Source organism: Solanum dulcamara, chromosome 4 (assembly GCF_947179165.1).
Source record: "Solanum dulcamara chromosome 4, daSolDulc1.2, whole genome shotgun sequence".
NCBI lineage: Eukaryota > Viridiplantae > Streptophyta > Magnoliopsida > Solanales > Solanaceae > Solanum > Solanum dulcamara.
In genome coordinates, this window is record NC_077240.1 from 45572944 (window position 1) to 45645032 (window position 72089).

The 72089-nt window shown below is 37.3% G+C and overlaps 1 protein-coding gene across 1 annotated transcript; it reads left to right on the forward strand.

The window, feature by feature from the left end:
• Window positions 1–4302: 4302 nt before the first annotated feature.
• Window positions 4303–36274, forward strand: LOC129884236 (uncharacterized mitochondrial protein AtMg00860-like). The gene is made up of 2 exons (XM_055958566.1): window positions 4303–4642; window positions 36159–36274. Exons 1-2 carry the CDS (start codon window positions 4303–4305, stop codon window positions 36272–36274), a joined length of 456 nt encoding a protein of 151 aa, XP_055814541.1.
• Window positions 36275–72089: the final 35815 nt, after the last annotated feature.

Below are 72089 nucleotides of genomic sequence, written 5' to 3' on the forward strand. Positions count from 1 at the left end.
GCTTTGGGTGTCGAGCTTGCTAATTCCTAGAACACATGTTCTAGGCCTTATTTTGGGTAATTGTTGGACTATGTAAGCATAACTCCTATGGTTGTTAGTTGTTCCTATCCTATAATGAATGTTGTGTTGTGGTAACACATTTGGAAGCATGTTTGGCTTTAACCTAGGCTTACATTAGTATTGCCTTAGACTTGCGCGATTTTTGTGCCGTTGGGGCTTAATCCTTATTCAACGTCTCTTCTGATGGTTAGCTCCATGTAAAATTACATAGCAGACTTGAGTCTGATAATCTGAGCCTTAGCTAAGAAGTAACTCAACTTGTGACCTTACCTCCATAATACCCTATTCTCCCATCATTCTATATCGCTCGGTTGTTGATTTTTGGATGTTTTCATGGCGATTCAGGTTATATTTGGTTCGGGCTAGAGCGGTGCATTGATGACACTCGGTTTGGGGGTAGTACCCGTGATGCACAGTTGGTCACTTATTCTAATTTGGTATGATGCATTTGCTACAGATACCAGATCAAAGTCTGTTGTCCAACTTACTTGTGTTCGACTCCTTAGCTATAGATACCCGTTAAAGTCCGTGGTCCAGCTTACTTATGTTTAGGCTTCCTAGATATAGTTACCCAGTTAATGTTCGCAGTCAAGCTTACCCATGCTCGACCCTTGGTACAGTTACTCGGTTAAAGTCCATGGTCTAGCCTACTTATGTCGACTCATTAGCTACAGTTACCCGGTTGCAGTCCGTGGTCCAGCTTGCACATGGTTTAATCCTAATTCCCTGACCAATTCAGCAATTCTTGCATCTATCGGGCTTATGAGAGTCCTTGCATGTGGTTTCTCTTTATTTGTGCAAGATAATACCCATCAATTTTATGGGAGCCCGCATAGTTGGTTAGGTTCTTTCTCTTTGTTTGCTAATACGCTCATTTACATACGCATATTTACTTCTTGTCATGTCTTTGATAGTGATATTTTACTCATATTTCAGTTTACTTTTGCTTATTTTGCTCATTCAGCCTATGATTCAAATTGGGTAACTATTATTTTGGTACTCATACTACACACTTCATCTGTTTTCATGATGCAGGTCCGAGTACTAGCTACTATCATTGATTCGAGCCAACAACAGTCTTGATCGGAGGCGAGGGTGAGCATAATGTATTCTAGATTTACCTATCTTCTTTAATACATATATTTTGCGTATATTTTACTTTTTGAGACAACTCTATTTCATAGTCCACTTTTGGGACTTGTACTCTTTTATTAGCAGCGCTGTACATATGAATTTTAGGTTCTAAGAGGGATCCTTTTTGTTTATATATATATTTAGTTGCTTTCGCCCTTTGATTGTATGTTCCTATTATTACTTTATATTTTAGATTAGATTGCTGGTCTTTTACCGAGACATCCTAGTCTTTGCAGATTCGGGATATGGGTCGGCTTGCCTATTGGTGGGTCATAGTAGGCGTCATCATGATCTTAGAAATCAGGTTGTGACAAGTTGGTATCAAAGCACCAAGTTCACTGGTCTTACTTGCACAAAGCTAATGTCTAGTAGAGCCCTACGGATCGGTATGGAGATGTTCGTGCCTTATCCTTTGGAGGCTAAATAATGTTTTTCAGAACATTTCCTTTTTATCGCTGTCGTGCAGTGTGTATCTGGTTGGTTTCTTGAAAACTCACGTGTTCCACTCTTTTACAGGGTGACTTGCACATACGTTGGAGGTAGAGGCCGACTAGGAGGTCATGCCAGGGCTACTGCAACAGGTCAGGGCCGAGAGTAGACTTCGGAACTAGAGGTGGAGCCACCACTAGCTCTAGTACATTACTAGCAGCTAGATCTAGGACCAGCCTAGCCATTGCCTAAGCCAGCCGCAACACTAAGCTTGCAAGTGATGTTCGCTCAGATTTTAGCTTTCATTGGGGGTATGCAGTAGGCCTCAACTCAAGGTTCTCCAATAATGCAGGACCATCCTACACCAGCAGCACTGATTGTTTAGCATCCATCTATACTGATTGCTCAACCTGATGATTTAGAGGGTGTCATGCCACTCCAGAAACAGAAGATGCTCGGGGTGATCATTAGACTATCACCGCTAAGCTTTTCTAGGGCTGTGGGTAAGGATGACCATAAGTTACTACTTACTTTTAGCGAGCAGGTATAGACCTTGGGTTTAGTGGAGTCAGGAGGAGACGACTTCACTGCTTATCAGTTAGACAGTCTCGCTAGGTAGTGGTCGCATACCTACCTAGAGACCAGGCCAGCTAGGTCCCCACCAGTGACATGGGCTGAGTTTTGAGAGGCCTTGTTGGCATGTTTTATACCTAGGAATGACAGAGATCAGCTCTAAGATCAGATTTTATGACTGGAGTAGGACTCTATGATAGTATTGAAGTACGAGGCCCAAATCAACGAGCTCTCCAGGAATACCGCTATGATCTTACCTACTAAGGAGGGGAGAGTTTTGTGCTTCATTAAGGGATTGAGGCTTTAGCTAAGGATCGAGACTCAGTCTTTAGTCTGAGGTGTGGCTTATTTCTAGAGGTGGTAGACCATGTCCACACATATGAGCAACTCTATCATGAGGCCCAAGGGGACAATGACAAGAGATCTAGATATGAGGATAGCTATGATGGGCGCCTCTTTAGTCCCCGAGAGTCCTATGATAGATCTCGCTAGAGATTTCATTCGGTTTAGTCCAGCCACCCCTTCTAGTCATTTCTTTTGACTTAAGAGGGTGATCAGCACCATCAGATTGGTTCTAGTACCAGTTTGAGTCAGGGCTGAGGTAGTTCGCAGGTGGGCTCTACCTCTAAATTTTAGCTACCATTCCAGGGTTGAAATGAGTGCGGGAATATAGATCATTAGTCCCGCGAGTGCCCTCAGTGCAGGCTAGCCTTACCAGCTCAACAGATAGGTAGACCTACACCCGTACTAGCACCTTCAGCTAGAGGCGGCCAGGACTGCAGGGGTGGTCATCAGGGAGAACAAGGAGATCCTTAGGGAAGCAGGGTCGATATGTAGGGTAGAGGAGGCCAAGCCCATTTCTATGTAGCTTCAGCTAGAGTAGAGACTAAAGCCTCGGACGATGTGATCACAGATACGGTTTTATTATGCAATTAGCCTGCATCTATTTTATTTGATCCAGTCTCCACATATTCTTGTATATCTATTTATTGTTACCTATGGCTAAGTATGATAAAGGAGTTATTAGCTAACCCATTACGTGTTTCGACCCTGGTAGGTGATTTCTTAGTAGTGAATCAGGTTTTTATATCTTGTATGGTGACTATCCAGGGGTGTAACGCTAGGGTTGATCTCATGTTGCTTGATATGATGGATTTTGATTTGATTCTGGGTATGCACTGGTTAACCCCTCACTATGAAGTCTTGGATTGCTATGCAAAGAACATTACCTTAGCCATGCCTGGTATTTCGTCCGGTGGTGTGGTAGGGCTTATTTAGTCGCATGCAAGTTGGGGTGATATCTTTTGTTCGGTCCTAGAGATTAGTGTCTAGAGGGTGTTTAGCATACTTGGTTTGTATTACAGATGTTAGTAGGAAAGGCCCTACAGTTGATTTAGTGTCTACAGTCTAAGAGTTTGTAGATGTGTTTACTATCGATCTACCTGGCCTCTCTCCTGAATGTGATATTGACTTCTCCATTGATTTACAGCCAAGCACTCATCCTATTTCCATCCCACCATATTGTATGGCCCCCGTAAAGCTCAAAGAGCTTAGTGTTCAGCTTGAGGATCTCAAGGATAAGTGATTTATTTGGCCTAGTGAATTTCCTTGGGGTGCTCTCATTCTGTTAGTTAAGAAGTAGGATGGTACTATGCGGATGTGCATCAATTACAGGTAATTGAATAAGGTGACAGTGAAGAACTATTACCTCATGCCTAGTATTGATGACCTATTTGACCAGCTTTAGGGTGTCGTTGTGTTTTCTAAGATCGATTTGAGATTCATCTACCACCTTTTGAGGATTAGGGCACTGGACGTCCATAAGACTATATTTAGGACTCATTATGGCCACTATGAGCTCCTAGTGATGTGTTTTGGGTTGACTAACGCCCCTCCGAGTTCATGGACTTGATGCCCTGAGTGTTTAGGCCATACTAGGACTCATTTTTCATATTCTTCATTAACGACATTCTGGTATACTCGCGGAGCCAAAAGGAGCATGAGCAGCATTTAAGAGTAGTGCTCCATACATTGAGAGATCAGAGGCTTTGTGCCAAGTTCTCAAAGTGAGAGTTTTGTCTTTAGTCCATTACATTCTTGGTGAGCATGGTATCCAAGGATGGTATTAAGGTGGATCCTATGAAGAATGAGGCTATTCAGAATTGGTCCAGGCCCACCTCTGTGACTAATATTCATAGCTTCATCAAATTGGCAGGGTACTACTGGTGTTTTGTTGAGGGGTTTTCTAGTATAGCAGCGCCTCTCACACAGTTGACTCTCCAGGTTCTCCTATTTGTGTGGTTGGAGGAGTGTGAGAGGATATTTATACGGCTCAAGGAGTTGCTGACCACTACCCTTATATTGACTCTTCCAATTGAGGGTGAGGGATTCACCATTTACTATAATGCATCCATCATTGGTTTGGGTTATATGCTGATGCAACAGGGTTGGGTTATTAGTTTTGCATCGAGGTAGCTTATGTTGCATGAGTGAAATTACCCCACTCATAAAATAGAGTTGGCATTGGCAGTTTTCAATCTTTAGATTTAAAGGCACTACCTGTTACGGAGTTTGATGCTAGATTTAATTGAAAGTAGGAGCCTTCAGTACATTATGAGCCATAGGGATCGTAATTCTAGGAAATGCCATAGGATTGATCTCCTAAAGGACTATGACCACTCTAATCTCTACCATCTGAGCAAGGCGAATGTAGTAACGGATGCCTTTAGTAGGAAGGCAGTTAGTATGGGTAGTCTAGCCTTCTATTTTACTATAGAGCGACCCTTAGCTTTGGATATCCTGTCCTTAGCTAACTAGATGATTCAACTTCATATTTCTGATCCCCAATGTGTGCTAGTTTATGTGGGAGATTAGTCATCTCTGTTGGAATGGATTTGCAACCATTAGCTTATGGATGTGGAGTTAGTTGCACTGCAAGATCGGGTTTTAGGAGGTGACACCATCTTGGCTACCTTAGATTCAATTGGGGTATTGAGGTTTGGTGGTTGACTTTGTGTTCTGAGAGTTGGGGGCTTGATTCAGATGATCCTTAGCGAGGCCCATGACTCCATATATTCTATCCATCTGGGCATCGCTGAGAAGTATCACAACTTGAGGCAGCACTACTAGTGGAGCAGCATGGCTAGAGATATTGTGGATTATGAGTCTCATTGTTTTAGTTTTCAGCAATTTAAGGCCAACCATTTAAGGCCTAGTGGTGAGCTTTAGGGATTACCCATTCCCGAGTGTAAATAGGCGCAAATCACCATGTATTTCATTGTGGGTTTGTGTCACACTTCCCACAGTCTTAATTGTATTTGGGTCATTGTGGATCAATTGACCAAGGCGGCACACTTACTTCCCATTCATAATTCCTACAGTGCTGAGAGGTTAGCCTTTATCTACATTCGGGAGGTGGTTTTCCTTAATGGTGTGCCTGTTTCTATTATCTTAGACCGGGGCTCACAGTTCACATCTAGCTATTGGAGGACTTTTCAAGAAGAGTTGGGTAACAGTGTCGGCCTTAGCATAACTTTCCACCTACAGATCGATGGTCAATTGGAGCGTACTATATAGGTTTTGAAGGACATATTATTGGCTAATGTTATGGATTTTAGATGTCGTGGGATCAGTTATTTCCCTTCGTAGAGTTTGTGTATAACAACAGCTACCACTCTAGTATATAAATGGCCCTATTTAGGGCCTTATATGGTAGGCATTTTCTCTCTCCTCTTAGATTGTTTAAATCTGTGGAACCCAGGATGCACTATTCATACCTGATGCAAGAGGCCTTAGATTATGTGAGGGTGATTCATGATAGGCTCAGGATATCTCAGAGTAGACACTAGAGTTATGTGGATCATAAGCGTCGGCCATTGAGATTTGCCATTAGTTAATGAGTATTCCTCCGTGTATCTCCCATGAAGAGTGTGATGAGATTTGGGAAGCGGGGCAGGCTCAGCCCCAGTATATTGGCCCTTTCTAAATATTAAGGACAGTTGGTGAGGTTGAATATGAGTTAGCTTTGCTCCCGTCCTTTTCAGTTATTTATCCAATTTTCCATGTTTTGATGCTGCGCTGGAATGTTCCAAATGAGTCCAATATGATTCAATATGATGCGGTCGACTTAGATAACTGCTTGAGCTATAATAAGGAGCTAGTTGCTATTTTCACCAGAGATGTCAAATACTTACGTTCAAGAGTCATTCCTGTGGTTAAGGTCCATTGAAGGTATCGTCCAGTCGAGGAGGCTACCTTGAAGACAAAGCAAGATATGCGGGCACATTTCTCCTGCTTATTTGATCTTTCAGGTACTTTTTGTCTCTTACTTTCACGGACGAAAGTTCTTTTAGTAGTGGATGTTGTAATGATCCTCTAGGTCTATTTTGAATTTAAGCATTCATTCCATCGTTTAAAACGTTCCTATGGCGACCCAAAGTCTTTTATGACTTGTTGGAACTAATTATTTGGTTTCATGGTCTTTCGTATGGAGTTTAGGACCGTTTCCTTGTTTTGTAGCCTTTATAACTTAAAAAGTTGACTTTGGCCATGGCTTTAGGAAAATGACCTCAAGAAAGAATTTTGACAATTTGTCAACTTTAAAATGGCCAAATTAGGCTAGTAGCATGGTCAGCATGAGTACCGCAGCAAGCGCCGTTAGTTTTGGAATGCCGAGTTTCATCTTGAAAAATCCTTTGTTTGCTTCTTAAGGTCGTCGATCTAATCCCTTGTACCATTGTGTAACTAGGCTCAAATTGACAAGTCATATAAATGACTCGTAGTAGAGATTCATAGACCCAATTTTCAGAGTTTGACAGGGCGATTGGATCCTATAGCTCATCCAAGTTTCGATGAGCTGTAGAAACGACCCGTATACCAACAAAATCAGATTTTTATGAAGGATAGTTTGGTCTTTTCCCACCCTTTCCCAATCAAAACCTTGACGTTTTGGGACTATTTTGAGTCCTTTAACAGTACTCTATATTTCTTAGCCCTCATTATCACTTAGTTTATTTGAGATTAAGGATTGGAGAAGAGAAAGAATCTAGGATTCAAGTGTTCATTTCCATCTTCCAACTTTTGATTTTTCTTCGAGTTCTAGGTATCTAAGGCTACTTAGAGTGTTGGGTTGAGTCCGCCCATGCGTCCAATATGTAATTCTTTAAAATTGAGTTTGATCGGAGCTTTACCCTAATTATAGAATTGAGTCCTTGATTTCAATTGATACTTCCATAAAGTTTTTTGCATTTATTTATGTATTGATGATCTCCCTAATGTTGAGTAGTCATTGGAACATATATCCATGCATTCATCTACATGAACCTTAATTGAGTTATGGTCATACTTTGTCCATGTATTACTTGAGGTCGAGATTGATTATTTCATGTATAAAATAAAGTGTTCTTTCCGAATTGAGATGAAGCATATTTTTAAATGAGTTTGATGAATTTGATAGTAGCACTAAATGAGGGTTTTTCAACATGATGTTTTGATGACGACATAAATGGTTCTTTTTTTAACCAAGCAGTTTCATGATTAATAAAGAGGAAATGATGATGATGATGTCATGAGATGAGTGTGACGTTTAAATAAAAAGTACAATGAGACTAAATGATGATGTTAATATGAGCAAATATTTTGGGAGTAGTAATGAGCACCGAGTTTGGTAAGAGTTTGATACACTCAAACCCCATAACTAGATAACCAATATAGGATAGAGGCTACGCCTCTCTTGTCCCAAAAGAGGACTTGATGATTCAATTCATAAATGTTGATCTCCATTACTCTGGCAAGGTTTTTGGATGGATGTGGCAACAACATCATCACTATCTCATAAGTGATGATTTTTGGTTAGAGAAACTCGCTAATGAAATAAAATATCATATTTATTTTATTTAATGAGTTACATTTACTTATTCATATCTTTTAAAATGTTCTTTGTACATATCGGTTGATTATGTGAGTTTAACTATTTTGGAGTGAGTTTTTAAGTTGAGTAGAGTTATGTTGAGTATCTTTGAGCAAGTTTGTTTCAGTTATATTACATACTCGTACATTCTATATACTAACGCCATTTGGCGTGCATCATTTTATGATGCACATACAAGTGATATAATTCCTCAACAGGCACATCATTCAAGACTAAGTCCCGTTTAGGCTTTAGTAAGACCTCCCTACATCTGGAGGGCTTCATTTATGTTCTTTCATTAATTACTCTTGGATAACCATTTGAGGTAGCCTTGGACTTGTCATGGCACCTTTCTAGTTTTGAGTTGGAGGCTTCATGTTCAGTGACAGAGTCGAGTTAGATGGATTTCTTTTTGAAGTCCATTTTTAAACCTTGATTTGACTACCGATTTTATGATGTAGGGTTATATTATGTTTGAGTATTTTTAATATATCATTTCATTACTAATGAGGTGTTGAGTGCCCACTTGAGTTATCGGTCCTTTGTGTTATATTGCATCTTTCGTTGAGAGTTTGGATGAGTGAATGGACCAAGTTGTTCACTTGGGGCCCGTAATAGTCTCTGAATTATGGACACACCTAGGGTAACCTATCGGGGCATGACACTACTCTATGAAACAATGGTCTACCATGGTAACCCTAGGTGCCCATACAGGAATACTCTCTACCTCTAGATGAATGACCACTAAACTTACCCTGACAATGGAACCTCTTGGTGCCACCCTGTCTAGCTTATTGGATACTCTCAATCATCCTGGCGTGGTTAATAATACTCTGAAAAGAGCCACCTAGTAACACAACAGAGTTTGTGGCCTCCCAAATATATACGACGAAACCCTTCATGGATCCATTCAAACTATATAGGGTCAGTCGATAAGGAATAATGAGAAACCTCATGATAATGACTCTCATACTCAGAAATTTAGAGAGAACCTTGCTACAGTCTACCAAACTCATACCTGCACTGATCAAGAAGACTATATGGCTCAAGCGTACGAGTAAGTACCGATCTCCACCATTCCTTAGCCACTCCCACAAACTGAAAAGTGATGTAAGACACTCTGTGTGTCTCCAAGATACCTAGGTTGAAAAACCTGTCCTGACACTCAGTCAAGAAGTCATAAGCTTCCTCACTAGTCATACCATCAAACTTGGGAGGCAATACTCTAATAAATCTCTCAAAACTATTCAACCCCAAAGTAGACATATAAACACTAGCAGAAATAAGTAGAGCCACAACTCTCGGAGACATGAAAAGTGGGGATAATTAGATACCCAAAATTTGAAATCCAACACTGAGAGTCTAACCGACCATTTTCTCCACTTCTTCAGTCTACTGCTCCACATCTTGATACTCATAATTAAGCTCGAGTGGTTCCTCACTAGATCAGACTTAAGCAGGAGCAGACTTCTCGAATCTAGCCAATACTTTTAACTCGGAAAGAACAGATTAGAGGTATACAACACTTAGTACGAATAACTCGCATGAAAGAAATCAATGGAAGAAATTTCTCCTATTAAGTGTTTTGTAGCCTCTTGAAGATAAGTACAAACATCTATGTTCTTATCTGCAAGACTCTACTAGACACCCTGCTCTTTAACTTATGAGACCGATGAATCTAGTGCTCTATTACCATTTTCTCATGACCCATAAATTGAGGTCTTGATGGAATACATCCCAAAAGACAATCTAATGTGTAATCCAAATAATAAATAACACACGAGAATACCAAACGGGGAGTTAGTCTTCAAATGAAAAGAAAAGAAGTATAACAAAGAATTTCTCAAATGCTAGTATTATAAGTATAAAGAGCATCTAATACTATTTTTTAGTATGAAGTACATCACAAGTGTCCAAATAGAAATCAAGATTGAAATTGAAGATGGAACTAATGGCGATCCGGAACATATGATATCACCACCAATCCAAAATAAACTTTTCTGATAGAGGTGATTAACCGCCACGAGGAGTACCCTGACTAGAATATGTATCAAAAGTTACATATAAAAAAGGGTGAGTACAATCCATATCTACTCAGTAGGTTTGACTGGCTGAGTTTAAGAAATTAATCAAACTTATGAAATAAGCTAAGGAACACTTCCACCTGTATACATACAAGTCCCACTTCGACATTGGTGTTGCTAATTTATAAAGAACGGTGTGAGTAAATTAAAAACATATGATTAGAACAATTCCACATATCATCAGACAAGTTAAAAAACTCAAAGATCAATACAATGAAATGTGATAATGCAATGATGAGTATACACCTTTCAAGCTAAGGCTTTCAGAAAAGGACCCATGGGGGACTTGCATTCCATATACCAAATCACAATGTCAATAGATCATCAACTTGCTACCTAGCTCGTGATGAACGATATAAAACAGTGTCTTATTTTTTTCAACTTTTCAAGAACCATGATATGATGAATGAGGATGAATGCATCACAATACATATAACATGGGCACAACAATCAACTTAAGATATATCAAAAGGTTCAATATTATCAAATCTCAACCAAATCATGATATACACCCTCATATCGAAAATTGTGGGAAAGATTTTATTTGAAGTAAGTGTTCACTCCATTAAAAAGCATTTCATTTATTCAAAATTTGATCCAAATCCCAACTCAACCCCTCACTCAGGCATTCAAAGTCAACTAGTGTTACCAGTCTCTCTTATAGGTAATTCATGAATCACATACTTCTAAAATATATAAAATAACAAGCAAGGCCCACACATAGGCTAAACCACACAAATAAGCCCCCACATGGGCATCACAATATACTCATGCCCCCACATGGGTATCCAAATATAATCAAGCCCCCACACATGGAATCATAATATAATGAACAATCTTAATTCATATTACAATCCCATCTCAAAGCCTATGAAATAAGAAAAATTAATTACCCAATCCCTATCTACAAGAAGAATAGCCAAACCAATATCAAAGGCCAAAAATTTCACCAGAACACTCTACCTGAGCTTTAACCTCAAATATCGACTCTGAAATGACCCAAAACTATCACGAATGGAAAGAATTCATCAAAAAGAGTTCAAAGATACCCATATTACATGTTTTATGAACTGGGTCAAAATTGTTCAAAATTTACCTCGAAAATGAAAAGGATAAAACTAGTATTTTACTTGAAAATTAGGTTCTACACATCAAAAGGAATTCGTGGTTGAAAATTCTATTAAAATCAAGTAGAAATCGAGTTTGAAATCATGAAATTACTAGTTTTGAAATTCGGGAGAAAAACCTCAAAACCCACATTGAAATCTTTATTTTGCATTGTTTTTGGTAGATGAAATTATTGGGAATGATTTAGAAATGATAAAGAGAGTTTCTCCAATTTATTTTCTCAAAAGATTGCTTTAAAAAATCCCTTCTCAAAAGCTCCAATTGAATAACAATGGTGGAAATGGAAAAAAGGAGAAAGCAACCCAAAATACGAAAACATTTCAACCAAAAAGGGTTTGTTGACTGTGGCAAACTTCCACCAGCACCCTTCAAAATATGTTTTTGACCCTCAGAACATATTCAAAACCCTATAAACATGAACCATTAGTACAAATTGTTCATAAAACATACTTCGGAGCTAATGAAATCATCAAATTTCTGAAAAAAAGTTGTTATAACCTAAATAACCCAATGAAACTTTCTTAGGCCTAAAACTGAACTTTTAGCCAAAATACTCAAAACAAACTCTAAGGTCTGAAGGCTCTAACCAACCACCCTAGTACATTGAAATCAATATTGCAGACGCAACAAAACTGACGGAATCACCATCCGATGCTCGAATCTCGTAGTATTGACCAAAGTGAATTATCTCATAAAAAATCTACTTAAAGTCTTAAAATCACCGAAATCACTCCCGATCGCATCAGGGACTACACAAACCATTCATGAAACACAAACAAGAAATGAGAATGCTAAGAGGTAATTTCTCAAGATTTGGGACATTACACGTTAGCTTCAAAAAATTCTGTTTTACAACATCCCATCTAATGATTTCTTAAATTTCCTATCCCACCCCCCGTTTCCACATTCTTATGAATCATAATATTTTTATACTTTTTATTAATTCGTTCAGTTTTATCTTCAATTTGAGTCATAAATTACCGAACAACATTTTTTTTTATTTTCAGGCTTAGGCTTAGACCTAGTAGGATGTAAAGAGGGAGCGGGAGTGGGGAGTTTAGTAGCGATACTAGTAGCTGTAAGTGGCTCTATTTCATCATCATCATAAGTATCATTATCATCATTATCTGCATTATCATCATCATCTAGTGATTCATTAAAATTACCAAACCATTTTCTAAATATTCATAATTGAGTATTACAATCAATATCAAAACAATTTTCATCGACATGCGTAAAACCATCTGTATTAATCTTAATTGTTGTTGTCTAGTTTTAGATTTTGAAGAACTACCACCAAATTATTATTTTTTGGTTAATACATTAGCTACACTGCCAAAAAGTGTTTTTTTAAAATCTGTTTTTCCAATATTTTTATCACTGGAATCCATATTAAAATTTTAAAAGCAAGAAAATTAAATATAAAAAAATAAATAATAAATTAGTAAAGACTAAAAAGATGAAACTTGAAGCTTGAAAATACTTCAAAATAATCCACCAAAATTTTAAAACTAAAAAAATTAACAATAAATTCAGAGTAGAACACTTGAGAGTTGAGACAGTAGATGAAGATTGAGAAAATTTGTATGAATATATAATGAAGGTGCGGGGGTGTTTATAGTTAAAAAATAAGACCTAAATATGTTTTTAATAACTTTAGGATATTAAAAAGAAGTTTGGGGGTAGGGGGTGTTTGGTATGGGGGTTGGGGATGAAATATCCATTGGGTGGGGCCCACTATCCATTCCCAATGACTACCATTTTAAAAAGAATTCAAAAAATCCCACCTAGGTGAACTGGATCGGACTGCACTGGTACCGGTACAAACCAGATCGGGATTATCTTATATAATTTCACATTCCATCCCTCTCATTATCCCAAAACGCCTCTTTCCATTCTCCAACCGATAGCTACCGCGCCGGTAGAGAACTAGTAACATATTGGGATGTACCGGTACCAGTACAATTAGCTTTTGGTTCTGCTGCCACTCTTATATGTGACTAATTTCGGATCCAATACTTTGACTTTTATGAATCCATCCCTGTTGGGAGTGTTATAGAGACTGAGAAAAAGAGGGATGTTAAACCTCTGAAGGTGAAGACGAGAAAGATATAAGAGTTTGGCTTGGGGGAGGATAAACCTTCAAAAAGATGACTCTACTCCTATGGAATCGAGAAATTCCTCCAATGAGGATGCAAAAACACATTCACAGCCACCATCCACCTCCACTTCCAATAAGAGCATCTACAAAGAATTGGTAGAGACCACCTATAGCAATAATCGACAACTCAGTTAGTTAGTTGTTGCCTGCCCAAAATAATTTATAATACACCAAAGGATGCCATGAAGAGACTACTCGATTAGGTGGATAACTTGTCTCTGCGAGTTGAGGTTCTAGAAGGAGGCACAATCACAATATACAAGGGGGAGTACACAACTAGAAGGGCAAGGAACTTATGGAGTTGGAGGAGGAACCTACAATAGAAGGCTTGAGCAGGCATATATAGCAGGAGTGACAGCAATTGATAAACTGATTGCGGTGATGGATGGAAATATTGAGGAAGATCAGAGTGAAAGAGTAAACTCAAAGATGAAGTAGAGTTTCAAAGGATGTTGTTTGAGTCCTAGTTCCTAGATGTCGGAGCAGGTTTAAGTGCATCGGAGGAGTGTGAAAAGTACCTTTGCCCTTTCTTAGTGGTAAAGAATTGAGGAAAATGCTATTTTTTTATTGCAGATGGTGTTAATTTTTTTGAGTCATTATCGATATTTGAATATTTTGGGGTCCCAGTGGGGCTAAATATTGAAATAATATTTTAATTGTGCATCGATAGGTCATATTCAAAATGGTTGATCATTTGATTTTTGACGTTAGCCATGTTAGTCTTATATTGTTCTATTGTCTTATTTTCCATGCTTGAAAAGCACACTTAGTTCCTTCAATGGGCATCATTCTCTCAATGAATTTATGAGCATATGATTCAAAATCGTCTTTGTGAATAGTATTTAGTTGAATAAACTTCAAGAGTTTTCTTTAACTCGTGGTTAATTTTTAAAGAGCAAAATTTTCTTTATATTTTTCTTTTTTCATGGCTTTTTGTGTCGAACTGGGTTGGTATTTCCCTATGATAGATTGAGAGACGACTTTCATAAGGGAAACATCTAAATTTTAATTTAAATTTGAGTCTTGTATCACCTCTTACTAGTGGGACCACCAAAAATTTAATTGGCAAAAAAAGGTTGAAAATAATTTCAAAATGAGGAAAAAAGTGAAATTGAAGCAATCTCTTATCATGGCTCACACATTGAAGTGTTTGTGATTTACAAGAATAGTAGAACTCTTTATGTAGTAGTTTGTCAAAAGTCATGCATTTTAATTGATTTGGAGACTAACTTGAGATTTTGTCGGGTGGTGATGCCTTGTGCGATAAGGTTTTGATTCATTCTTATATATACATGTTTTCTAGAAACTATCCTAAAATATTTTTTTTAGATATGACTTGACTTGAAATATGAACCTAGGACCTTTATGAATAGCCACTCTACCCAAATCTTCCTTCCCTTGATGTATTCTTAGTCAGCCCCATTGACCATGAGTCTAATTCTTTGGACACCATGAGCATACCTTGACAATTTATAATACTCTATTTTAGCACCATCATGTATCCTTAATTTCTTATGAGAAAAAATATAGGCTAAAAGCATAAGTTTGGGGGAGAAAAAAGACTGAATTGTGATGTAGGCAAAAGCCTAAATTTGGGGGTTCATCCACCAATAAAAACAAAGATAAATGAGATACAAAGAGTATAGAGCCCTATAAGCTTCAAAATAGAAAGTGCTTTAATTGAATTTATAGATGGAAAACTACAAAGAAGAAAAATTAAATTTTAGTGCTAACGCATAATGTACACGGGCCTGAAGTAAAAAGAAAAATGAATCTTTGAATGAGTGAAAATATTGATTATTAGAGATATAGTGAAGGCAAGTTGCAAATGTTAGAAGTGTGCTCAAATGAGATGTGAAAGAATTAGGGAGGCATCTTACTCACTTGATCAAATGATACCCTACCTTTTTTCCAAGCCTAAGTTGAACCCGCAAGTCCTTGGAGATTTTGAGCCTTGTCAATCTACATTAGGGGCGATTTACATACAGGGTGAGCCTGTGGTTCAATGTGTGTATATTTGAATTCATTTGAGAGAGTCAGTATTTTGTATGATCAATAATTTCTTGAATTTATATTCATATTTGAGTGTAGGATTCTCTCTTGTGTGAGTGGGGTTGCATCCTTCATTTGAATAGTAAGATTTTTATTTTAATTAAGTTGCATGAATGCGATAAATTCTTGTGAATCTTTAGACAAACCATAAAGGTTGATTTTATTATCTTGAGATGATTTGAGATTATTCTTGAAAGTGATTTGAATGAAAATAATTTTAAAAGAAAGAAAAGTTTTGCCTAGTGATTGATGGTGGAACCAATTACGAGTTGTGTTTGTATATAGAATCTTTATTTGTGAGTCTTTTTTTTTTAGTCTTAGAATATAATTATGCAAATACTATTTTTGCTATGGATGAATGTAATCCTATTCTTACTGAATATTTTATTTGAGGACAGGCAACTGTTCAAGTTTGAAGATTTGTTGAGTTATTATTTTAGGCCTTAATTATAGTGTATGCAGACATTTCTTGAAAAAGAAAGTTTGAAGGATTTGGAGCTTTAAATTATTGAACCACACAGGCAAAGAAACCAACATCCCACACAAGCTAGTTGGCATCTTGCTGGCTAAAGGCCTCATGATTGGAGGAATACTATCCAAGTATCACAGAGTCATTGGTGTTGTACATTTCCTGGTTGGCATTCTACTGAATCCAGCGCAGGTTCTACTAAAGCAATTAAAGGCTGAAGTAGTGATGCAATTGGTGTTGCACAATCATGAATCGGCATTTCGCCTGTCCAGTACAAATTGAAGAATGGAAGTCAGGGGAAAAAATGTACTTGGTAGATAAAGTGCTTTCTTTGGAATGCTACATGATTAAAATAGGGATTTCTATAGTTATTTACTATCATATTCTTCCAAATTGGGAATAGTGAAGAGGGAATAATCTTTTGGATATTTTTGGTAGTGATAGAAGGTAGCTTAGAACTTTTCTTACTTGCTATGGAAATAAAATCAGATTTGCACTCTTCTAAGCTTTGGATTTCTTATTTGTTAATTAATTTTTCATGAAATGGAATCCTTATACATAGGTATATTCTATATTTCTTCGATTATAAGTATCTAAATTTGTAGCCAAGGGTGTGTGCGCAAGATGTGGGTGTAAAACCTAATGGGTATTAATTAATCAGTTTTAAAATTGGTTGTTATGCATGGATCTAGTGTTGTCTTAAATTTTTAATCTAAAAAACAGTTGTTCCAAACATTGTTTGAACTCTCTAACACTATTTTGGCTTGAGAAAGCAAAATAAATTTGGGTAAGATTTCAATGGCGAGGACTTGGTGAAATTAATCAAGGAATTTAAACTAGAAATAGGATAACCAACTAATTATTTTCTATATAATGATATTTGCTAGGGATAGCCTGTCTACTCAAGCAATGTTTGGTGCTTTATTTCAAAGTGACTTGGAGTTCAAGAGAATCCAAGGGACATACGTTTGATAGTTTGAGAGAATATCGAATATAGCCTAGAGGAAATACTATTCATTTATTAATTGATTTACTTGTGATTAATCTTTGCCTAAAGAGTTGAAACCCCATCATAACGCACACACACCCCTCGTCGTTTCCAAACATGGTAGACTGTATTTGTGTTGATTCTTTTTTTGATAATTAATATTTATAGTTATAGTTATTCCCTTAACCCTACCATTTAATATATAGTTGTTAGAATTCAATTTGCTAGTTTGTTTCGAGTTACAAAATTAATTTTGAGTGTGATCTCATCTTCTGATCCGTATGGTTTGACCCCAACCTTTAAAGTTGCATATTATTTTATATATGACTGTCTACTATAAAAATAAGACATAGTTGAGCAGTTATCAAGAATCAAATAATGTCAGTACAAGGCATCCACAGTATGAAAAATAGTTGAACGAAAGAACTGGCTAAAGACTGAAAATACTAGACTGATCAAAGTAAATGTTAATAGACTCAAATAAAGTCAACCGAATAGTAAAGCATACATGCGCACTTTAACAACAAAACTTTTAAAAATGAAAATATGCATTAGTAGAAAATATTGAAAATATATTTTAATTTTTTGTACAGTTTCTCTAACCAGCAACCATTGTGTGAGCTTCATGATGATACAATATCTTGACCATAATTCCAGAGACAGCTTATACCTTTCCAAGGAATAAAATGAATCTTTTAACTTATAAATCCAAATCTGAGTCCTTACCAGGGCTACTTGAGGAGTCGCCTTAACCAATGGTCTGATCCTATTCTACATTGGTGGCATAGTTTTGGGGTTTAGATTATGTAAACATTTACCATCTCGATTCTAAATAATACTCCTAAAACAATGCAACAATATTCAATACCTTTAAGATGCCCTACTTTAAGGGAAACACAAATAATCTCTTTATATTAGTCTATGCTTGATAATACTTCTTTGGAACCGGACTTTGCTTACTTCAAAGCTGATATTGTTCTTTCAAAGATTATGAATTTTGTTTCTTTCTAAAATAATGCACTTGAAGATAAATATAGTTTCTTAAACTCTTTCTTGAAATACTGCTTTTGAAACTTGAAACTTACTTTACTCATGAAAAAATACATATGAATACTGTAACTTTTGAAATAACATTATCTAAAACTGTACATGTGATAGAATAATCATGAACCATCAATAAAGATCACCAATGATATGAAGTGCAATAATTTCAATAGTAGAATTAACAATGCACAATTCAAAATAGAGAAAAATCAGAATCATAGACTTAGGTATAAAAATCTTAACTTTAATTATACTATGTAGATGTAAGGCGTGAGAAAGAACTGAGTTTCTCACTAGGATAGACTTACACTACTTATTGGCGAAACGTAATATAAAACATTAAAAGAGGAACCCATACTTGGTGTTCCTTGAGAATTTTCAAGTGTTGAAGTTTGGGATGAGAATGAGAGGGGTTTTAATGGTGAAAATTGCTTTCGTGACCCTTCTAAGACATTTTAAAGTCATTTAGTCGCTAAAGAATTCTGGCAAAAATACCCTTATTGGAAAATGAAATTGGAAATTTTTTTGTGTTAGCATGGTCAAAAGATAAACTATCACGACCCAAAAATCAAAGTCTTGATAGCACACATTTCAAAACTCATACCGATCTGTAAGCCTAAAAGTAAACCATACGAACTCCTATAGGGGAATCAAGCCATAAATAAATGCAATAAAAAGAACAACAATGAAATTATCTAAAAACTTGGTGTCATAAGTTTAAGAGCATCTAGTATAAGTTCGAGTTTGAATATACAATATAAGTCTCTGAACAAAAATAAAGACTAGAAGTGTAAGATGGAACTAGAGGTGATCCGGATCCCAAGATCCCTTCACTGATCCAATGATGGTAGATGTGCTAGAAATTAATTATCGCGCTGGATACCCTGGCTAGAATCTGTATCAAAAGGGACACAGAAGTAGGGGTGAGTACAATCCATATGTACTCAGTAGGTTTAACCGATTAAGAATACGGAATTAATCAAACATATGAATGGGTCGATTAAAATAAACACATAAGTACAACACATTATCATAGTTAATCATATAGGTCAATTATCACATATATCAATGCAATGTAATGCAATATGGTGATGTAATGATATAATGGTGCGGTGGAATGAAGGTTGTCGCATATCTTATTGTATATATCTGTCGAGCTGTGCTACCAAGCAAGACCAATGGGTCTCTCACAGACCATATACCTCATCACAATATCAATGTATCAACTACCTCACCACCTAGCTTATGTCCAAGGACTCATGATACTATTATCTCATCTACTTGCCACCTAACTCATGGTCAACAATATAAAAAGGTGTCAGTTTTTCTTTCTCAAAGGAATTTCCACAGTTCCCAACTTCCTAATGATCATGATATGATAGATGAGGATGAATGAATTCACAATATATAAGTCATGGAGACTCTATTGAACTCAACATGTAATACAAGGTTCAAAGTTCTCAAACCTTAACCTAAACATGATATTCACCCTCAATAGACAATACAACAACAACAACAACCTAGTGAAAACCCATAAAGTGGGGTTTGGGGAGGGTAAAGTGTATGCAGACCTTATTCCTACCAAAGTAGAAAGGCTATTTCTGAGACACCCTCGGCTCAATAAAAGTATAAAAAGAGGTCAGATAAGTCTAAGAAATTCAAAGCGATATGGAAAAGCAAATAACGAAAGCGACACAAATAAAATAGAGTAATCAAAGTACATAAAGTAATAGATAATAACATAAATAAAAGCACAAGAAATTATAGTGCACTAATTCGCCTACTAATACGGAAGAATAACGAGACTATATACTAGCCTTCTACCCTAATATTGGTCCTCCACACCCTCTTATCTAAGGTCATGTCCTCGGTAAGTTGTAACTCCGCCATGTCCTATCTAATCACCTCTCCCCAATATTTATTTTTCCTACCCCTACCTCTTTTGAAACCATCGATGGCCAACCTCTCACACCTTCGCATTGGGGCATCTATGTCTCTCCTCTTCACATGCCCAAACCATCTCAGTCGCATTTCTCGCATCTTATTTTCCACTGAGGCTACTCCTATCTTATCCCAGATATCCTCTTTTCTATTTTTTTCCCTCCTGGTATGTCCACACATCCATTTCAATATTCTCATCTATGCAACTTTCATCTTTTGAATGTGAGAGACCTTAACTGGCCAACACTCGGCCCTATATAACATAGTTGTTCTAACCACCACTTTGTAGAACTTGCCCTTTAGTTGTGGTGGCACCTTCTTGTCACATAGCATACCGGAAGTGAGCCTCCATTTCATCCACTCTGCCCCAATACGATGTGTGACATCATCATCAATCTCTCTGCTGCCTTGCATGATAGACCCAAGGTACTTGAAACTACTTTTGTTTTTGATGGCCTGATCACCAAGCCTAACTTCTGCGCTATCCTCCTGAGGTATCTCACTAAACTTGCACTCTAAGTTGTCATGACCCAACCCCATGGGCTGCGATTGGGGTCCGACCTGGACCCCCGTATACGTAACTTTCAAATATAACCAAATTGAACAATGGGTAATGTGATAAAACACCCCCTAAAACCCCAATGGGTTAAAACCTTTCCATGTTCATATAGCCTCCTTCATTCATATCGTATCATGGAAGAGAATGCAAGCCGACAAGGCTGCCATAACATAAAAACATTTACAACGTGTCGTATAGGCACAGCTGAAATAAACTCATGAACAACCCACACATACATGTCTACAGACCTCTAAGAATAGTACGGTAACATATGGTGGGACAGGTCCCCCGCCGTACCCCTGAATAAACAAATACATATATACATCAGAGGAACAGTACAAAAAAACTAGGCTCCGGAATAGTGGAGCATCTCCAATCATAGGTGAGCGGAACTCCTAAGCTGGCGGATCTTTAAAATGAACGTCTGTACCTATGGGCATGAAATGCAGCCCCTCAAAGAAAGGAGGGTCAGTACGATACATGTACTGAGTATATAAGCATAATGTAACTGGGATAACAACTGAAACAGGGATGCAGGAAACCAAGTATAACATTTAATAGGGTACTGTACCTGCACCTCACAAAATAAAGTCCTGTATAATATTATCACGTACCGTATCCGACCCGTTCGGGGACTTGGTGTTATAAACACAACATCTATCATGATAGGCATATATATGCTATTAGCTCTGTGGAACGTACAGCCCTATCCATGTATATAGCAAGCACATGCCGAGGAACGACGGCCCAATCTACATATCATGTAATAATGCCAAGGAACGACGACCCGATCCATATATCGCATGATAATGCTGAGGTACGACGGCTCGATCCATATATCACATGATAATGCTGAGGTACGACAGCCCAATCCGTATCTCATATATTAGTGTCGAGGAACGACGGCCCAATCCGTATACATGCATATCATATAATAATGCCGAGGAACGACGGCCCGATCCACATATCACACAACAATGCATATACGACCATGTAAGACTTGGTAAAACATCAGACATCCCCCAACCATTATCATAAATATGCCTAATAAATCCCAGATTTAGGAATTTACACACCCAATCACTATTCAGCCTATAGAAGGCTCGAGGGTCGTAGTTTAACTACTTCAAGACCCTTAGCATTTAGGAGTGAACTCGAGTCATAAGTTATACTCAGGACTTACAACTAGAAGTTCCTTTACACTCATATCATACCTCAATTCACTTACATTTAAGACATTCCAAAGGAAAGAAGAGACAGGAATTACACATACCACCTTTCGTTATATAGAAGCCCTAAAAGGCAACAACTCAATTACTACAAGAGTTCTAATATCACGAAGTCAATAAAACTCATGGCTCATACTTGTAATTTATGAATGGAATTACCCCAAGCTCAAATACATATCATTCATTACTAACGTCTAAGACATGCCAAAAAAAAGAGAAGAATAGCTTTACATACTTATGCCAAAAACATGCCAAAAGAAAGCTTCACATCCCTCGTATGGACTTCTCTTAATCACGTTCACGTCGTCGTCCTCTGAACCTATTTAACATGAAAGAAATGTGAGTATCAACAACCTTAACTTTTCAGTGCCCTCAGTTGCACCTTAGCATTCATGGAACCTATTTCCTTATTCGTCTCCTCGACTAGTTCTTTAATTAGTTAAGGCGTTAACGAAAATTAGGCAGCACCTCCCCTATAAAGTGCCCTATACAAATTTACAATTACATCACTAATCACTACATCCAACCAACAAAAACACCCTGCAGCATATAAATATAAAACATGGCGACATCACTCAACACAAGCTCCAAACAACTTGCTGAAAATTACGACACCAAAATAGGGTTTCTAGTCTTTATTTCGCAAAGCCTTTATTTATACAAAACGAGGGGCCATGTGGCTGTTACCATCAGAAAACAAACATATTTTAGAACACATTTAGTCCCTTCAACAAACCCCCACACACCTGCAGCAGTACACAACAAACACAACACTTTACTTCGACGACAATTCAACTATAGCAATTTCAATTTAGTTTGTTTCGAACGTCAAATGTTTCTATGATGTTTTCACGTTTCCAGACACTTAAACAACATATAATACACTTCATAAAAACACCATAAACTCCAACTTAAGAGGAGAAACCTTACCTTACCCGAAATTGGCCAAAACTGCCAAATTGCAACTCGGAAACTTTTCAAACTTGCTGAAATCGCGTGGACTGCTTGTTATCCGTTTGGTGCTGCCCAAAGCCATGATTTTTCATTATTAACACCTTCATATCATGTAAAATCCCTTAAAACGTGGGAGAATAGAACCAATCCATACCTTAACAAACGGCTTCCCAAACCTGCTGAAAATTAACTTCGAAAACCCCCTTAACATGCTGAAAGTTGCGGACTGTTTGTGCCACTTCTCCGCTACTTCAAATTGGATTTTTTTAGCTAGAAAACATAATTATACAAGTTTTCTATATCTTAAATAATTAAATCATTAAACAAAACTCGGAGGCTTACCTTTTGGAGACCAAACCCATAACCCTCTCTTTTTGGTTTACTAAGTTTTCCTTCAACTTTTTCTTGTTTGTTCCAAGTGTAAAACTGAAACCATGGTTCCGTAGGCATCCTAAGACACATATATACACCTCCACATATTTAATAAACACAGTATATACTTAATTTATGGAGCAAAAGTGGAAGCTTACCTTTGTTTTCCTTGTTGCCGCCATAATACTCTCTCTTAGTCTTAGGTTTGTTTTTTCCCTTTTGTTCACGTTTTTGGCTGAAATTATGGATAATTAAATGACTAAGAGTCATTTTAACATGTATATATGGGCTTTCTTGGAGGTGACATATGTCAGCCCCTTAGGGTGACACGTGTCGAGCCATGATTGGCCACTGTATCATGCTGCCAACTAGGGGCTGCCACGTGGTAGTGGGGTCCACCCCCCCAAGCAGGTGGGTCACCTACTTGACCCCAAGCAGGTGGGTCACCTGCTTGCTTGAGGTGATGCCACGTGTCGCTTCTTCATTGGCTACCACGTGTCATCTTTTCCCCTTCCTCATGGGTTCGTAATCTCATCTTATTCTACGTACCTATGTAATCCGTGCTACGTAAGTTTGATATATCCTTAAGTAGCTCAAGTTCATACGACTTTTAACTTAGTAGCTTACGTAGGTAAATCGAGTCCTACGACTCATTTCTTAGCCTCCAAGTCTTTTCGGATTCTCACGACTCTATTTCCAACCTTCCCTCTCACGAGGCATTACATCCTCCCTTCCTTAGAGTTATTTGGTAACATGATAGATAATAGGGCTCACATGGCGATTTTCAAAAATCTTACGAAAACGTCTCAAGGTATAGAAGTATGGGATATAACATAAGTACTCTGTCTTGGTCCTACTCAACTTAAATCCTTTAAACTCTAAGGTATGTCTCCAATCCTCCAGCTTAGCGTTAAATCCGCTATGAGTCTCATTGATCAGGACTACGTCATCCACAAAAATCATACGCCATGGCACCTCAACTTTAATTTGTCACGTCAGTCCATCCATCACCAAGGAAAATAAAAATAGACTAAGAGTTGCACCTTGATGCAACCCCATCACAACTGGGAAGTGCTCTAAGTCCCCTCCTACTATCCTTACCCTAGTTTGGCACCCTCATACATGTCCTTGATCACCCTAATGTACGCCATAGGTACACATTTAGCCTCCAAACATCTCCATAGTATCTCTCATTGAACTTTATTGTAAGCCTTTTGTAGATAGATGAATATCATATGCAAGTCCCTCTTCCTCTCCCTATAATGTTCCACCAGACTCCTTATAAGGTGGATAGCTTCTGTAGTTAAGTGTACCGGCATAAAACCGAACTAGTTCTCTTAAATAGACACACCTCTCCTCACCCTTATCTCCACCACTCTTTCCCACAGTTTCATAGTATGGCTTAGAAGCTTGATACCTCTATAGTTGTTGAAGCTATGGATATCCCCCTTGTTTTTATATAGAGGGATCATTACGCTGGAACTCCATTCTTCGGGCATCGTTGTCATCTTAAAGATGACATTAAATAACCTAGTCAGCCACTCCAAACATACTGAGCTTGCACTCTTCAAAAATTCCCCAAGAATCTCATCAAGTCTAGTCGCTCTTCCCCAGCACATCCTACACACAGAACCCTTAACCTCTTCAATCGTAATACTCCTACAACACCCAAAATTATGACGCCTCCCTCTATGTTCTGAATCTCCCAACATAATTTCTATGTCCCCTTCTTCATTTAAGAGTTTATGGAAGTATTACTAACATTGCTGTTTAATGAAGGTCTCCTCTACCAATACTTTTCCCTATTCGTCCTTAATGCACTTCACTTGATCCACATCGTGTGCCCTTGTCTCTCGCACCCTAGTTAGCCTGAACAATAGAGTACCGAACCCATGTTGCACGTCTCCTAGAAGTGAGATATGAACAATGAGCCCCTATCTGATATGATGGAGATAGGAACTCCATAGAGTCTAACAATTTGATTGATATAGACCTGAGCCAACCTTTCTGTTGTGAAATTAATCTTAACCAAAATGAAATCAGCAGCCTTAGTCAATCGGTTGACCATAACCCAAATGGAATTATATCCTCTTATGGTAGTAGGAAATCCTACCACAAAATCCATAGTGATCCTCTCCCACTTCCAAGAAGGAATGGGCACCCTCGAGCCTCTGGTGCTCACACTTAACCTGTTGGCATGTAAAATACTTAGACACAAACTCGGTGATGTCCTTTTTAATACCACACCACTAATAGTGTTTACTCAAGTTATGGTACATCTTTATTATCCCTGGATGAATAGAATATCGAGTGCAATGGGCCTCCTCAAGTATCAATCTGACCAACTCACCCATATTGGGCATACAAATTGTTACAACCCATACTCTTGAGTTCAGAATGTCTCTTAATCTTCATAGAAGTTATCATGGAAGCTGGATAATCTACGACACTATCAAACAACTCTAAAGAAGAGAGAATGTGATACCCCATGGTAGGGAAGGTTGAAAATATGTTAAAAGAATTTGAGGGGAGTTGGAGGACAAATAATGAGTCGTAGGACTCAACTTACCTACGTAAGCTACTAATTTAGAAGTCTTACATACATAAGCCACTTGAGTTACCAAGCTTATGTAGCACGGATTACATAGGTTTTTAAAATAAAATGAGATTACAAACCCATGAGGAGAAGGAGAGAATGACACGTGGCAGCAGGTTACCCACCTTCTTGGGATCAAGTAGGTGACCCACCTATTTGGGGGGGTGGACCCCACTGCCACGTGGCAGCCCCTAATTGGCAGCATATATGTGTTGGCCCAATGGGGGCGCGACATGTGTCACCCTTAGGGGATGACATATGTCACCCTCTAAGGAAACATATATCTACATTTTAAATGACTCTTAGTCTCCTTCCTTATCCAAAAACTTCAGCAAAGACAAGGAACAAAAACCCTAAACTAAGAGAGGAAAAGGTGACGGCCTAGGGAGGAAAAATAAGTAGGTCCCAATTTTATTCCGTAAATTAATTATATAGGGTATACCAAATGATATGGAGGTATTAATAGTATAAAATCATTGTTTTTAGCAGCACCAAATGGATAGCAAGTAGCCACGACGTTTTAACCGCGTTAGAAAAGTTTTTGAGGTGAGTTTTGGCCTTTCGAGTAAGGTAAGGTCTTTCCTTGTGATTTGAAGTTTATGGTGTTATTATAGGTTGTATTATACACCTTTTATGCGCCTTTAAGTGTAATAATTTCATATAAATGCTCGACGTTAGAAGCAAACTAAATTGGAGTCGTTATAGTTAAATTATAGTTGAAATGAGGCATTGTGCGTGTGGGGAGCTGCTGCAGATGTGTGGTGGTGTGTTGTAGGGATGGAACATGGCATAAAAGAGTTTTGTGTTCTTATGGTTGCAGCCACCCGACCCTCTATTTCGTATGGTTAAAAGTGTTGCAAAATGGAAACTAGGAACCTTATTTTGGTATCGTAATTTTCAGCAAGTTGTTTGTAGCTTGTGTGGTGTAATGTTGCCATATTTTGTGTGTATATGAGCTGAAGGTTATTTTTGTTGGTTGTCTGTAGTACTTAGGGATGTAATTGGAAATTCGTATAGGGCATGGTATAGGGGAAGTGCTTCCCGATTTTTGGTAACACCTTAACTGACTAAAGGACTAGTCGAGAAGACGAGCGAGAAAATAAGTTCTATGAATACTTGGGTGAAACTTAAGATGCTGAAAAGTCAAGGGTTGTTGATATTCATATTGCTTCCGTGTTGAATAGGTTAAAAGGATGACGAGGCGAACGTGATAAAGAGTAACCCGTAAGAGGTATGTAAAGCTATATCTTTTTCCTTTTGGCATGTCTTAGCTGTAAGTGAATTGTATGTGAAATATGGGGATAATTCCATTCCCAGAACTCCAAGTACGCCTCATTGTCCCTATCCACTGCCTGGTATTGGAATCCCTGCAAGAATTGGGTGTTTCCTACCAAGGCTTCTACGTATTAAAAAGTAGTGTGTGGAAAGCTATCTCTCCTTTCTCTTGATATGTACTTGGCATGAAAATGAGGTTTTGATGAAATGGTTTTTCATCGAGCCCCAGGATGGGTCGGGTACGAAATATGTACATAATAACCACCTGAAGCAAAGTACATACTATATAGAGCTTATTCTCTTTCTTCTTTTGGCATGTCTTAGTTGTAAGTTAAATATTATACGAGCTCCGGGGTATCTGCAATCTTAAGCATCTCCTATTTACTCCTGAATATTGAACTCCTATAGTAGTTGAACTACTTCTCTGGAAACTTCTATATGTTAAAGAGGTAACAAATGTATAGGCTCCAAGTCTTAAAGACTATATGTTAACAAGTGTTCTGGTTCCATAAGCAATTGGGCTTTGCTTTAGTACATGTATAGGGTCCCCGAGAATACAACTGACATAGCCCATAATGACATTTAGAGGACACTCTAGGTGACTACACTACTACTCGGGTCCTTAGACGAATGTTTGATCTTCTTATACGGTCAAGTCTCTGATAATATTTTAAATTGCATATGGTTACTTACTACTCTACTCGTGCATACTGTAACCCGTTTATGACCGAGTCCCAGGTCGGGGTATGTAGATGTGTGCAGTTCACTTCATTATCCATCGAGTCCCTCACTAAAGGACCGGGTACACTATATGAGGACATGATAATGCAATGACATGAATAACTCACTGAGTCTCTCACTAGAGGGTCGGGTACCTATGTATATATATGATGATATATTGTAATAAGGTGGTGATGGCGTCGGACCTATGATGGTCCTACAAATATGATTCACCGGATCCCTGATTAGGCTGGCTATATTGTATAATTTGAGCATGCATGTTTTTATGATTCACAGGGTATAGGTACAGGTTTCTGATTTGATATTTTAACCCTTACTTCTCTATTTTAGATATGCTTCTAGTTGTATTATGTTATGTTTTACATACTCAGTATATATGTCATACAGACCCCTTTTCTTTGGGGGGCTACGTTTCATGCCCGAAGGTACTGATATAGGTTTTGGGAGTCCGTCAGCTTAGGATTCCATTCATCTCAGCTGGAAGAGGCTCTATTGTATCGGAGCCTAGTTTTTACACTGGCTGTTGATTTATATAATTGTTTCTATTTATCTAGGAGTACGACGGGGGCCCTATCCCGCCATATATTGTCGTTAATATTTTTAGAGGTCTGTAGACCTCTATATGTGGGTTGTATATGTTAGTTTGGTTCAGCTAGGTCTACATGATACATGGTATGTGTTATTATGTTATGGCAACCTTGTCGACTTGCGTGTCCTTTCATGATATGATACAAATGAAAGTGGCTACAGGTTTATGAAAATGTTATCACCCAATAGGATTCTGATGCATGGTATTATGTTGTTTATATTCCGATTTGACCACAGCTGATAGACATGTATAAGGGGGTTCAGATCGAACCCAAGTCGCCGCCTATGGGGTTGGGTCGTGACAAAAGCAGTATCAGAGCAGTTTATCCTTAGATTGTCTGTAGACCGTATCTAGTAGAGTCTTGATTATTGATGTGTTGCATGCCACATCTATAAAAAGAAGGCTATAGGACATTTAGGATGTTACTTTTCTTTCATGTCTAAGATCGTGCTATAGCAGAAGGAAGACATCGACGGAAGGAAGTGACTGACGATATTAGAAGTCACAAAGCACGCAGGTAAGAAAAGGCATGAAAGATATCTATCGGGTAAGTTACTGAAGTAAAAGTGAAATGTAAAGTTAAAAACTGAAAGGAAAAGTATAAAGGAAAGTGCAACAGATGCAGTTCGAAGTTGGACACATGAGGTAAGTCCATTAATTCTATATTATTGTTGATATTTAATGCCCTGTATGTCTGCAATATGAGATGATATTGGAAGCCCTGTTTGGTTGTGATATGATATAAATATGTATATATGTTGTCCCTGTGAGGGATTATTGGTATTTTCTGCGTGCATGTTGTGGGATAGTAAGGAGAATAGAGAAAACTCTGCCGAAATTTTCCAAAAACAAGAAAAAGGGAATGAAACATAGATTCCTAATATGTCTTGGGAGTTGATACCGAGTACCCCTATTATGTTTAACTAAAGTTGTAGGAGGTACTCTCCATGTTGTCAATAAGGGGCACCCTTTGTACTCAAATAATTTTATTTCGGAGGAACAAAAGCCTATTTGAGCAATAAAGTACAGACCACGGCATCTCCAACCGTATTTGTGCCATAGAAAAAAAAAACTCAGGTTGAAGAGTAAGATGTTCAGCAATTGAGTTTCACTTTTCTATAAAAGTACCTAGCCCCAACTCTTAGTTGTAAATTAGATAAGTTGTTCATGACTCGAGGATAACCTCAGAAGGAGACCATGTAGGTCAAGTGTTAAGAAGTACTGTGATGTTTAAGGGATTCTAGTTTTCTTTAAATAGTGGTTGGAAAGTGCTCTATGATAACAGTTTATTAGCTCTCGACCAACTAACTAGAGAAAGAAATTCTAACCAAAGCACCCCAGCGAGCTGTCATGAACTGAATATGAGTATGAACTAAAAGGGGGATATGTAAGTATGACTTAAAGGTGGGATATAATGAAGCGGGGATAAAGTAAGACCGCTAGTAAGTCACACTCGGTATGTGCAGACTAAGTCAAAAGTCTATGTTGGGAACATAGTAAGGGCAAGAGGCATAAGGTATAAAGGAATGATGCATGTACACAACGTCGCCCCAAAAATAATGGAGCCCTTATAAGACAAAGACGGCCAACTTAGGGAATAAATAGCGCAACTTCCATTCACCCCAAGAAAGAAAGGATATAGGTTGGAATAAGGCTACTACTCTGAGAAAACCTTAGACTGTTATTGTCGGAATATAAGTGTTGCCTAGTTAAAATTTGAGATGACTACCAGTGTGTATTAGCCTTTCATAAACATAAGTAGAAGGTGGCCTTGGATGAGTTGTTTCCTGGGTCACATTAGTCAAGTACAGATTAGTAGATAAGATATCACTTTATGTAAGGGAAGGCTCTTGTCGCTTCATGATTTAGCCAAGGTTCCATACATGAATAATCAGGTTATAAAATATGCAGAAAGACAGAGACATGATACAGTACCAAGTAGATTAGGGAAGGAGGTTGAACGAAATTGAGATTGGCCATAGAGACGTAGAACAAGGTATCAACAGATAAAGGTGTAAGTACCCTCTAAAATGGGGGGAGTCAATGAGGAAAATTGCAAGGGTAAGGTGGAGGCAATTGATATGGAAACATATTTAAGATGGATGTTTAAACTTCAATAAGATCCCTTACTGAACCAAGTTAGGGAGGTCTGGAAGTCACCAATAATTGGATAGAAGTCAGAATGCTATGTAAGGCAGTGTTAAGAAGTTTTTTAACAAGACATTGAATGACCTAATGCTAGAAGGTGGGTGCGTATAAAAAGAAAAGGGTATAAGAATAAGAGGATGTCGAATAACTCAAGAGACACTACGAAGGATAATGACATTATGTTAGACCAAAAGCCAAACTATTGGCTATAAAGTTGGTCACAAATAATGTTGCGATAAATAATAACAAAGGAAAAGACATAGAAAACTTCCTATGGCAGGAGATGAGAAGAGCAAAGAGTGATAAGGGAAAAGAAAGAAGTATAACAAGATGGGACAAACAAGTGCCAATATGAATGAGATGTGTATAGTAGAATGAACTAGGAGATGGAAAGACTACGTCTACCTCCTACGAATTGCATCAGAATGGTTGTGCAACCTACGGGTATGTATATATAAGCATTAGGCTAAGTGAGTAAGTACATGATAAAAGGAATAGGGGTTCAATAATGACAATGTAGTTGTGATATTTTGGATACCCTACTGAGAGATACGACGATAGGTTAAACCAAACTATCGAGATGGAATTAGTCCTATGGGAAAAGTAAGACATGGCCACGGTTGGACCAAAGATCTACCCCAACATCGATTGTAGGATAAAGAAGGAAACGACAAGGTAACGTATGAGACCTAGCAAGACGACGCTAAAATATTTCTCAAGTTAAGTTGAATGCCTTTTCATATTCTCGTAAAAGTAAAGGATAACATGAGATAATATATCTAAAGTATTATAAGATGGGACAAGATGGGATAAGGATATTGTAAAATTGTTTAAGTAAGATAGGAAGAACTAGCTGATTACTATAGGATGGCAAGCTTATATGCTCAATTCCCTCAGAATTATGCTAGCTAATGATAGATAAAAATCAAAACGGCTCTAAAGGACACTGTATGATTGAACTGTAGCTCTACTCAGTAGACAACCCTAAGGATTGGAAAAAAGAAGAAGAAACCCAAAAGGTAGAGTGCCAATTAAAGTTTTGAAAAGAGTCAAGAAGGACTATACGAGGTTAAGAATTCCCAAATTATCAACTTCATTATGGAACTATTTTATACTCCGCAAAAGTAGGGTGATATACGGGTTATTGTGAGTAGGCTAATGAACCAGCCCATTTTCTTTCAATCAAGACCACTTATGCAGCTGAAACTAGGTGAAGTTACAGGTCAAGGAGGTAGTAAGACTCCATGAAGTTCCCCCAACTATTATCTCAGATAAAAGGACTTCAATTATACTTAACGACTGGAGATTAGTCAAAGAAGAGATCGGGAATAAAGGTAGGCCTTAGTATCGCATTTTTCCCTCGAGCTGCTGCACCGACTGAGCGTACTATCAAAATGCTAGAAGATATATTGTGAGCTTCTATGATTGGCTTCAACAGTTCAAGTTGCCTACAGGAATGGCTGTCATTCCATTATCCAGAGGGCCCTGTACAAGGCATTGTATGGTAGAGTGCGTAAGTCGCCCTATTGGATCAAAGACTAAAAGTCCCCGACATGATTGAGCAAGCTATTGTCTAGCAGCCTAGAGTCGGCAGAAGTAATATACAGATAATCGACATCGACATTCAGAGTTTAAATTAATGGTTAGGTTTGCGTAATAGGGTCACCCAGGAAGGGAGTAATAAGATTCAACAAGAAAAGGAAACTTAGCCCAAAATAAACTAAACCTTATCAAGTTGCTTGTAAGATGGACAAAGTTGCCTGTAAGTTGAACTTACCACCTGATTACGAAACTATATGCCCTGTACGTCTGATATGGATACTTCACAAATATACTGGTGATCTACCCAGAGTCTGTCCCATAGGTAATGTCCACGAAATGGAATCTTGTGAGGAACAACCTATCGCTATCTTGGATAGATAAATTAGAAGGTTGCGAACTAGGACGTGACTTCCGTCAAGGTATTGTTGTAAAATAAAAACCAAAAAGAGGATGACCTGGGAAGTCAAAAAGGAGATAGAGACAAGATATCCGTACTTTTTACCTATATACAAAGGTAATCTAAACCCCTAAATGGATTAAGAGACGACGATTATACAAAACCCCTGAAATCCTTGTGAAACCCTATGAGGTAAGTTAACATTGGAGGACGAATGTTCTAAAGGGGGGAAGGATGTTACACCCCACTTTCTTGAGCTCAGAATATTGATTAAGCTTCGTAGAGGTTATCATGTGATCCGGATAATCTACGGTACTATCAAACAACTCTAAGGAAGGAAGATTGTGATACCCCATGGTAGGGAAGGTTGGAAATAGGTTAAAAGAATTCGAGGGGAGTTGGAGGCCAAATAATGAGTCGTAGGACTCAACTTACCTACGTAAGGTACAAATTTAGAAGTATTACATACTTAATCCACTTGAGTACATACCAAGCTTATGTAGCACAGATTACATAGGTTTTTAAAATAAGACAAAATTATGAACCCACGAAGAGGAGGAGAGACTGACACATGGAAGCATAGGGAGGTGACACGTGGTAGTAGGTGACCTACCTGCTTTGGGGGGTGGACCCCACTGCCATATGGCACCCTTTAATTGGCAGCATGTATGTGTTGGCCCAATGGGGGATGGACACGTGTCACCCTTAGGGGATGAAACGTGTCACCCACTAAGGCAACATATATCTACATGTTAAATGACTCTTAGTCTCATTGCTTATCCAAAAACTTCAGCAAAGACAAGGAACAAAAACCCTAAACTAAGAGAGGAAAAGGTGACGGCCTAGGGAAGAAAAAAAGGTAAGTCCTAATTTCATTCCATAAATTAATTAGTTAGGGTATACAAAGATGATATAGAGGTATTAATAGTATAAAATTATGGTTTGGAGAAGAACCAAATGGATAGAAAGCAGCCACGACATTTTAACCACGTTAGAAAAGTTTCCGCGGTGAGTTTTGGTGAATTTTGGCTAATTTCGGGTAAGGTAATGTCTTTCCTTCTAATTTGAAGGTTATGGTGTTGTTATAGGGTGTATTATACACCTTTTATGTGGATGGAAGTGTAAGAATGTCATAGAAATGCTCGACGTTAGAAGCAAACTAAATTGGAGTTGTTATAGTTAAATTGTAGTCGAAATGAGGCATTGTGCGTGTGGGGTGTTGCTGCAGGTATGAGGTGGTGTGCTGCTGGGATGGAACATGTACCAAAATAGGTGTGGGTTCTTCTGGTTATAGCCACCTGACCCTCCATTTGTTATGGTTAAAAGTGTTGCAAAATAGAAACTAGGAACCTTATTTTGGTATTATAATTTTCAGCAAGTTGTTTGGAGCTTGTTTGGTGTAATGTTGCCATGTTTTCTGTGTATATGAGCTGCAGGTTATTGTTGTTGGTTGTATGTAGTAATTAGGGATGTAACTGGAAATTCGGATAGGGCATGTTATAGGAGAAGTGCTGCCCGATTTCCGGTAACGCCTTAACTAACTAAAGGACTAGTTGAGAAGACGAGCGAGAAAATGAGTTCTATGAATATTTGGGTGCAACTTAAGATGCTGAAAAGTCAAGGGTTGTTGATATTCATATTGCTTCCGTGTTGAATAGGTCCAAAGGATGATGAGGCGAATGTGATAAAGAGTAACCCGGTGAGGCACAACTTCTCATCCTTAAACTGCCTCTCTCTAATCATATCCATCAAAGAAGAGCGGGCCTCTATGAAAGCAAGAACTCGACTCGAATTAGAAAGCTGCAATCACACCAACCCATTAGCCAATATATGAACAATATTAGCCTAGGTTCTCTCCTCAGTTCGAATAGCTGCAAGACTTCCCATGCTAGAAGTCTTCCTACTCAATGCATCGGCCACTACATTAGCCTTCCTGGGATGATATAGAATAGTAAACTCATAATCCTTTAGAAGATCAACCCACCCCTTTGCCTTATATTCAAGTACCGCTGGCTAAAGATGTATTATAGACTCCGTCTATCGGTGAATATCTCATAATGAACTCTATACAAATAATGCCGTCATAACTTTAAAACAAAGATAACTGTCGCCAACTCTAAATCATGGGTAGGATAGTTCTTTTCATGAGTCTTTAATTTCCTCGAATCATAGACAATCACCTTTACCTTTTGCATCAACACTCCACATAAGCCTACTCCTGATGCATCAAAATACACGGTGAAGTCAACACCCTCCTCTAGGTCAACATAAGTGCGGTAGTAAATAATACCTTGAGCTTTAGAAAGATATCTTCACATTCATTTGACCAATAAAATACCAAATTCTTCTGAGTGAGACTGGTCAATGGAGCTGCTAGCCTAGAGAAGACCTGAACAAAATGGCGATAATACCCTACTAAACCCTCAAAACTGCGAATCACTATAGCTGAGCTGGGCCTATTCAATCTTTAAACAACCTCGATCTTAGTCAAATCGACTCTAATACCCTTCTTAGACACCACATGCCCTAAGAACGCCACCAAACTCAACTAAAATTCTTATTTGGAGAACTTAGCAAAAGTGTCTTCTCCCTGAGCCTTTGGAGCATAATCTTCAAGTGTTGCACATGATCTGCCTTAGTCTTAGAGTAAACCAAGATATCATCAATGAAGACAATAACAAATAAATCTAGATACAGGCAAAACACCCCATTCATCAACTCCATAAATGTTGCTGGGGCATTAGTCAACCAGAAAGACATAACAAGAAACTCATAGTGACTATATCTATTCTGAAAAGTTGTCTTAGAAATATCTAAAGGATGAATCCTTAACTAATAATACCTGAATCTGAAATTGATCTAAAATAATAAGGACACTCCTTGGATCTGATCAAACAAATTATCGATATGGGAAATAGGGTACTTGTTCTTGACAGTTACCTTATGGACCCATCATTCTTCTTCACAAATAACATTAGGGCAACCCAAGGAAAAACACATGGGCGAATAAACCCCTTACTCAATAGATCCTGTGGCTGCTACTTTAGCTCTTTCGACTTAGATAGAGCCATACGATAGGGAGAAATAATAGGCTTGGTGTTGGGCTCGAGGTCAATAGCAAAGTTAATATCCTTGTCATGTGGAACCCCTTAAAGATCAATAGGAAATATATTCGTAAACTCATGAACCACAGGAATAGACTCCATAGAAGGCAGCTCAACAACAATATCACTAATAAATTCTAAATATGCCAAACATCCCTATCGATCAATTGCTAGGCCTGAATACAAGAAATAAATTTACTAGGATAAGAATAACTCAAACCCTTCAACTATATCTGTGGCCTACCAGGCATAGCTAAGGTCACAGTCTTTGCATAACAATCAATAATAAAACGATACAGAAATAGCCAATCAATACCCAAGATGACGTTGAAGTCTACCATATCAAGAATAATCATGTCCACCCACATGTCATAACCCACCAAAGACATAACAAAGGATTGGTACACCCGATCCCTACTAAGGGCTCTCCTACTCGAGTAGAAATAAGTATGGGCATGGGCATACAATCTTATAGTAAGTCAAACCCAAAAGACAAATATGTTGACACATACGAATAAGTGGAACTAGGATCAAATAACATAAATGCAAGGTGTTTGGATGCAATAAGTTTTTGGCGCCATTGCTGGGGACTTTGTTTAATTTGGCAATAGTTTTATTGCGATGTTTCTTTATTATTTGAGTTTATGTTAACAACTTGATCTTAGCTGTTATTTCTAGCAGGAATCAAAAAAGGCACACTGGACAGAAGTGGGAACATTGTAGAGCCGTTAGCTGAGCCTAAAAGATTTCTACATCAGCAAAGAAGGAGAGCAGCTGCTCTATATCTTGGACCATAGGTATATTTGGGTGATACTAATGATATTACGATAGAAATCCCTATAGAGATGGATGCCAGGATATTACATGATGTGGCACTCCCACTCACAACAAATGTCACCTCCAATATTCAAAAACCGCTGGCTAGAGGAATATTTGAATGTAAATAGAACATAGTGCAATTGTTACATTTTAATGGGCAGTTTACAGGTTTTACTCATGAATATCCTCAATTTTAGAACTTCTTGGAGATTAGTGACACTTATACACCTAATGGGGTATCTCCTGACTATGTGAAGTTAACATTGTTCCTTTTTTCTTTGTTGGGGGAAGCTAAAAGGTGATTAAAGTCAGAACAAACCAAATTCAATAACTTTATAAAATAATTTGGCTCATAAATTTCTTATCAAGTTCTTTCCTTCGAGGAACACAACTAAGTTGAGGTTTGAAATTTTGAGCTTTAAGTAAAAATCTGGAGAAAATTTGTACCAATCTTAGGAAAGGTTTCAATCATTACTCATTAGTTGTCCTCACCATTATCAAGCTAATGAGGTGTTGGTCCATTTCTTCATAGAAGAGTTAGAACCAACACCAAAATTCTTCTTGATTCTATTGCAGGTGGATAGGCGCTGGAGAAAACCTATGATGAGCTATATACATTGCTGAATCGTATATCTCACGGAAAGCTAAGTAGAATGGAGGAAATTCTAGACCCATGGTTCAAAAGCAAGAAGGCATGTTGGAAGTCGATGCGGTGACAACTTTGATGGCATAGATTGCAGTAATGCAAAATATGATAGCAACGCATTTCAATACTTTAGCAAAAGGACAGCAGCAAGCTTTGGTAAATATGGTTCAGCAACAACATATGTGGTGGAAGGTATGTGGCAGTAGTGAACATGTGGCAGAATACTATGAAGCTAATCCTGAGTCGGTAAATTTTATGGGTAATGTACCTAAGGGTGGAGGTAACCAAAACTATATAAATACTTATAACCCAAATTGGAGAAACCATCCTAACTTCATATAGGGTGGAAATCAGCAAAACGAACATCAAGGGCCAAACACAATTTAAACGACAAGGGAGCGGGAAGCAGTACAATAATCAAGGCCATATGGTCCATATAGACCACAAGGAGGAGGCCAGATCTATAACTAGCAGGACCAAAGTAACAAACAATTAAGTAGTGCAGGAAATATGAGTGTTAAATACATGCTTTAATAACTCATGAATAAGCAAGCTAAGATAGATGCGGATGTTCATCAATACTAAATCACTACCCAAAATTTAGAGAAACAGGTGGGACAACTAGCTAGTACACAAAATTCACGCCCGCAAGGTTGTTTTCCAGGTAAACTGACCCAAACCCCAAGTAAGTAAATGTTGTCAGCACTTGAAGTGGAAAAGCATTAGTTGAGCTAGCATCACAAAGAAAAGGTAGTGAAGGAAAAGGTAAAGCTGTGGAAATTGAAGCTAGTGAATCTAGTCAACCATAGACGGAGCAAGAGTAGAAAATAAAACCACCTTCCCCATTTCCACAAAAATTTAAAAAGAAAAAAGAGGAGGAATGTTTTGAAAAATTCATAAACATGCTTAAACAGGTACAAATTAACCTACCTTTAATTTATGTGTTGTAGGGCATTCAAAAATATGCCAAGTTTGTCAAAGATATTGTTGCCAACAAGAGCAAGTTAGCTGAATTTGAAACAGTGGCACTCACTGAAGAGTGTAGTTCAAGAATCTTAAAAAACGTTAAGCTTCCAACTAAACAAAAAGATCCAGGTAGTTTCACTATAAAGGTAACTATTGGTAGTTACAGTAACACAAGAGGTCTCTGTGATCTAGGTGCTAGTATAAACTTGATGCCTAGATCTATGTTCAAGAAATTAGGTCTGGGTGAACTTAAATTAACTATCATTTTACTGTAATTAGTTGATCGTTTTGTTGTTAGACCTGATGGTATCATTGAAGAAGTGTTAGTTGAAGTGGGATCCCTCATCTTTCCTATTGATTTTTTTGTATTAGATTTTAAGCGTGACCTTAATGTTGCTTTTATCTTGGGGAGCTCCTTCTTAGCAACACATGGTGAACTTATTGATGTGGCTGCAGGTAAATTGACTATGAGAGCATATGACAAAGTAGAGGTGTTCGATGCTTATCAGGCACTGAAGTTGCCTGTAGTCTATGAAAAGTTGTCGTCTATAATGGTCATCGATGTGGAAGTCCCAGCTCAATGCATTTTAGCAAAAAATCCTTTGAAAATAGTCTTGATGAGTCAAGATATTAAAGAGGACATGGAAGCTAAAGAGTTAGATAGTGTTCTTGATATGCAATATGTCAGCATGTGGAAAAAGAATGTGGAACCTTTGAATAGAGAATTGGTTCCTTCACCAAGCCATCTCTAGAAGAAGCTCCTAACTTGGAGTTGAAGCAATTGCCCGCACATCTCAGGTATGTTTTTCTTGGAGTGAATAATACTTTACCTATAATTCTTTCATCTGCTTTGTCTAAGGCTCATGTCACGACAGCACTTGAGGTATTAAAAAGGCGCAAAAAGGCAATTGGATGGCAAATGGTTGATCTTCACGGCATCATCCCCCTTTTATACGTTCATAAAACTTTCATGGAAAAAAGACATAAGGCTAGTGTGTAACCGTAAAGCCGGTTGAACCCCATCATGAAAGAGGTTGTGAAGAAAGATATAATCAAGTGGCTAGACACAGGTATAATATACCTAATCTCTGACAGTAAGTGGGTAAGCCCATTTCAGTGTGTACCAAAAAAAGGAGGAATGACTGCAGTGACTAATGAGAATAATGAGTTAATCCCCATAAGAATAGTAACTGGGTGACGCATATGCATGGACTATAGAAAGTAGAATAATGCCATGAGGAATGATAACTACCCTGTACCATTTATTGACCAAATTCTTGACATGTTAGCAGGCCAAGAGTACTATTGTTTCTTAGATAGGTATTAAGGATACAATCATATTACCATTGCGCCGGAGGACCAGAACAAGACAACATTCATGTGCCCGTATGGAACATATGCATTTAAGCGTATGCCATTTAGTCTTTGCAATGCTCCTGCCACTTTTCAGAGGTGCATGATGGCTATATTTCATAATATGGTAAAAGAGTTTTTAGAGATTTTTATGGATGACTTTTCAGTTTTTGGAGAGTCTTTTGATCTTTGTTTGTAAAATCTAAAGAAAGTACTAGCAAGGTGCGAAGAAACAAATCTTGTCTTAAACGGAGAGAAATGTCATTTTCTAGTAAAAGAGGGTTTTGTGTTGGGGCATAAATTGTCAAAACATGGTTTGGAGGTATAAAAAGCTAAAATTAAAATGATTGAGAAGCTTCCACCACCAGTTTTAGTGAAAGGAATATGCAGTTTTCTAGGTCATGCCGGATTCTATCAGTGATTCATCAAAGATTTTTCAAAGATTGTCACACCCATGTGCAGCTTGTTAGAATATGAGGTAAAATTTAGTTTTGATGATAAATGTTTGCATGCCTTTGAACTCTTGTAGAAGAAGTTGATTGAAGCCCCCATCCTGATAGCTCCTTACTGGGAGCTACCTTTTGTGCGGATGTACGATCCAAGAGACACAGCAATGGGAATAGTTCTGGGACAGAGGAAGGAGAAAATCTTTCACTCTATCTATTATGCCATCAAGACCCTTGATTCAACTCAAGCCAAGTACATAGTCACCGAAAAGGAGATGATGGCACTGGTGTATGCGTTCAATAAATTCAGATCCTATCTGGTAGGTACTAAAGTAATTATTTACACTAACCATGCATCTCTTAGGTACCTATTCAATAAGAAGGATTCCAAGCTAAGGCTCGTAAGATTGATTCTTTTGGTACAAGAGTTTAATATTGAGGTCAAGAATCGCAAGGGCTATGAGAATCAAGTTGTCTAGCACCTTTCTAGGATAGAGAGTTCAACACATATTGGAGAATAGCCGCAAATCAAAGAAGAATTCCCCAGATGAGCAGTTATTGGCCCTAGAGGTGACTGAATTGTAGTGGTATGCAGATGTTGTTAATTATTTGTTTAGTGGAATGTTTCCTCCTGATGCTACCTCATAATAGAAGAAAAACTTATGCATGATGTCAAGTTCTACATATGGGAGGAACCTTATTTATTCAAGCAAGGTGTTGACCTAATGATTAGGAGATGTGTACCAGAAACTGAAGTGCGCCAAGTATTGGATAGTTGTCATTTATCACCATATGGAGGCCATCATAGAGGAGAGTGTACTACCTATAAGGTGCTCTAATCGGGTTTTATTTGGCTGACCCTGTTCAAAGATGCTGCAAGCTATGTAAAGTACTGTGATCAGTGTCAACGAGTGGGCACAATATCAAGAAGACACCAAATGCCTTTGAACAATATTTTAGAGGTTGAAATCTAGAATATTAGTGAAAATGCTTGACTTTGAATAATATGTTGGGTTGATTATAACTTTATCTATGAGTTCATTTGGGGTGATGTAGTAGTTTTGAAGTGTGGGTTGATTTGTTAGTATGTATGTGCATAATATTCAGATTAAGGTAAGTTTGAGTACCTTTATATCAACTACATGCCAATGAAATGCTTATGTGTGGGGTATGGGCTTGAAGTTATAACGATATATAGACTCTTATATGTTGTTTTTGGCTAGCTTATCAGTGAAAATGTCATCTAGAAGAAGGCAAGGAAAAGAACCAGCAGGCCTAGGAAACAGGAAAAGAGATATAGGGGCACCCTCTGTACCACCAACCCCACCCATGCCTTTGGGCCAGTCTCATAGATTTGGCATAAAAGCAGTACATCCTATAGGAAAAAACTAGTACAAGTGACACCCCGAGTCTCTCTATCTTTCAGATACGCCAATCAAGGAAGAAAAATTGGCAAGACACTACCCCCACATAATAAGGAGGATAGAGGAACTAAATATGAATTTCTTGTTCGGTGATTCAAAGCCATGCAATCTGCACATAGTACGAGAATTATACGTGAACTATCAACTCAATCAGCTCACATATTATATCACAGTCAGAGGGGTTGATGTCCCTCTATCTCCCATGGCAGTAAATGAGATATTAGGGAAGCTAGAGCTACCAACCACCGCCTTAATAGATTTGAACATCCAACTGCCATACAAGGATGTCCGACATACTTTGTGTGGGCCTAGGTCAATGATAAATTGGGTATGTCACGGTCTGCGTGGCTATCACAGAACATTCCCATATGCGCATTTTAATAAAGAAGCATGTGTATGGGTGATGATTTTTATGCACAGTCAGATTCCAGGCCTCCACTATACAAAATTGACACGGAACAGAGTACGCTTGGTCTATTCACTTATGAAAGGGATAGAAGTGAATGTTGTCGCTATGATCAAATCTACCATCCGAAAGTACAGAGTTCATAGAGGCAGGGGATTTGCATTCAGAGGCCTCATTATAGAGATATGCTAAAGGACTGGGGTCCCATCAGTACAACATAATTATATGGCCCCCTCCCCTCAGATTATTATGATGTCACCAACATAAAGAGGCTAGATTACACTCACGGCCCAATCCTCATTGATCAAGAGTGCGCAAGGCGCGATGATATGATCACAGCCTATATGCTTGGGTTGGAAATGCTTCGACACTGCACAAGAGGAAGAGTTTAAACTTAAGAGGAACTCCGTGAGGTCGAGAGACAATACCCTCTAAATGAGCATGCTATGGATGTCCTCGGACTAGGACCTGAGTTTTATAAGCCGACTAAAGATGACATTCCCACAAATGAGGATAGGAGGAGGACCGTCTCAGACGTGGAGTCAGATCTGGAGATCACAGAATTTGACCCTTTGGCGGTGGAAGATCCGGATGCTAGTGGACAGATGGATGAGTAGACAGGGAAGTCTACTACCTTGAGTTATGAGGACAGTGCCCAACTTTAAGTGTGGGGTGGAGTCTATTTAAATTAAACCATAGCTGTTTATTTTTGTTGTTAAATTTGATGTTGTGTTTTATTTGGATTGATAATTGTGTTTTTTTATATTGTGATTTATCTAGATTGGTACTTGTTTTTTTTATCAGCACTGATATTGTAGGTTTATCTTAAATGTTGATGTCATTTAAAACTTTTTATGAATTTGGGTTTCATGACATTTGTTTTCGGTTCTTTGGCCATGGATAGTCCATTTGAACCATATAAAAAAATAATTTTTAGATAATTGAAATGTATATAAAGTGTTTTGCTAAACTATCAGATTGCATAAGGTAGCATATGAAAACAGGAAGAAAAGAATTGACTAAATTGATACACCTAAGAGTCTGTTGTAGATTTTGAATAATGTTGAATTCATATGACTGTGGTTGAAATTTATGAAGAATTGTTGTTCTGAAATTAAACATGTGTAGTGTGAGTATGGTAAATTATATAATCCTTGGTTTCTTTCAATTACTAGAACTTGCCCTGTGTATATGGTTAGTGAAAATAAAGGGATTTTAGAATTAAGGGAAAGGATCTAGGCATTTCTTTGATAACCTCACTTTAAAACCACTATGTACCCATCTTAATGTAAATCCATAGTTATCCCTTTTGAGCCTTTAACGTGATTCTTTGGCAGTCTAGTTTGAAGCCTATTCCTAAATGTTTTCTTTGAGACCATAAATTTTGATCCAAAAAGCCAAGCGCTTTGGAAAAGATAAAGTGGAGAAATAGAAAGTTGAAAACCTTGGGTTACAAAGAATAAAACCATTGATGATGTTGATTGAAATAAAATCTTGTGTAGAAAAGAAAAATTGATGGAAAGTGAAAAGAACGTCAACTATCTCATAGTTGAAGTTAGTGAAGAAAAGATGAATGCCTCTACATAGATAAATGAAGTGAAAGATTGAGCTAACGGAATAACAAAGTGGTAACAATAAGGTTATGAAGTTCTTGAATGGAATTAAAGAATGTAGTGTGTTGAAAGCCCTTGTGAATAAATTAACTATGCATGCCCAGATTTCTATCTACCCGTCCCTTAGCCTACATTACAACCTGAAAAAGTCCTAAGTGATACCTAAGTCTTAGCTACCTTAATAAAGTTGCTTAATACACTAAGAGAAAGCCTATGGTTCATCTTGAGCAACTTGTGATTTCATTTGAGAGAGTGAGCGAAATTTTGTCCAAATATCTATGAAACTAACTGTGAGAATATAGGTAATTCTTTCTTGGTAAGGGAATATGCTTAATGAAGAAGTGGTAATTTTACATGAATTGTAATTTAACAAACCATCTGAGTTGTTTCATTATAAAGTTAACTATCGAGTCTGTGGTGTTGAGTTAGTAGTTGCTTAAAACAGAAATTTAACATGTATATGTAAGATAAAGATAATTATGCAATTAGTATGGTTTGGTGGAATTGCTTTGTATATCATGTATTTATCATTCTAGGAATATAACTGGGAGTTTGTTCCAGGACTAACAAAGTTATAAGTGTAGGGTGGTGATCTTGGGTACATTTATGTACCCAATAGCACATAAAATCCATAATTCGTTAGTCAAAGTGAGAGCAAATTCCTAGAGTTTAGTTCATATTTTATATATTTTATATTGTTACAACCAACAAGCATGATTAGATACTTTCAAGGTTAATTGAGTAAAACTGGACATTCAAAGCATGATTGGATTGAAAGTGGAACTCAAAAGAGAGGTTGGGAGCAAAAGGTGAAGAAAATACAACAAAGCATGTCCGCATCGCGCACTTGGACCTTGAGATTTAATTCCAAGTTGTACAGTTGATTCATCGAGACAGTAAGGTCCACGACAGGTCTGCATCGCGGACATGGTTTTGTATAGAGCAATTTTTGGCCAACACAAGAAATAAAAAATTACACTGAATTGAAGCAAGTCCGAATTGCGGACTTCAGTTCGTCTACATTAATTCTGCTTTTTTGTTGCTATAAATAGCACATTTACATATTTTATTAAAAAATAGATCAGATTATCAGGAGAAAAATTGAAGAAGACGAAGAAAGTATTTTTGATGATATTTTCTTCTTTCCTTTCATTTTGAATTCAATTTTGATGTCTTTAATGATTTATGTAAATATATTATACACTATGAGTGGCTAATTACTCTTGTTGTTAGGTTGTAGCCATAAGATCAAGGTTTAAATCTTGCTTGCTTTGGTTGAAAATGAGTTTTTGTATGTGATTACTCTTATGTTCTTGTTTTGATTGTTTTAATGCTTAATCACCATTAGAACAAATTTGTTGTCCACCGAGAACTTGGAAGACGAAAAAGGGATACAACACTAGAATATAAGTAGCATGTTTATCCTAGAATTGTCTAGAATAATTTGTATATAGAATGGATGTGACACATATCTATACACTTTGTTTGATTACTAAACAGGATGATAGTATTAATGCATTTTTCTTGGTTCATGCTTATCCCCGCTCAACGATGTAGTTAGGTTGTCAACAAGAGTAGCCAATTAGAGGTTGGAGGACCATAATTGTAATATCAACCCTATAAATTAGTAATAGAAAACCCATTGGATGCAAAAATAAAGGATATAAGCTGGAAATCTATATAGGCTACAACCTGGGGACTCTTCTTTAAATTGATAAATTTTCTCTAATGCCGTTAAATCAAGTTCTCATATCATTTTTGGTATAATTATTTTGTAGATATTAATGAACTCAACTCTTTGAAACACACATGAATAATTTGATTCATTGGAAAGCTGATTATGCCTAATTTCATGTCCTTGTGGGTTTGATATCCGACTCTTAAAAAGGGTCACTATATTACTTTTGAGACCACGTACACTTTCTTGTGCATTTGGATGCAACACTTTCCTCTCCAATGATACTTCAAGTCACCAAAATATATTCAAATATAGACTCACAATCATATTTTGAAGATATTATCACCAAAATCAAGGAATTTGGGTGAAAAGGGTAAAATGGTCAAAAATTCCATATCACTCGAAATCTGATTATTTTCAGATGAAAATATTCCTCAAGAAATCAGAAATCTAATGGTGAAAATCATATAAAAATGGGGTTAAAATGGATTCACAAACCCAATGTTTGATAGAATTTTGAATTAGGCAAAACCCCCCAAAACCTCCAATTTGAAATCCAATTTTTGAAGTTAAAATCACGAATTAATCAATGGGAATCAAAGATATAAGTTGAAAATGACTTACATAATAGTTTTCCATGAAAAATTTCTTTGAAAATATCCTATACCGGTCTTAAAATGTTAAAAAATACAGGGAATTTACCCAATTTCCATCTTTTGGTAAACACACTGTTCAGGTCAACTTATCCCTTCGCGATCATGACTCACTTACGTTGCGAAAGTAAAGCCCAGGACCTCGCTTTATTGCGATCATAGCCAAGACCTGGTGATTGTTAATGTCAAAATAAAGGTGCATCGCGATCACGGCAGGGCTCCTTCACGAACGCGAAGAACAATGGGAGGCACCAGTTGACAGCAATAAGTTCATAAGGCTGTCTCCAAATGGATCATCGGGATTCGATAAAAACCCCATGAACACAAACCAGATATGGAAACCTACTAAATTCGACGTTCCATACAAATGGAATCATTGAAATTTGAATTTGAGGCCTCTTTGACCCGAAATCTGATAAGTCGCAACTAAACTAGTTTTGGTACTTGAAATACTCAAAATACCCTCGGGACCTCTTAAGATTATAAAGAAGTCATTTCTAAAATTAGAATCACCTCCCAAAATCATTGGAACTATCAAAAATCCGATTCGAGCACCCGAGCCTAAAATATTGACCAAAGTCAAGCTTGTATCAAATTTTAACTCAATTTTTAATTTCGGACCTAAATTCTACGTTTTAACTCGAAATCTAATTTTGACAACTCTCCTAGTCCATTATTCACATTTTAGAACTGATGGAATTGATAGAATTCCATTTCGATCCTCAAAACTCCATTTGACTCTGAAACTCAAAATTCAACAATCTAATCCTTTAAAACCCATTTCTCAAGCAAAACCTTAGCTTTTCACAAGATTTCCAAAAACTAACTTATAGACCCAATGAAAAAGTGACTCGGGGAAGCTAACTGGGAGGGGTAAAATGGTAATTTTATCAGGCATAACAAAAATGACCCTCAAGATCATTACACTTTGCGACTCAGGGCATCCGCTACCACAATAGCTTTGCCCTGATGGTAAAGAATAGTGATGTCATAATATTTCAATAGATCCAACCACCTACGCTACCTCATGTTCAGATTTGACTGAGAAAAGATATACTTAAGTCTATAATAGTCAATAAAGACCTCATAGTGCACACCATAGAAATAATGCCTCCACAACTTCAGAATAAACACCACCACCGCCAACTCCAAGTCATGGGTAGGATACTTCTTCTCATGTACCTTCAACTATCGAGAAGTATAAGCTATAACTCTACACGTTTGCATCAATACACTAACCAAGCAGAGTCCTGAAGCATCAAAAAATACAATGAAGGCCATTTCCTCCTCGGGGAAGGGTAGAATAGGTGTTGAAGTCAATAACTCCTTGGGCTTTTGAAATCTCACCTCACACTTATCAGTCCACTGAAATGCCATGGTCTTTTGAGTTAGCCTAGTTAATGGGGCTGCAATAGAGGAGAAGCCCTGAATAATCCAACAATAATAGTCTGCTATCCCAATAAAACTCCAAATCTAAGTAGCTGAAGTAGGCCTAACCCAATCATGGAATGCTGCAACCTTGGACAGATTGACCATAATATCATGCTTGGTCACCACATACCTAAGAATGCCACGGGCTCAGGCCAAAATGCATATTTGGAGAATTTTGCACACAACTTCTCCTTTCTCAATATCTGAAAGACGGTCCTTAAGTGACTAACATGGTCTGCCTCATTTTTGGAATAAACAAAGATATCATCAATAAACACAATAAAAAATAAGTCCAAATAAGGAAGGAATACCTGATTCATCAACTCTATAAAAGTAGATGGGGCATTAGTCAACCCGAAGGACATAACCACAAACTCATAATGCCCATATGGAGTCCTAAATGTAGTCTTCAGGATATCAGATTTGCAAAATCTCAACTGATGATAACTCGATCTCAAATCAGTTTTAAAGAATACTGATGCACCCTATAACTGGTCAAATAAGTCATCAATATGAGGAAGAGGATACTTGTTCTTGATGGTGAATTTGTTCAATTATCGTTAGTCTATAAACATCCTCATAGTACCATCCTTCTTCTTAACAAATAAGACCAGTGCAGCCCATGATCATACACTAGGTCGAATAAACATCTCTTCAACAAATCTTCAGATTATTCCTTCAACACCGCCAGAGCCATCCGATAAGGAGATATAGAGATGGGATTGGTTCCCGACTCTAAATCAATTATAAAATCGATATCACAGTTAGGAGGAAAACCTAAGAAACACATCCATGAACTCTCTCACCACCCTCGTAAACTCTAAAAGAGATGACTTCTTAGTGAGATCACGTACATGAGCCAAATAAGATAAAGAACCCTTATCCATCAAACGACGAGCATGAATATAAGATATCACCCTCTTAGGATACAAACTTGGATTACCCTTCCACACCAAGCTACGCAAACTAAGATAATTAAGGTCATGGTCTTTGCATAACAATCTAGTATAGAATGATAGGGAGATAACCAGTACATACCCAATATCACATCAAAATCAAGTATGTCTAATAAAATCTAGTCTACATGGGTGTCTCTACCAGAAAATATCACCAAACCTCCCCGATATACCAGATCCACCACTAAGGAATCACCTACCAGGGTAGAAACAATAATAGACATAGTAAGAGACTCATACACATAATTACTTCCCATATGAAAATAGGTCTACACATAAGAATAGGTAGACCTTAGATCAAATAACATGGACACAGGATATTGGCAAACCAGAATAATACTTGTAATAACTGTATTAAAGGCCTCAACCTCAAATCTACCTAGTCTAGGGTATAGCATAGCATAGCTAACAGTCATCTCTAGACTGCGAACCACCACGAGTGCCACCTCTAGATCCACTCTTAGAACCCTTGGTGCCACCTCTAGTGCAATGTGAAGTACCTCGCACAGCTGAAGTAGGAGTAGAATGAATAGATAGTGTCCCGGGCCATCTAGTTGAAGGAGCACATATGGGGAAATCTTGGGCCTTATGTCCAAAATCATCACACACAAAGAAGCCTCGAGGTCCTGAACTCCGTTAAGGAAACAAAAAGTGGCGACACGTCCACTAGAGCCCAAAAAATAACTAAAATAAGTCTGACCTAATCTGGCTCCACTTGTACTATCTATGCCCTAAATGGCCGCCTAAACAAGTTTGCCTTGATAACCATGGGTGCCAGAACTCAAATACTCTCTGCCTCTAGAGGAATGACAATCGAACTGACCTTGTCGACGAAACCTCTTAGCCCCACCCTGTCTAGCATATTGAATTCTCTCTATCATCCTTGCATGGTTAATAATACTCTAAATGGTACCACCATATAGAACAAGACAGGTTGTATCCTCCTAAAGATAATCAGTGAATCCCTTCACCAGCTTGTGAATATGCTCAAACTCAGTAGGAATACTCGACATAGCATACTGAGACAGCTCATGAAAGTGAACCTCCTAATAAGTTACGGATAGGGAGCCCTGCTCCAGTCTGTCAAACGCATCCATGCGTTGATCATGGAGGCTTTAAGGCACAAACCTCTTAAGAAATACCTTTGAAAACTGCTCTCAACTCTTATTAGGGGAATCAACAGGCTTAGGAGCAATAACCAATCTCCACCACTTCTTTGCCACCACTGTAAACTGATATCAAGTGTAAGCTACTGTATTTAACTCTAGAATACTAGGTTAAACAACCTGTCCTGACACTCAGTCAGAAAGTCATAGGCCTTCTCTCCAGCTGCACCATCAAATATGAGAGGTGCAAATCGAACAAACCTCTCAAAGCTCTTTTTCTCAACTACTGCCATAGCAGTACTATTAGAAACTAGTGGACCTACAAATCTCGAAGGTACAATATAAGGCACAAAAGAAGAACCTAGAGTGTGAAATCCAAAACTAAGCCCCTGAACTGACGGTGTAGCACCAACTATGATAGGAGAGGCTGAAGTACCTAGAAGTACACCAGGAGTCGGAGCATCTTCCAATCTATCCAAAAGACTTAATAGTAACTCCTGAAGCATCGGAGCACTATCAGGAACTACAAGAGGCTGGGCTAGCCTCTCTTCCTCATTCTGCTACTCATAATCATCTCATGCTCATACACAAGCTTAGGTGATGGCTCTCTAGCTCTGCCACGAGCAGGTGCCGCTCCCTTTGCTCTACCTCATCCCCTGACTCAGCTATGTCCTCTACCTAACCCATAAACTAGAGCTCGGGCAGCAGGTGCAACCTCACTCTCGGTGACTCAGGCTCTAGTCCTCACCATTAACATAGAAGGAATAGACTAGAGGTATACTACAGTTGAAATAAATAACTTACACAAAAGGAATCAAAAAAAGGAATTTCTCCTAATAAGTATCTTGTAGCCTCTCAAAGATAAGTATGGATGTTTACATACCGATCCACGAGACACTCTGCTATTTAACTTTGAGATCGGTAAACCTAGTGCTCTGATGCCAATTTTTCACGACTCAAAAATAGAGGTCATGATGGCACACATCCTAAATCCTATCCCGATAAGTGAGCCTAAAATTAAATCTTAAGAGACTTCCAAAGGGGAGTCAAGCCACAAATAAACATAATAAAAATAACAACAATAAAATTATCTCAAAATCTGGTGTCATAAATTTAAGAGAATCTACTACAAGTTTGAGTCTCAATATACAATATAAGTCTCCGAACAAAAAAGAAAGACTGGAAATGTAAGATGGAACTAGAGGCAATTCGGATTCCAAGATCTCACCACTAATATGATGATGGTATATCCGCTTGAAATCAATTGTTGCACTAGATACCCTAGCTAGAGTTTGCATCAAAAGGGACACAGATGTAGGGGTGAGTACAATCCATATGTACTAAGTAGGTTTAATCAACTGAGTATATGAAATTAATCAAACCTATAAAATAAACTAAGGAACACTTCTACCTGCACACAAAAAAGTCCTATTTCGTCTATGATGTCGCTAATTTATATAGAATGGCATAATTAAAGTAAACACATAAGTACGGTAAATTATCACAGTTAATCATATAGGTCAATTATCACAGATATCAATGCAATGCAATATAGTGATATAATGATATGATTGTATGGTCGAATCAAGATTGTCGCACAACCTGTTGTATACACCTGCCGAGATGTGATACCAACTAGGACCCATGGGGGTCTCGCAGATCATATACCTCATCACAATATCAATGTATCAACTACCTCACCACTCATCTAATATCCAAGGACTCATGATACCAATATCTCATCCGCTTTCCACCAAACTCGGGGTCAAGGATATAAAAAGGTGTTACATTTTCTTTCTCAAAGAAATTTCCATAGTTTTAAACTTCCCAATGATCAATGATATGATAGGTGAGGATGAATGCATTCACAACATATAAGGTATGGAGGCAATATTCAACTCAATATGTAATACAATGTTCAAAATTCTCAAAACTTAACCTAAACATGATATTCACCCTCAATAGACAGTAATGGGAAGGAAATACCTCAAATTAATTGTTCACCCTTTTTTTTGAAAATGTTTAAGTACTCAGGTATGCTTAAAACCCCCCCAACTTAACCACTCAAGTGGGAATTACAAGTCAAATAGTCTCCTTATGCCTCTCTTATAGGCAAATCATGAATCGCATATTCTCAAAGTAGATAAGATGGCAAATAAGGCCTCCACACGGACTATATAGCACAAATAAGCCCTCACACAGGAATTGCAATATAATTAAGTCCCCACACGGGCATATCAAAGTAAATTAACTATACCAAATTCCACTACAACCCTATCCCAAAGTCTACAACATAAAATTGACTAATTACCTCAACTCAACCCCAAGAAAGATAGCCAAACCTACCTCAATTGCCCAAACTGCACTTGAATGCTCTACCGGATGAACAATCCTTGAATTCAATGCTTGAAATGACAACCCACTATCAAGAATAAAACATACTCAACATAAGGATTTAAATGACACTCATATTGATAGGTTTAGAAATCGGGGATAAATTATCCAAAAATCAATTAATTTTGAGAAGGGTTGAATTTGAAAATGTCTTGTAAAATCACATTCTACTAGTAATAAAAAAATCATAATTAAAAAACCCATAAAAATAGAGTAAAAATCTAGTTATAAATCACCATTTAAAGTTTCAAGAAGAACACCCCAAATTTTGATGTCAAAACCCTGAATCTAAACATGAAATCACAAAATAACTGATGGAAATTTCAAGTTTTAGGTTGAAAATCACTTACCAATAGAATTTCCTCAAAACTCCCCTTCAAAAATCGCCCCTCAAATATCTAGAGATTCAAAAATGAAATAATAGCCCAAAATCCCTTCTAAGGACGCCCAGGTGTTGTGATCGCAGACACCGGGTCACTATCGCGATAGTCGCGAAAGCGACCCCCAAAAATGTATCGCCTTCACGAAAGTGATGGATTTTGCTAAAGCAGAGTATTGCGAAAGCGACAGCTTATCGCGATTGCAAAGGCACCAGAACACAGACATGTCCAAATTTTCACCAAGTCTCAAAGTCTCTAAAATACCTCTCGGGATTAGTTTGGAATTCTGTACCAAAAATCCATATATGAACTCCTACTAAATTTGACATTCATGACTTACTGGAACCATCAGAATTTGAATTCGAGATCTCCTCGACCTGAAACCTGATAAGTCACAACTAAACTAACTTTGAAACTCAAAAAGGCTAAAACAAGCTCGGGACCTCCAAAAAATATAACAAAACCTCTTTTAGGACTAAATATCCTCCTGAAACCAACAAAATCATCAAAAATCCAATTCGATTCTAGAATATCAAATTGTTGAACAAAGTCAAACTTAGTTCATTTAAAACCATAGTTATCTCAATTTAATGATACAACTCCAAATATAAAAATGAAGACACTCGTAGATCAATTTCCACATTCCAAAGCTGATAAAATTGATGGAATCTCATTCTGATATACGTAGCTTCAGTTGGTATCGAAACCCACTTGTTAGCAACTTAACTCTTTAAAACTCAAAACTTGCCCTATTCACAAACTATTAACACTTTAAGAAGTTAAACTACACAAACTGATAAATAACACTCAAGGCACTAATGAAAGAGGTAATATGGTAATTTCTCAAGAATTTCCAATAATGGCCCTCACGGTTCAAATTCTGAGAAAATTTCTAACTGTCTGGATGTTTCTAATGAGTACAAAGTGATAAATTATCGTACGAATGATGGATCGTCACCTTGTTCATTATTTTCTGATAGACTGAAGCTTCTTTGATAAATTGATCATAATTTTTTACTTAAAAATTTTTTTTACTAACGGCCTGTGAATTGAAAAAAAAGACTCAAAGGTCTTTAGTTTAGTGGACAATAGGAAACTCAAGTATTCCAATATTCTAGGAGAAGTAATCTTTTGAAGTTTATTCTACTAAGAACTTATACGAAAATTCAACTGGTAAAAGTTTTCAACTCAACTTTATGCTTGGAGTTTCTTGTGACCATAATCCATACCCAAATCACTTACTACACTAAAAAATGAATCTTAATACCTATGTATAATTAGAAATTATTGAATTTGAACCTATGCACATAAAAATAGTTGAGATCTTAGCTTACAATTTGTAGGGGTTACAAAAATGAACATTAAATTTTAAGTTCAACAATCTATTAATAATGTAGATCATGTGCACTGGATATATCATAATATAGAATAACTCAATGTGAGATTGTTCAACGTGCATATAGAGCCTCATTCAAAATGCCTTTATTATCAGTAAGAGGTTTTTAAGGTTGGTATAACTCAAATTATGCTAAAACACTTTCAATCATATTCTCCAATGTTCAAAACATCACTCTAAAATTGATTGGAGTGATTAAGATTAAAACTTGGATTTTTTAGGTCCCCACAACTTGGATTCAAATCGAGGATAGTGTTCTTTGCGAATTTGGTTCAATACCAATTGATTCTAGATCTTTGGGATCCTCCTACTATCCTTTATAATTAATTAGGAACACCAAAAAGATATGAATTTTTCTTACCGTTAAAGATACCCCTAAAAAATTTCTTCAAATGATGTTGGATTGATTTTCAACAACATATTGAATAGAAAGCTAAATTGGTAATTATACTTGTTCATTTAGTGCAAGAATAATGAAAATTAAGTAGAAACTCATCTTGGATGATTTGAAGAAGTACTAGGATATTTTTCTATTCAAAATGTTGCCAAATCAAAGTGGGATTAAAATCTCAAAATTTCTCATATATACAGATTTCTATCCATACCTGCCATAGACGGCCACCTCATATGACTTGTATGTTGGATATATGTTTGTATATGTGTAGTCATGAGAATCCTATATTATAAAACCATATATGTTAAATATGTTATCCGTATGTTCAACATATACTATGTATGTTGACTTCGTATATCAACTCCTGAAACCCCCAAAAACTCGAGTCTCAATACTTTTAACAGATAGTTGATATATGATATGTACAGCATGCGGATCATATGTCGATCCCATATGTCAACTTAAGATACTTAAATTTTTCAATTTTTTTGGTTCCAAAAAATGGTAAAACATGAAGATTGTATGTTCAATTCGAGGTCTAGGTGTTGCTTCCACATGTCAAGTTTAAAGATCCCACATGCAGTCCATATCCTGCTTGCATCTTGGCCCAAATTTTCTAACTTTATATCTTTTAATTATTTTCAACTCCAAATTCTTCATACGATTGTTACATGCTTAGGTATTGACTTTTACAAGTGAATACTGATGAGTTGGTATTTTACCAACTTGTTAGACTTTTATTTATAAATTATTATTATAATACTAATTGAAAGGATTTTACGTGCTCGTTCTCTTATGTGCAGATATTTTGGAAAATGAGGAAAGAAGAATTTGAAAAAAAAAATCACTGACCAAATAATTGAGGAACCGGCGTCCATCAGGAGTGCACATGTGTTTCGTTTGTGCAACATAGGTTAAGAAAGAAGGCACTGTTTCATGTACCTACACTTGACGGTTTTGCGCTGGCATTTTACAAGTGCAAATGCCAATGCCACTAACTTTTGGAATGTGGATCTATGTCCCAGTTACAATTGACGGTTTTGGCGCAAATTAGAGATGAAAGTTAAGCACAAACTCATACTTGATGCTAAAAAAACTTTCTTTGAAAGATTACAAGGATATTATTAGAATATGTGTAATTATTTACTATCATCTTTTTTCCAATTAAGGATACTCTAAAACAGTTTTCATTATTTAATTGTAGAGAGTAGAGAAAAGACATTGAAAAATAATTTTTGCTTGCTGAAGAAGAAAACCAAAAATTGTATTTCTCCAAACCTGGATCTGATTTTGGTGACACATTATGAATAGAATGGAATGTAACTTTGATGGTATATTCTCTATTTCTTTATTTATGAGTAGCTAAATGTCTTTCTAGGAGTGTGTTTCCATGTTGTAGGTTTAGACTTTAATGGGTAATGATTAATTAGTTCAATCAAAATATTTAAATATGAACTTTAAAAAATTGTCTCTTTGCAGCAACAATGAACAGAGCCTAAACCAATGAGAAAAACTATACTACAATTATGAGCTCGTGCGGTAGAGCAATTTCTGTTAAACTTTTGAGTTGAGAGATTTAACAACCATGGAGGATTTATGGGGGTTATGTACTGATTTTTGAGTGCTTTTTATGAGTTTTCTAGAAAAATAATGAAGATGGTTGGTCTTTTTATAAATAATAAACTCGAGTTAATACGTTGTGTTTTTATATAATCATTCAAATCTCAGTCATTAAGTTTGTTATTTCTTAGATTTGATCTTAATTATTTAGATTTTAATTAATAATGTGATTTTTTTACAGCCACTTAATTTAAGTTTTGAATAGATCTGAATGATTACGATAAAAAATAAAATCCTAATATTATTAAAATATCTATTTAATAATTTCTACGAAGATGATAGTTTACCATTATTCTATTCATTTTCACTATTAACAGTAGCCTCGTCAAATCCCATTAGCAATTACGACCATCCTTTAACATCCTCAGCCAGAAACACTATCGTCCATAATCATCATAATCATTTGTCACCACCTTAGACACCATTTATACACTACCCACTATTACCTCAACAACCATTAATAATTATCGACAATCATCATCATTAGCCATCAGTATATATTTACAATCATGATCATCAGCTACCACTTTATATTTATCAACTTTTAATTAAAAAAATAATTTATATATTCAGGTATTTTAAAAATAAATGATTTTGATTATTTAGTATTTAAATCTCGACACAATATTTGAATGTATATATGTATATTAAGTCTCAAATATCTAATTTTGATACACATTTTCCTTTGTAAGTATGTATTCAAATTTGAATATTTTAATCTTAATAAAAATTTATGAAACCTTAAAACTCATTGTCAAGCTAAACAACTCATTAATCTATTTTCAACAATAAATAAGTGATTCTATTTTGCATTTATCCTTATTCTAAAACTTCTATTTAAAATTTTCTAATGTAAGACGTATTTGAAAACAATTATTTTTTAGATAACTAAGAAAATGAAAGGAATACTTGTATTATATAAAAATATTATAAAAAACATATTGACCTTCACAACAAACAACCTTAATTTAAAATCTTGAATAGCTGCTCATGATTTTTAAGTTCTTGGATTTATTGAATGGTCAAATTCAGAAACCTTTTGTATCTAGAAAAGGTATAGCAATATAAGAAATGCCTAACATAACATCATAGTATGAACATGTTAATTTACAATTATACATGGGTGCATGGGGTAGCGTTAAAAAAGAATATTACCTAGGAATTGCTCACTTTTCCTTTGAGTAAACAACTTAACATTCAATCAAGTGCACCATTTAATTTTTTAAAAATGTGTGCATCAACAAATAATATTAGATAAAATTCTAAATAATATATACATAGAATATTTAATCCTATAGAGTGACCATGAATTCACCTGATCTAAATCCGAGACCGATTTAGAGCCCCATCTATTCTTACTGTAGTTTATTTTCGTCTATTATATAAGTCGATCACTAGAAACATGAATTAATTTAACATAAAGATTAAAATTTATCTTTTGCAGCGTTGCAGCTAAGGTTCTGGCAAATCATGGGTGGACCAATGAATTTAGCACGTCAACCTAGTTCGAAAAGTTAAATCGGGGGATTCTATCAGAATTTTTTATATGAAATATTCCACTTCAATATATTATTGTTAGAGTCAAGTTGATCAATTTTTACAAAGAAGTGCAATATTTAAACTAAAACGATGTTCACCTACGTAGATATAAGTCGATGAGTACTAATTATTGTAAAAGAATTACTGAACACGTCAATGCTAATTTCTAAAACCTATTTTCAGCAATCAACATTCAAAATACAACACACTTTGAGTATAAAAATTAATTAAGCCAATCGATTTGGAACATGAATAATAGTAACAATGATCACTTTCTCATTTCTTGAATTTTTCCTCTCTCTAAAACTTCTATCTAGCAGAACCTCTCAAGGAAGGGCAATTTAGTGATAAAATGAAAATGTGGGTGGACCCACCATCGGACGTCAGAAAATTTCGATCAAAAGATGGGATCAAAGATCCCGTCGATACGAATTCAATGCAAGTTACTACAGTTTCTAATTCCAACTATAGCTCCTCGAATCAGCCAAACAATAAAACGATCAATTCTCATGTCACTGAAGAGGAGATACAAATTTTTCAAAAAATAACATATCTGCCAAGTCGTGGATTGATTCAAGTTAAAAGAACTGGAGAAGATGAATCTTCATCACTTGGACTATCTACAGTCCAAAAATTGAATGAAAACAATACACCAATTGTGAACGCTCATCTGGCGATTTCTGAGAGACAGAACGCAAATTCGCCGGAGTTGTGCCTTCCTATTCGAAGGGACTTCAGCGACATTCGAGCCACCAGACCCTCTGGGGTTTGCTCACCAGGCCAAGACGCAGCTATGGGTTCAATCTTCACTGGATTACCCATCACCGGCGAAAATATCAAAGGCGGCGTCGGAGCTCCAGCAACCAAAACCGACCAAACACAATGCCAAATTATTCCTGAGGGTCGTGTGCATCTTCCTAGCACCAAGCGCCAGCTCCAATTACATCCCAAGTCTTCGAATGTAGTCTACAACACTGGCAATAATATGGTGCCAGAGATCAGGCCAATTTTATGGTGGAAGACCAACTCCAAAATGACCACAGGGGTGATGCACACCTCCCAAACCACTCAAGGTATTTTGAAACTTTACCAAATAGCTCAAATTAAAAAAGTCGTCAAGACTACTGTGGAGTCGCCGGAGCTCCGGCGAACCAATTGATGAATGACCAATGCCAAAATAACCCTAAGGGTGTTGTGAAGCTTCCCAGCCAAACCAGGGACCTCGAATCATCACCAATAAGTTCAAATTCAAAAAGTCGCCAAGAGGACAATCAAGATGAAGAACACGGTGGCTGTGGAATTGAGGTAGTGACTCCTACATTAATTCACAATCAAGTTCAGCAACAAGGTAATGTTCAATGTCAAGAGGCTCAAACAAATAGTATTGATCACACATACAATAATTATCACCAGCAGAACCTGAGTTTGGGGCACAAAACCATTACAGTTGATCACAACACTTCAGAAAATGATCCTGGTTTTCAGAACATCACAGGTACATTTCAAGGATCATAAGGTAAGTCTTCTAACTTTACTAAGTTAAATGTTCAGAATAGACTGAATTCTTCTACTAATGAAGTTCAATTTCAATCGAATGCAATTGAACAAAATATTATCCATAACAACTCTGTGCTGCAGCAAATAGAATTAGATGATATTCATGATTGTGATGAGCTGAATACTGCTAAAGGCAGTATAAATGAGCAGCCTTCTAGTGTTCAAACTGTTGCTGCTGAGATAACTAAGTAAAAGGGTAAGGGCCAAATTCAAGAAGACCATGATAGTGTCTAGCAGTAGTCCTATAAGCAAGCCAAACATACTCCCTACATTCCCAATAACCAACCTTTGATAGTCTCTAACAAGTTTGAACCAGTGAAAACTAAGTCTGTTAGAATTGAGTCTCTTAGACCCCAAGTGAATAGAACTAACCTGATTGTCACTCAAAATAAGCCTCCTAATACTAATATACCCACCCCTCCTAATCCTGTCATCCCTCATACTTTAGCTAATAAGCTAAAAGCTCACGAGGCCATGAAAGCTGATGATATTGTTATTATCCCTCCAAAAATTACTACAAAATAGGGATATCCTACTGTGGTATTTACAAAAAAAGATTTCATGGTGAACCTAGCCACTGACTGTAAGTAACACTAGTAGGTAAATTTAGCAACACCATGCCCAAAATGGAAACCATTAGAAAGAAATTCATCCTGCAAACAGAACTTAGAGGAGGAGTGAAACTTACTCATTTTAACTCTAGACATCTTTACATAGAGTTTGACAATGAGTATGATCACTCTTCTGTATGGTCTAAAGGAAAAATGTACATAAATGGGCAACTTATGAGACTCTAACTATGGATTCCCACTTTCAATCCTGAAGAAGAAACCCCTCTGGTTCCTATATGGGCTATCTTACCTGAACTACCATGGCACTATTATCGTCTTAAAGTGGTAACCCCTTTACTATCTCCAATTGGAAAGGTCTTCTTCTTGGAATTGGCCACTTACAAGAAAATAAGAGGTAGTATAGCAAAAGTCAAAGTGCAAATTGATCTAACCAAACAAAGACCCTAACATATTTGGATGGGCTTTGATGAAGATGAAAATGGAGATTGCAAGTGACAATCCATTCAATATGAGGGAGTGTCAAACTACTGTCCCTACTGCAAGCATCAAGGTCACACTATACATGTTTGTACTGTTAAAAAAACGGATGAGGCTAATAAGAAAAAGAAAGATCAAGAAGAAGATGTAAGAAACACATATAAGACCAACACTGATAAGAGAAAGGCACTGCAGCATGATACTGATAGAAACAAGGAAACACAGCACTAAGAAGACCAACACACTAAGGAAGAACAAAACACTAATAGGGCTGAAGCTGAAAAAAGAGATCAAGAGCATGCAGGGTAGCAAATTCAAAGGATAAGAGGCAACAAAGATGGACAACACCAACAAAATCAAACAAAACAACATAAAACACAAGTAGTCAAGTCAAAAGGGGAAAGTTCAGTACTTCACCAACACAATATCAGTAACAACAATGATGGAAGAAATCAACAGCAATCAGGTATGCTTAATAACTCTAAATTTAATAATTATAATGTCAAAACTTGTAATGTTGAATCTGGAGTCCAAAGTCAACCACCCCCTCCCCAAAGAACAGTACATCCCATTCCCTATAATCCCACTCAGCAGATTGGAACTAGCAGACCTGCAGATAAGGAAAAAGATCATAATATTGCTGCCAGGTTGGAACCAAATACTGATTAAAATATGGTGGAATGCAACAATGCCAAAAGCACATGTATTGACTTAATAATCCCACACCCGAAGGCTCCCCCAATAATTTAAATGTGTTAAACAATATTATTATTCTGGCTGAAGAAGTCTATGGGGTTGAGGATGGGGGAACAGAGGACAAACTCACTAATCTACAAGAAGGGGCTACTAGGGGAAGGGAATCTTTGTTGGTTGACCATAGAAAAGACTATAAATCCCCTGAAGCCAATCCTCAAAATGCTATTAAGTCAAGGATACAGGAACAACAATCTGATCCCCAAGAAGAAGATAAGCTCAGAAGGAACAATCCCAATGACACAGTATAAGGTAATGTGGCTAATATTCAGGTCAACAAGGGTTAGAGGCAACAAACTGAGGTGCAAGTTATTGAACAAGATATGGGAGAGGATCAAACTCCTAATATCAGTAAAACAAACCACAGTACATATACTCAGATCCTCAACAACAAGTCCACCTTGTCTCTTAGCAAGAAGAAAATGGATGCTATTAAAAAAAACTTATCTAGGAGATGCAATTTGGGCAACCAAGTGTGAATTATGATCTTATGCCAGAACAAGCAAGGATTCATGTGAACCCTCTACAAATAGAAGATACATCCAATGAGAGATATATACTTAGATAAGGAGACACTTCAGAGGACCTGAATGATGAATATAGGGTCACTCATTCTGAAGATGAGGATGATCCAGACCAAGGGGAGGACACACAAAAAAAAGATCAACTAGAAGCATATAGATGCACTATGGAAGCTCTACTACAAAATAAAACTCAACAAGCCAATGAGAAAAATAGTATATCACCAAGAAGTAAGAAAGAAAGGAAGAAGAGTAAGCAAAATACCATCAGTAGATCTGATAATGTTGCTTTCAAAAGAAATATCAACACTTGGTCTAAATCCTACAAACTTTGATGATTAGTACACTTTGCTAGAATGCAAGGAGTATTGATACTCAAGGTGACTTAGACAGACTACAAAGGTTGAAAGACTACCACAAGCTCTCTATGATTGTAGTGCTGGAACCTTTCTCCAACAATTCACAGCTTCACTTCTACAGAATTCAGTTAGGTATGGATAATGCCATGTTCAACTCCAACAACAAAATATAGTTATTTTGGAATAAAGACTGTGTGTGCAATCTTGTGGATCAGGATGAACAAAAGCTTACTTGTAAGATAAGTCATGCAGCTTGGCCTAACCACTATCTCATTACCTTTGTATATGCTAAATGTAAATATTATATGAGAAAAGAATTATGGGACAAGATGCTTCAATTCTCTAGTATGGAGGAAACTTCGTGCATCATTGGAGACTTCAATGTAATTACTCGTGTTGAAGAGAAGATAGGGTGCCAACCTTACAATATGAACAAAAGCTTTGAGTTCGTTAGTGTCATAGAAGCTTGTGGACTCAGTGATCTTGGATTCCATGGACAACAATTCACATGGTGTAATAATAGAGATCAAGAAGCTAGAATATGAAAGAGGCTTGATAGGGCAATGGTCAATGATGCTTGGTTGGAGTCTATGCCTGTGACTGCTATTAATCACCTGGCTTCTACTGGATCAGATCACTGTCCGCTTCTGTTGGAATGCATTGAAAGACAAACTAATATTATCAAGTATTTCAAATTCTTAAACTGCTGGGTAGACAATGACAACTTCCTTGCCACTATTAAAGCTTGCTGGGAAAGACCTGTAGATGGAAATCCTATGAGAACTTTTCATCAAAAGTTGAAAAGAGTTTCTAATACTCTTAGAAATTGGTCCAGAAATCAATATAGTGATATATTTGCTTTAGTTAAACAATTTGAGGAACAAGTGAGAAAATCTAAAGAGAATATCATCAATGACAACTCTAAAGATAATAGGGCCAAGTTAAATGAGATAAATGCCTAGTATATCAGATATTTGAAGATGGAGTAGGCTATTTTGAAACAAAAAACACAGCTACACTAGTTTCAAGATGGGGATGCCAATATCAATTATTTCTATGCCATTATTAGAGGGAGAAGAAGGAGATTATTTATCCATCAGATCAGTGATAAATATGGTAACTCAATTCAGGGTGATGACAATATTGCAAAAGCAGCCTGTGCACACTTTGAGAACATCTTTACTGCTGAGGAGAAACAAATCAATGAAGATGTGCTTAAATGTATCCCCAGGCTGGTTGATGATCACCAGAATGAGATGCTATACTCCTTGCCTACCAATGATGAGTTGAAAGAAGTAGTATTTTCTATGAATCCTACTTCAGCTGCAGATCCAGATGGTATGAGTGGCAAGTTCTTCAACTCATGCTGGGATATAATTTGTGAGGATTTGTTAAAGTTAGTTCATTATTTCTTCAATGCTCACTGCATCCCTAGGTATATATCACATGCATGTCTGGTACTACTCCTTAAGGTTTAACATCCCAAAAAACTTTTAGATTATAGGCCCATCTCTCTCACTAACTTCACTAGCAAGAGAATTTCCAAACTTCTCTGTTCAGACTTGCTTCTATTCTACCTCAACTCATTTATGATAATTAATCAGGATTTGTTAAAGGCAGGAGTATAACTGAAAACATAATGTTGGCACAAGAAATTATTCACAGTATTAAAAGGCCTAAGATTGGGGACAATGTAGTGATCAAATTAGATATGGACAAGGCATATGATAGGGTCTCTTAGTCCTTCATTTGCATGGTCATGAGGAAGATGGGATTTGGAGAAGTCTTTATTAATATAGTTTGGAGGATTATGTCAAACAACCGGTATTCAGTCATCATTAATGGGGCAAGACATGGGTTTTTCCATTCCATAAGAGGTCTCAAGCAAGGAGACCCCTTATCACCTACCTTATTCATTATAGGAGCTAAAGTTCTATCCAGGATGCTGAATAATCTTTACCAACACTACCTATATACTGGATTCCATATGAAAAAATGGGTCCTCAAGTAAACCACTTAAGCTTTGCAGATGATGTGATCATCTTTACAACTACCAATAACTTTTCTCTAACTCTTATTACCAAGACTATGAAGGTTTATGAAACAACTTCAGGCCAGCTAATCAACAAGGACAAGAGTCAGTTCATGATTCCTCTTAATACCTCTCCAGATGTTATTGAGAGAATAAGCAGGATGACAGGATTTAGGTGTACTCATGGCCCTATTACTTACCTGGGATGTCCACTATACATTGGAGGCCAGAGAATCATATACTTTACAAGTATGGTATCCAAAGTTCTAACCAAAATCAGAGGGTGGAAGACTAAAGTGCTGAGCTATGGAGGCAGAGCAACCTTGGTGAAATCAGTACTATAATCTATCCCAATCCACTTGTTGTTTGCAATATGTCCTACTACTACCACTATCAAGCAAATCAAAAGTCTCATTACAAATTTCTTTTGGGGATGGGATAAGGAAAGAAGAAAATATCACTAGGCTTCAAGGAATACCCTGAGCTTTCCTTATGAAGAGGGTGGTGTTGGAGTTAAAAATCTAGATGATGTGTGTTTATCATTGCAGTACAAATAATAGTGGCTATTTAGATCCAAGAGGACACTGTAGGATGATTTCCTTAGAGCAAAATATTGTTAAAAAGCTCATCCAGTGATCAAGAAGTGGTCCACAGGGCAGTCTCTCATCTAGAAACACATGACGAACAACAAAGGGGACATAGAACCTCATATTCAGTGGAGTATAAATTCAGGGAGTTGCTGCTTTTGGTGGGATGATTGGTTGGGGGTGGTATCCTTGGCTTATCACAATGTCTCTCTTCCTAGCTTGAACAACACTACAGTATCTCAATTTATAGATAATGGGTGTTGGAATGAAGACAAAGTGAGACAGAAGGCTCTTACATAGTTGGTTGACAAAATTCTCAGCACTAATATCTGATTCAATCCTAACTTGCAGGATCAAGCCTATTGGAAACCTGCCCCCATGGTAATTTCACTTGTGCATCTGCTTGGGACCTGTTAAGGAAGAAAAACATCAGAACAACCACCACCAACAATATTTGGCATAAGAGCATTCCCTTCAAAGTTTCATTCCTACTATAAAGAGCTTTCAGATTCAAATTGCCTACCAATGACAAGCTTGTAACCTTTAGTTTTGAACCAGCTACATGTTCCTATTGTTATAGGCCTCGCCTTGATGATATAGACCACATTTTTGCCTCAGGCCACCTAGCACAGCACATCTGGAGACACTTTTCAGGGTGTTGGGGCATGCAGCACAGATGCACTCCATTAAAGAATTTAATAATGAGATGGTGGTTACTCAAGACTAACAGTGATATCCATAAGCTAATGTTTTAAGCTACCCCTATTTTTGTGTGTTAGAACTTATGGAAAAATAGCTGTGCATGCAAATATGGGGGCAAGAAGTCTAGTTCTATGAGAATTATTTTTTCTATTGTCAAAGACCTTTATATGCTGGCCATTACTGCTTTCCCTCATATTAAGGTGCCTTACAACTGAAGAGATTTTGTGGACATGGTGGAGAAAAACAAACATGCTATTAGAGGTATTCAAGTCAAATGGAACAAACCTCCTCTTACCTTTGTGAAACTTAACACTGATAGAACTGCCATAAACAATCCTAAAAAGATAGGAGTTGGTGGTATTCTGAGAGATCATAATGGCAAGCTAATATATGCATTTTCTGCTCCCCTTGGAGTAGGATCCAATAACCAAGCAGAGGTCCAAGCAGCAGTAATAGGGATTACTTTGTGTATCCAAAATGGATACTCTACTAGAAACTGACTCTGAACTTGTGGTAGGATAGCTAAGGAACAATCAGAGGACACCATAGAGCATGATCAAGTACATTCAGGAACTACAAGAGCTGGTAGCATTGCTGGAGCTTTTCCAATGCAAATATGTATACAGAGAAGACAACTTTCCAGCAGATACACTAGCCAAACGTAGCCATAAAGTGACCAATAATCAACAGTTCTACACTTACCAACAACTCCCTCATACAACCAGAGGATATGTCAAGCTAGACAAACTGGAAATGCCTGGATTTAGAAGAAGGAAGCTGAAGAGGATTAAACAACCTACATGAATTGCACCTTTATAGTTCTAACCTTTTCTTTTTCTTCAACCTGGCTCTCTCTTTTCATAGTTATAGCTTCTTTGAAGATTATGGTTAGGTCTATTGTAAAAGGGAGAGTCTCCCTAGTCTATAGCGTTTCTCGAATAATTAACTTACCTCTTGTATTAAGGTCTAGAATAGGTCCTTTGTTTCTGATGTGCAGGTACATGATCCACTTCTGGGAGATCCTTTGTGGTTTTCCTCTTTGTGCAGGTTGGACCATCAAGAGTATACCTCAGAGGTGTTACATATATCAATTTGTAGTTGTGGAGTGTGCATTCACAGCATCTTAAATAGAAATATTCATCAGGAATATCATACAACAGTGGGAGTCTTTCTTTCCTTCTCTATGCATTTTCTATGCAGGAAGATGGGATGCACAAGACTCAACAATAATCAACAACTACAAGATTTGGATCCATCAGCTCAAGTTGCAGAGTTTGTGGAGAAATGGAAGGACTCACAGCACCTTTTTTCCTGAGGTGCCGGTACCTTGCAGACATGCAACACATGATCCATTTCTGGGAGATCCTTTGTGGTTTGTTTCTTTATGTAGATATACACCAACTTACACCGCAGTGAAGTTGCAACATCCAACCATACAATCCAAACAACAATATACTGCAGTTTAGACTAGAAGAAAAGACTTTTGTCTTGTAGTAGTTCCTTAGATTAGGGGCTACCTCAACTTGACGACCTTCTACCCTCCCTTTCTCTTTTTGCAATTCGTTCATGGGCGATTTTAGCTTTTGAGTGTCGTTAGGCGATTCAGGATCAGGTGTGGATCAAACTTGGAAATATTAAATTGATTATCGGAATGAGGAAGTACATCCGTGGTGGTTTATGTCACGGCCCAAATCCAGGCCATGATGGCACCTACTATACCCCCGAGCAGGCAAGCCAAACCCAAATATAGTAGAGGTCGAATCTCATTTTAAATAAATATTTAAATACATAAGAAGGCGGAAGCAATAAGAATAGAACAAGAGAATTTGGGACAAAGGTATAGATATGTAAATACGATATAAAATATACAAAAAAAACCAAAACTGACCAAAAGAAATAACTAACTGACACTAGACCAAACCCTGGACCTGGTGTCAACTATTTATACAGGAGCTACTAAGAACAAAAGTTGGCAATATGTATAAATATACAATACAGATATGACTGTCCAAAATATAAAATACAAGTCAGAGAAAAAAAGAAATGTAGTAAGTCTCTGAACGCTAGGAGCTCACTACAATCTGAAACTAGCGCCATTACGGATGAGGGTTGTTCGAAATCGGAGATGCATCAAAAATATGCAGAAATGCAGTATGAGTACCAAAACATGGGGTACCCAGTATGAATCATAGGCCAACCTATCTTAGAAAGAATATAACATATAATAAGAAGTACGATTATACTAATAACAATAAGAGAAGAGCAAAAACTACAAATACGGGGAAATGGGGCATGTGAATAATTTTACCGTAGTCAAGTAAGCCCGAAGAATCAAGTAAGCACATCAATAATCCCATTTGGTAAAATACCAAATGAATACTCAAATGCAAACTCAAAGCTAAGGCTCAATATCCTCAAAAATTTCATGAAGCGCCCAGAACTCATGCCTCGAGCTTCCCAATAATAGTAGTAATAATAATAATTCAAAATATGTATTAATGGATCACCCAAAATTCACACCTTGAGCTTCTTAATGAAAATAATAATAATAATAATAATTACAACAACAACAACAATGAGAAATATGTATCAATGGGCCATCCAAAATTCACGCCTTGAACTTTCCCAATAAGGAATGCCATAATTAAAATATTATCGATATTTCTTTTAAATCATTATACTTATTCATCAATCAAAAATCTTGATATCACCATTTTATTCTTTAAAAAGGGTTTTTAGCACCACCGGCGAGGCTAATCAATAAAAGTAGTAGGTCAAAATCATATATCACTCAAGTTGAGTAAAAATCCCATCAAAGGTGCCAAATAACTAACCTGAGACTTCGGTGTACCAAAAACACTAGCGCAGACCCAATATTTCAATATTAAAAGCAAGCAAGATATAGGCATACACCAAAATCACACCAACCGGCAATAAAAACCAAGCAGGTCAAGCAAACCACATCCTATGTTAAAATAAACTAGGAGAAAGTTCTAAGGATTCTAATTAATAAAGACAGGCAAATGTATAGACTAGACTAAGGATTCAACGACTAAAATGCAAAACTAATCACTAGCGATGATCATCGACTCCCAACTTCTCAATGAATTATCAACACCTAAATCACCAACCTAATCATGCATTACTACTCAAAATATACCAAATCTAGCCAAGCCAAGTCTAAAAAGAGTAAGTCATAACCTACCTCAAAGCCGAAACCGCACTTAAACTGCTAAAGTTGAGTCTTCCCTTTTTGGGTCTCCAAATGATGCCACTTTATAAAATTATCGAAGAACACATCGAAACAAGGCCAAACATACCTCTATTGCTATAATTACAAAAAACATGTTACACCCCGCACTTTTGAACCTTGAGACGTATTCCGAACCTTCTTGAAAGTGGCCATGTGACCCCTACTGTCCACACACATCAAACAACTCTAAGGAAAGAAAAATGTGATCCCCATGAGAGGGAAGGTTGGAAATAGGGTCATGAACAGTTAGAAGGAGTTGGAGGTAAAGTAATGAGTCGTAGGACTCAATTTATTTATGTAACCTATTAACTTAGTTACAAAGTTAAGCTACTTGAATGCAAGTCAAGCTTACGTAGCAAGGGTTACATCGGTTCGTAAAATAAGATGAGATTATGAATCCATGAGGAAGAGGAGGCGCCACATGGAAGCTTGGGAAAGTGACACATGGTAGAAGGTGACCCACCTGCTTAGGAGGTGGGCCCCACAAGGACACATGGCAAATTAAGAGGCAAGACATGGATACGTGGCCCAACAGGGGCTGGACACGTGTCACACTATGGGGATGACACATTTCACCTCCAAAGACAACATATATATGTATGTTATTTGACTAATAACTTTTTCTTTATCCAAATATCATCCAAGAACAAGAAGAAAAATCCTAGAGACTAAGGGGGAGTACCTACGACAACAAGAAAACAAAAGGGGTAAATCTCCAATTTTCCTCTGTGAATTAATTATCTAAGGTGTTCCTCGATCATGTGGAGATGTATATATGTATATTATGCTGAATAAGGAGTCATTTATTCAGCCCTACATTTAGAAAAATAAAAGAGAAAGTGAAGAGAAAAACGTTGGGAGCAAGAGGAAAGAGGCTACGGGTTTGGTCTCCAAAAGGTAAGCCTCCGACTTTCGTCTATGAATTAATTATTTAAGGTATCCCATGGTTATATAACAGTGTTTAATAGCATAAAATCACAATTTGGTGAATCGGAGAAGTGACATAAATAGTCTGCTCCATTTCAGCATATCAAGAGGTTTCCGAAGTGGGTTTTGGCGAGTTTTGGCCAATTTCGGGTAAGGTAAGGCCTTTCCTTTAAACTTTAAGTTTATGGTAATGTTATTAAGTGTATTAAAAATCATGTAGGTGGATGTAAATATGAAAATTTAATAAATATGCTTGACATTGGAAATAATCTAAATTGGAGTCGTTATAGTTAAATTGTAGTCGAGTAAGGTGTTCTGCTTGTGGTGTGGCGGCTTCAGGTGTGTTGTAGTGTGTTGCATATTTCATAACCCTCCTCTTCTTATGGTTAAAGATTTTACACAATAGAGACTAGAAACTCTATTTTGGTATCGTAATTTGAAGCAAGTTGTTTGGAGCTTGTGTTGTTTAATGTTGCCATATTTTATGTGTATATGAGCTGCAAGTTGTTATTGTTGGTTGTCTATAGTGATTAGGGATGTAATTGGGAATTTGTATAGGGCATGTTATAGAGGAGGTATTGCCTAATTTCCGATAACGCCTTAACTAACTAAAGAACAAGTCGAGAAGACGAGCGAGAAAATGAGTTCTATAAATACTTGGGTGCAACTTAAGATGCTGAAAAGTCAAGGGTTGCTGATAGTCGTATTGCTTCCGTGTTGAATAGGTTCAAAGGATGACGAGGCAAATGTAACAAAGAGTAACCCGTAAGAGGTATGTGAAGCTTTCTCTTGGCAGGTTTTTGGCATAAGTATGTTAAGTAATCTTTCTTTCCTTTTGGCATGTCTTAGCCTTAAGTGATTTGTATGTGAAATATGGTGATAATTCCATTCCTAGAACTCCAAGTACGCCTCATAATTCCTATCCACTTCTTGGTATTGGAACCCCTGTAAAAATTGTGTATTGCCTGTCAAGGCTTCTACGTATTAAAAAGTAGTGTGTGGAAAGATATCTCTCTTTTCTCTTGATATGTACTTGGCGTGAAAATGAGGTTATGATGCCATGGTTTTTCACTGAGCCCCAGTATGGGCCGGGTATGAAATGTGTACATAATGACCACCTGAAGGAAAGTACAGACTATATAAAACTTATTCTCTTTCTTCTTTTGGCATATCTTAGTTGTAAGTTAAATATGATATAAGATCTGGGGTGATTCTATTCTTAAGCATCACCTATTTACCTATGAATATTGAACTCTTATAGCAGTTGAACAATTTCTCTAGAAACTTCTATATGTTAAAGAGGTACCAAATGTATAGGCTCCAAGTCTTAAAGACTATATGATAACAAGTGTTTATGGTTCCATAAGAGATTGGGCTTTACTTTAGTACATGTATAGGGTCCCCGAGATTAAAAATGACATAGCCCATAATGGCATTTAGAGGATACTCGAGATGACTACACTAATACTCGGGTCCTCAGACAAAAGTTTAATCTTCTTATACGTCAAGTCTCTGATAATGTTTTAAATTGCATATAATTACTAACTACTCTACTCATGCATACTATAACTGTCATGACCCAAGCCTAGGTCCTAGACGTGACATGGAGAATGAGGAACCCGAAAGTACCTCAAACAAGCCTCTTAGCATTTTTTTAGCCTTTCATAGGTAATGATGATAAATAAACAAGCGGAAATCATAATAGTAAATCTTCAACTTATATATGTCCAGCAATACCTCTAACTATTAGATTTAACTGGGCTAAGACAAGTCCCTAGCTCACCCTCAATCATAATAGAAGAAATGCCATAGTAAAATATCTTAACATATCATAAGCTAGAAAGATAAAAGAGTATTGTTCCCGGAATATGGGAACTCACCAAAAGTAGTCTTCAATGAAATCTCAACTAGCCACGTGGAGGAGAACGAGGAGGAGTATTGGTGGAACCTTGTCCCACAAATAGTTGCCCACCTTGGCCTTTGCCATTGTTACCATAATCGGACCTTTGAGGGTTAAACCCTCCACCATCCACTCTAGCCTTTTTAAACCCCCTTGATCTCTCTCTAAGCTTCTCTTCTTCAATTTGTTCTGCGTAAGTCATTAACCAAGAGATAGCCATCTCCTTGACCAACATGGCTATTTTGCACTCCTTGGACATTAAGTTTGAGACACCAGAAATAAACTTGCTCATCCTAGCTCTTGGGTCGGAGACCATGAAGGGAGCATACTTAGCCAACTTAGTGAATTTGAGAGCATACTCCCTCACGCTCATACTCCCTTGATGTAGGTTGATGAACTCTTGGATTTTAGCCTCCCTTAGCTCCAATGGGAAGAAGCGGTCTAGGAAGGTACCTTTGAACTTTTCCCATCCTATCGACCCTATTTCTTCATCCCTCTCAATAACCCATTGTACATACCACACTCGATCCACACCTTTGAGTTGATAGGCTACTAGCTCGGCCTTCTCATTTGGTGGCACACCCATGATAGCCACAATATTATACTCCTCATTAATGAACTCCATAGGGTCCTCATCTAGTTTAGAACCATCAAACTCAAGTGGATTCATCCTTTGGAAATCCCGAATCCTAGAGGATGGATTTTTCATTTGGGGAGGAGGAACACCTAGATTCCCTTGGTTAGCTACAACTTGAGCTAACAAAGTAATAACACTCCGAAACTCAGCATGGGTTACCCCGTCCTCATGATGTTGGGCATTAGGAATCAGAGGAGTTTGGTCCTCATCATCAACCCTTGATCTTCGAGGTGCTCTTCCTAGAATCATTATCTAGAGAACACAAAATTGGTCGTTAGTTAAAGGAAAGCTTAGGACACTCTAAGGCACGACATGAATTTAAAAGAAGTAAAAAGTTTCCTAAATGCCTCATAGTCTCCTATTCATAATTGTGGCGCGCTTCACAACCATGAACAAGATCCTATTCGATGCGGTATGTTGGACTTCCAAAGACCATTCAAAACCTCGGGCTCTGATACCAAGTTTTTCACGACCCAAGCCTAGGGCCTAGACGTGACATGGCGAATGAGGAACCCGAAAGTACCTCCAACAAGCCTCTTAGCATTCTTTTAGCCTTTCATAGGTAATGATGATAAATAAACAAGCGGAAATCATAATAGTAAATCTTCAACTTACATATGTCCAACAATACCTCTAACTATTAGATTTAACGGGGCTAAGACAAGTCCCTATCTCACCCTCAATCATAATAGAAGAAATGCCATAGTAAAATATCTTAACATATCATAAGCTAGAAAGATAAAGGAGTATTATTCTCGGAATATGGGAACTCACCAAAAGTAGTCTTCAATGAAATCTCAACTAGCCACGTGGAGGAGAATGAGGAGGAGTATTGGTGGAACCTCATCCCACAAATCATTGCCCACCTTGGCCTTTGCCATTATTACCATAATCGGACCTTTGAGGGTTAAACCCTCCACCATCCACTCTAGCCTTTTTGAACCCCCTTGATCTCTCTCTAAGCTTCTTTTCTTCAATTTGTTCTGCGTAAGTCATTAACCGAGAGATATCCATCTCCTTAACCAACATGGCCGTTTTGCACTCCTTGGACATTAAGCTTTAGACACCAGAAATAAACTTGCTCATCCTAGCTCTTGGGTCGGAGACCATGAAGG

Coding starts and splice junctions, on each gene's coding strand:
- LOC129884236 (XM_055958566.1), top strand. CDS start 4,303: ATGGTATCCAAGGATGGTATTAAGGTGGATCCTATGAAGAATGAGGCT. Junction 4,643..36,158: donor TTATATGCTGATGCAACAGG/GTTGGGTTATTA, acceptor TATTTCTAGCAG/GAATCAAAAAAGGCACACTG.